At 48.6% G+C, this 71,795-nt stretch overlaps 1 protein-coding gene, 2 long non-coding RNA genes and 1 pseudogene across 3 annotated transcripts in view; 3 read left to right on the forward strand and 1 right to left on the reverse strand.

Annotated features, from left to right (window-relative positions):
- LOC140710945 (uncharacterized) overlaps positions 1-1,361 on the forward strand; it is a 1,623-nt gene extending 262 nt beyond the window's left edge. The window contains exons 1-2 of the long non-coding RNA XR_012092117.1: position 1; positions 201-1,361. The exon at position 1 is cut by the window's left edge and continues 262 nt beyond it. This is a non-coding gene — a long non-coding RNA (uncharacterized lncRNA). The remainder of the gene's footprint in view (positions 2-200) is intronic.
- Positions 1,362-17,656: 16,295 nt separating this feature from the next.
- On the reverse strand, positions 17,657-58,280 carry LOC140710946 (SH3 domain and tetratricopeptide repeat-containing protein 1-like). Its single transcript, XM_073013932.1, is given in 10 exon segments — positions 17,657-18,054; positions 20,731-20,906; positions 22,622-22,727; positions 24,240-24,396; positions 25,567-25,747; positions 29,377-29,739; positions 29,742-30,257; positions 31,819-31,860; positions 52,772-52,936; positions 54,766-58,280. Coding segments are annotated over 8 exon segments (1,488 nt in total). The 5' UTR covers positions 52,812-52,936; positions 54,766-58,280; the 3' UTR covers positions 17,657-18,054; positions 20,731-20,823.
- LOC140710948 (uncharacterized) lies at positions 43,053-49,624 on the forward strand. The gene is made up of 3 exons (XR_012092119.1): positions 43,053-43,293; positions 45,408-45,697; positions 49,360-49,624. It is a non-coding gene; the product is annotated as an uncharacterized lncRNA (long non-coding RNA).
- Positions 58,281-70,490: 12,210 nt separating the features above from the next.
- On the forward strand, positions 70,491-71,613 carry LOC140710949 (uncharacterized; annotated as a pseudogene).
- The last annotated feature ends 182 nt before the right edge of the window (positions 71,614-71,795 follow it).

Consider the following 71,795-nt stretch of genomic DNA (forward strand, 5'->3'; position numbering starts at 1 on the left):
AGTTTGTATTTCTTGAGACTTTCAATTAGGTTTTTGCTTAACTAGACTTTTAAAATTGCCATGCACATAATTCTACCAGTTACAATCATGAGCTGACATGGGTTTTTGGTTTTACTTTGATGAATGTTTCACATTTGCATGCTGGATGTGGGGGCGGAGGTCATTTATCTGCTTTTCATTTCCTTCTTGGTTATACTTAGTGACTTTCAGGTAAGGTGTGGAAGGCGTGGTACAGAGTGAATTGCAGGCCGCACTGTGGTTGGTGGAGGACAGGCGTGGGCTGCAGCGGCGTACACAGTGGATGAGAGAAAAGAGGAGACTTCCATCCTCGAGGGAAACACACAACAATTTAAAACACTGATCATCTAGCTTACATGAGGTCCAACAAATTCAGTTTGCAAAGTTTAACTTCCAAGTTAATGTAGTAATTTTTCCCCTAAGTCATTAATTTAGTATCTTATGTTTAAATACATTTTTTTTGTCTAAAGCAAGTCATAAATTCTAAAATGAATGACTAAACATGGAATAATTTTGGCATACAGCGCCTGAAGAGAAAACTGCCAGTATGCTAAAATATTGCATACAGATGCTTAAAAAATCGAATGCAGCATTCTTACAATGCATGTGCTTTCAGCATGTAACTTGGTGAGTAGTTTTAAGCTCTATTTGTAGGAATGTGTATCTTGAATATTTCAGGGCACCACTGCAGATGTGTGCGTGAGATGTACAAATACTGAATGTCCTTCTTCCTTCCCTTAAATAAAAATTAGCTCCTTTTTTTAAAATTTAAATTTAAATTTTTTTTCAAGTAAACTCTTGCTCTTGTTGCCCAGGCTGGAGTGCAGTGGCACAATCTTGGCCCACTGCAACTTCTACTTCCCGGGTTGAAGTGATTCCCCTGTCTCAGCCTCCTGAGTAGCTAGGATTACAGGCACCCACCACCATGCCCGGCTAATTTTTATACTTTTATTAGAGATGGGGTTTTGCCATATTGGCCAAGCTGGTCTCAAACTCCTGACCTCAGGTGATCTGCCCACCCCAACCTCCCGAAGTGCTGGGATTACAGGCGTGCGCCATCGTGCCCAGCCAATTCCCTTCTGTACTGATTTATACAGTTGTTTTTACTTTTCGTTTTTTTGAGACAGGGTCTCACTCTGTCGCCCAAGCTGGAGTGCAGTGACGCAAATCTTGGCTGACTGCAGCCTTCCCCTCCTGAGCTCAGGTATCCTCCCACCTCAGCTTCCTGAGTAGCTGGGAATAGACACATGTCACCACGCCCAGCTAATTTTTTTTTTTCTTGTATTTTTTGTATTTTTAGTAGAGACAGCGTTTTGCCATGTTTTCCAGGCTGGTCTTGAGCTCCTGGACTGAAGCGATCTGCCCGCCTCAGCCTCCCAAACTGCTGGGATGACAGGTGTGAGCGCCACATCTGGCCCAATTTTTTTTCCTTCCAGGATTAGAAGGAGACTTTCAGAAAACCCTTCAACCTTACAAACTTAATTTTCCATAATAATATGCCTCTAGGATAAAAACAAGACAGAAACAAAGAAGTGTGTGTGGACTACAGTTAAAAATTTTTAAGGCAATGTAGCTTAGGAGAGTTGACATTTACAAAGAGCAGGAGGTCCATTCAGTGCCCTCTAGGCATTGGGAACGGCGGGCTGTGGGCAACCCTAACGTGTGCGGCGTCCTGAGACGTGATCGTGGCGCTCACGCTTTTACCGAGGGCCTCCCCCCGGAGTACCCGAGGCCCTTCTGCAGTCGGCCAGCCAGGCAGCAGCTGCTGGAGAAGGAACACACAGTAAAAGACAGATGTACACGGTGTTATTGTGGCAGAGAGGTTAAAACCAGGCTCACTCTGTTCTTACTGTTTTAAAAAGCTACTAATGAAGTCCTTAAATATGTATTGCATTTCAGGATTTTAAAGCAGTGGTGGATGTGTCTGTGTTTCTCTCTAGCTCCCGTTCGGGTGCTCCCTGCGAAGAGAGCTCAGAGATGCCACGTTTTCTTGTTGAGATGACGGGGCCTGGAGAGGTGTGAACCCCGTGATGGGGGTTGACTGACCTGTGGGGAGGCTGGGTCAGCGTGGGGATCCACCCCCACTCCACGTTCCTGTAGGAAATCCACAGTTCTAAGTCTTTCTGATATGGGTAAGATGAACCTGGAAGAGGTGTTATTTTTTAAGAAGTAAGTGCCATGCTCTTTTTTCCTCATACTTCTCCGTGTTTAAGCAGCATTGAAGGATAAGGCACTACTAGCATGTTGGCTTGGAAACAACCTTGTTGGTTATTTTACGTTGAATCTGATATTAAGGTTGTCTGGTAACAGAAGTTTTCCTTTAACAACATGGAACTCTGTTGAATCTGTTGCCCCATTGGCTGAGCCATCTGAAGTCGGTGCGGTGGCAGCTGAAAACGCCGCTTCCCCTTGGAGGAAGCCACTGGCTTGGCAGGAGGCACCGCCCTTGATTGAGGGAGTGAGGCGCCTTTGCAGGGCCCCCCACACTGCACCTGCGGTTCTCTCCTGCCCCTGTTGGCTGGCCAAGCAGCCTCGCGACAGTGTGCTCAGCGTGAACGTTCACGGGGCAGGTCAAGGCTTTTGTTCCAGAAACACTGACTTCGGAAATGGCCAGTCGTGTGTGTTGAGCATGGCGAGAAAGACTTACGTGTGTTTCAACTTCTTGAACAAAGCAAGTTGATGTTTCGAAGGCTAATGACTTTGCTATGATCAATATTCAGGAGAAAATAGGGTTTGATGAAATAGAAAGACAGGAGTGGCAAGTGACATGCTTGTGCCCTGTATGACTAAGCGATGACCTGGCCCTTCCACACCACGGCCTCTGAGCAGCCAGCATTGCAGATACTGGGTCAATTTAGATGGGACTCCTGGAACTGTCAGCCACCCGGGAGAAATACGAGTAGTTCTGTGTGCCCACGATCATGGTTCCCGCTACTGTGTCCAACAATGTGCCAGGTTCCGATTTCAGCATCGGGGCAGACACAGCCCTGAACGCTATCACCGACGTAAGTCCGTGTGTGCCTCAACAGACGGGCGCCGGCTGACGCTAACCCGAGGGCCCCGGCCCTTTTTATCTACCAGTGCGCTAGAAACAGCCTTTTACAAATACCATGAATGAGAGCTTCTCGTTATTCCTCCTCCGCTAGAAAATGTTTTTAGACTCTGAGCATTTTTTATCTCATTCTCAAAAAACTTTTACCGCCTCTTCTTCTGTGTGGCCACCAGCGGGGACGTAGCATGGCCAATACCCCGGGAGTGCCCGTGAGTACCTGCAGTGCTGAGGAGGGCTGGGCCGCAGTCTCCTGTGATTGCACCAGCATTAAAATCTGCTTTTTTTTTTGTAAATGCTGAGCCTAAATTTTCTTTAAACCTCCAATACCCATTATGATGAACCCCTGCCTTGATGCTGAGGGTAGAAATTGAACTGAATATTTTATAATTGTAGTCATTGTCCTGAACGCACCATTGCATTTGTTATTTCTTCGGTCTTGGCTGTTGACCTCATTTTCCCCTGTGTAAACCGGGGATGTTAAATTACATCTAAGGCAATATTGGGGCTAGTTGAGTATTTTGCCAAGAGACAATAATAAAACATAGAAATATATTCTTCTGGTTTTTTTGTTTCGTTTTGTTTTGTTTTGTTTCTTTGTGAGACAAGGTCTTACTCTGTCACCCAGGCTTGAGTGCAGTGTTGTGATCTCGGCTCACTGCAGCTTCAACCTCCTGGACTCAGGTGATCCTCCCACCTCAGCCTCCTGAGTACCTGGGACCACAGGCACGTGCCACCATTCCCAGCTATTCACGTGGGAGTCTGAAGATCCGTACCTAATGCAGGAAGCATGGAAGCATTTCATTTTTTTTTTAAATTTTAATGTCTAAAATTTTTCGCTAATTCTCAAGTTTTAATTTTTCTTGTCCAACTTAGTTCTCACGAATATTTTTCAGTTTTTCTTTGCCTTTTTTTTTTTTTTTTTTTTTTTTTTTGTAAACCCTTAGCATGAAACTTATTTCTAGCACTGGTAAATAAAAAAAAGCATTTAACATACAGCACCTGTAGTAAGTAACGTTTAGCACTCGTTTCTTGCTTTTCTGAGCGTCTTAAACTCTCTTCACTTTCTTTGCGAAGGAAATCTGCCCAGGTTTTCCCGTGTTCACTGGCTTTGGGGGCAACTTTCACCTTATTTTTGGCAGTCACTAATCTCTGACCTAGACGTTGCTTCTGTTCTCCTGGTGATGGGTGTCACGGCTTTGCTGCTGCGGGGCCGGCCCGGCTCTGGGCTGACCTTCACGCTGGGAACATGGACATGAGTGTCTTGTTTCAAAGAGGGGATTCCAGCATGGCTTTCGCTGCTCTTTCTCCAGCTTTAGCTGGATTTTTGGGTCTGTGAAAGTTGGGTGTGCAATGGGAGGGATTGAAGCTTCTTTTTTTTTTCTCCTAATTGTTACCTAAATGAATCTTACCCAGAGAGAATGGGTGAATTTGAGAGCAATCACTGCAGTTAGTTGAGCATCTGAAAGATGTGGGACAAAGCTGGTGTTGCGTTCCCTGTGACTTTTTTATTTTCAAGTTTCCACACAAAGTAGAGGTCCTTGTGGTATGTGATGTACACTTCCAGTCTTGAAAAAAATCTCTCTTTAATTCCAGGGTCCTCTGCTATAAATAACTTTCTATTTGTTGTTTTTCAGTTTGTAAATATGTAACAAATGTGTAGGGTCAAAATTTGAAAACCGAAATACGTGAGGCAAACACCCCACAAATGATCAGTTCCACCCGCTTTGACTTCCCTTGGAGGGACTGTGTGATTTATTACGTGATTGTTTTAAATTCAGTTTTTCATTCATTCGAGTTACTCAAAGCTAGGTTAAACAATTTCATTTTCTTTCTTTTTTTTTTGTTTTGTTTTTCTTTTTTTTTTTTTTTTTTTTTTTGAGACAGGTCCTCACTCTGTTTCCCAGGCTGGAATGAAGTGATGCAATCACGATTCACTGCAGCCTCCACTTCCTAGGCTTAAGCGATCCTCCCACCTCAGCCTCCTGAGTAGTTGGGACTACATGTGCATGCCTGTAGAAATAGAATAATTTTGTAGAATTACAAAATTTTAATTCTGTAGAAATAAAATAATTTTTTTTATTTCTACAGAAACGTGGTCTCCCTGTGTTGCCCAGGCTGGTCTGAAACTTCTGGGCTCAAGCTGTCCCCTTGTCTTGGCCTCTCAAAGCATGGGGGTTACATGGATGAGCTACCGCGCTGGGCCTGAAGTTAACTGATTACAATAGAGAAAGAACTAGAAAGTGTAGTTAGTTGAGGCTCCCGTTGGCCAGGCACAGCCACCTTGGTAAGGGTATGTGTGTGTCCTCATTGCGCTTCTGATCCTGAGCTCCGAGGAATGAGGCTGTCTTGGGAGTGCTGTGCTTCTAGTCTCGTGATGGGTGAGTGACGCCGGCCGATCGAGGTCACCCTGGCAAATGCAGCAGCTGCTCAGGAGCCGGGACAGGGATGAAAAAGCTGCTGAGGGTCCCTCTGTGGACGCCTGAAGGGAGAGGGACGGAGATGTGAACATGGCAGCTGTGTTCTCCAGAGTCCTGTTTACTGACGGCCAAACAGGATGAAGCCTGAGAAGGTTTGGATTTGGGTCTGAACTGGGCTCGTCTGGCCATAGAACAGGAGCTGGTGACGAACTCAGGATATGAGGGTGTGAGGCGACTTGATGTGGATGGCTCCGGGTCACTCCAGCCAGTGTCCTGCAGCCGTCGGAGGCTGAGGATGTGTGGGAGTGAGCGTCTCTTCCCTGTCCGGCCACACCCTCTGTGCCCCATGACTCATGGCCTGGTCCTGGGCAGCATTTATGTTTGGGGTCTGTGGATGGCTCCAGTTGTTCAGTAAATTCGGTGATTCTCATTGGGATGATTGTGCCCCAGGGGATGTTTGCACCGTCCAGGGAGGTTTCTGGTTAGAACTGGGAGAAGGGATGCTCCTAGCTTCTGGTGCTGGAGACAAGGGACACTGTGGAAAGTCCCTCCAAGAACAGGGCGGGCTCCATAGTAGGAGTCTGGCTCAGGACGTGGCCGTGTTGTGCTTCAGAAGCCCTGGGCGGATCTGATACGGTGAAGTCGTCATTTTCTTTGGACACGTGTGTCCTCATCCTCACTCGTGATTTCCTTCTTGCCAGCATTGATGCTTAGCTGACGCCACAGCCCCTCAGAATCTATGCAGTGCTGGTGAGTGGGTCTTCTGGGCAGAACAGAATGAATGAAATACCTCAGAGCAGGTGCTACACATTCTCAGGATATGGCTGCAGGGAGTTTCGGTTGGACTCCTTTCATTCCCTAGCGCTGGCTGATGCATTACTCTGTCCTGTAAGCTTGATCAGGTCACATCAGAAACACAGTAGGTGGGTGCCACGCTGCCGTCAGGTGTCGCGAAGGTGGCGGTGACCACAGCATTGAGAGTAATTCCTTGTCATAGTGCCCCCCCCCCCCACTTACCCAGGGGCCCGGCTGTGTTCGGTCTTGAGAGTTTTATGCTTTTCTGGGCAGGGTCTCCCCCGTCTTGAAGCTTCCCTCCCCTTTTTTGGAGACTGAAGGAAGGAGAAGAGGAGCGATAGGGAAGGAGGGGAGAGAGGATTTGCAGCAATGGGTCCATTCCCACAGATTTCAATGTGGAGTTAAGGAGCCGAGACCTCCCCCACCTGCCCTCTTGTGTGCCTCAGGCACCAGGTTACACACACCCTCTGGCTTCCAGTGAGGGCTTCTTGGAGAAGCAACCAGCTCCCCGCAGCCAGTCTTGGTCAGTCCTGAGCTAGGGCATTCCACAGTAAAGGAGTGACATCACCTGTCTGAAAAGCATAAGGAGCCCCCCACGTGATGGTGCTGACGGGGCCACATCCTGGGCACCAGGCCAGTGAGTATCTCCAGATGAGTGTTTCTGGCTGGCAAGCAGGCTGGCATTTGGATTGAAGTCCTGCACAAACTGCCATGGCCAGAGCCTGCAAGGCAGAGCCTGTACAGAGCAGCCCAAGAGCTGGGCATGTGCTGGGCCTGGGTGGACGTGGAGGCCATGCCATGGGGCGTGGGGGACCCTGCTCACAGCTCACCTCGTGGTCGCCCAGCACTGACCCATCCACCTTACCCTCCTACCCACCACGCTGTGAACTCACCTGCCACAGATCTCCACCCACTGTCGGAAGCCCTCGGCCCACACGGACTCCTGGCCTTGGGATGCTTTGGGTTGCACCAGGGCTGCAGAGCCTGGGTCGCTCACTGTCCAACTCTCCTGGGGCGATGTGGGCCCCGCCCTGCGTCCCAGCAGTAGCATTTCTGCAGCAGATGTGGGGATATTCACAGGAAGAGGGACAAGTCCAAGTCCATAAACAGTTGGTTTTGCCGCCAAGTGGATGACAAAAATACCTTGCTGTGTGGGGCCGCTTGGAGGTGGGAACAGTGAGCGTGTAGACCTGTCCTGCTGTTACCTTGGTTAACACCTTGAGGTGGAGTCTGGGAAACCCCGGTGCACATGGGCTCCAGAACCGCTCCCCTTTCTGACACCAGAGCCCATTTCCCAGTGGAACCCCAGAGCAGCAACTCGGGCTCTTGCTCGCCTGTGTGGCTTTGTGTGCGGCTTCCTGCCGGTGAGCAGAGATGTGGCGTGGGGCTGAGTGTGGCCCGCCGGTAATCCAGCTGCCTGCCTCCTTCCCTGCCTGAGCGTGGAGGCTGCCTCTGCACGATGAAGGCTGTCACTTGGTGTGGTCCTTACAGCTGTGTGCCCATCCCACTGATCGTGGCCTGCCTGCAGGAAGCTACAGGAATGGCTTTGCCTTTAAACCTGCTGACCGCCCCGGCCTCCCTTACCCACGATGAGATGCCGAGAGCTGAGCTGTCCCGCTCGTGACTAACTCGCCACTGCCTGCAACCTGCTCTGCTGCCTGCCTCACCCCCACCCTGCTGTGCTGCCTGCAGGCCTCCCCTTTCACGAGGACCTGGGCTGTGCCCAGGCAGTCCCCTGTGTCGCTGAGGCCTGTCCTGCTACCGCACGACCTCCAGAGCTCCCCTCGGCCCCTTGACCCGCATGAACCGGCTTCCGCTGGTGATTCAGGCCCCTTCTGTCCCTTCCTGGACCTCAGCGCAGGCCCTGGGGCTGGCAGGTGAGCACCCAGCACCCCCCGCTAACTGCTTGGCCCTGCTGCTTCAGGCTTACGAGAGCGCGTGCGACATGGCCGAGGCGTGAGGCCGCCACCAGGAGCTTTGCATCCACCTGTGTGTGGTGCCGGCCACGATTAGCAACAATGTCCCGGGCACAGAAATAAGCCTGGGCGCTGACACTGGCCTGAATGCTGTTGTCCAGGTAAGAGAACCACGTTTCCTCCCATTGCTTTCTTTCATTTATTTTAGCAATTTGTTTTTTCTGTGCTAAGAATGAGCCAGATTTATTATTACTCTTCTCCACCCACCCCCACTCTTTATTAGCTTGACTTTATGTCGATCACACTGGCCAGAACAGGGTAAATTTTTTAGCTTCTCTGCCTTAGGGAGAATCTGTCTTTACTGACTAAAAGTGAGATGATATATTCAGTCCTAGGGGTCATGTTTCTATCCCACCTAGACTAGGGGAGCGGTGAGCACCATTTCTCTGGAGCCTGCCTCTCCTGCCTGCATTGACTAGTGAGGCTGTAGGACCAGCTGTGGGAGCCTGCAGGAAGGGGTTTGAGTGCGTGGTACGTAAGAGCTCTGGGACACAGCCGTGTCCACTGGGGGCTGCTGCCTGGAACCACAGCCTTCCTGGTGAGATGAGAGGTTCTTGAGAGAGCTGAAATCAAGTCCTCCTGGGCAGGCAGCTTCACCAACATGTGCTATGGGAGGAGTGGATCCTGCCGGTCATGGGCGTGGTGCTGACAGCCACATGGTGGCCCCTCAGGTCCCTGATAAGCTGACCCACCTCTATGGTCATGAGCTGGACATGAGGACCTGTGGGAGTTTCACAGGTCTTTGCTGCGGAGAGGGTCCTCACTCAGCTGCAGACGGGACGGTGGCCACCTTGGCAAGTAGGGTCACATCAGTGGCTTGTCCGCCTGGTGCCTTCTGAAGAGCAGCCGCTGTCCTTTACCTTAGATCTTCACGTCCAAACCACCTCCGGAGTTTGCGGTGAAAACTCCCAGCCCTGTTGGATGCTCCTTAGTTCAGCTTGGCACAGAACCTCGGAAAACAGCAGTTCTGTTCCGGGTTCAGCCTCCTGTGCCTCCCACTCGAGCTGAGGGCCATCTCTCTCCTGGGCTTCTCCTTGTCGTGTTCCCTGGTGCTGTGCTGGCCTTGCAGAGGCTGGCCCAGGCTCGTTCCCTGGACTTTCTTGGGCCCCGTGCTTGTCCCCTGTTCATTGAATGCCGTTAGGTTCGGGCCATCGCTGGCTTAGCTCTCCTTTAGCACCTTGTAGATGTCCACACATGCTTCCACCCTCGCACCCCACACGTGGCGCAGCACAACCCCGGCCAGCGGCTGTGCTTTGCTGCGGGTCCCTTGCTGTAGCAGGGACGGGACCCCCACCCCCTGCCCTGTCTGGCCACCGACTTCAGTAGAGGCTCGGCTGCCGTGAGGGATAGCAGTCATGGGAAAACTGGCCTCCCTGCAGATTCACAGAGCAAAGTGGTTCTCACAGAGAAGTCAGTGGCTTTTTTCTACCTTAACGCTGTAGCAAACGCCACCTTATCTTTCACCACCAATTTATAGTTCTTTACACCCACGGAGCAACGTGCCGGTGATGTTTGAACTGTAGCCTGGGCTCTCGCTCCCATGGGACTCCTTAGGGAATTTCCTAGCAGGATCGTGTGTGTGCCCTTGCAGGGGGTTGTGTCTGCCAGGCACATCCCATTGTGTGGCAAGAATGGCTGAGGTCACAGGCTCTGCCTGACGAGTGCGGCTCACAGCTGCTGTCCACACAGGGCCACGCTTGGGATCGGCTTTTTTCTTGTCAGTGCTACTTTGACTAATTGCCTGAGGCACGGCTGGAGTGACTTGCTATTTTTAGAGGCTAATTCAGGCTTCAGATGCCATCTAGGTAATGAGGAGAGAGTTCAGGAAAGCTGTATCTAAGCTCCAGCAAAGGCGGGTTCTTCCATCCCAGCTTTCACTGCGTTTACAATGAGAGGAGCACACGGTCGGGGGCGTGGCTCAGGTGTCAGGGCTGCGCTGTTCCACGCACCCACAGCAGCAGCCTGGCGGGAGCAGAACTCAGACACTCTCGGGCACAAATCAGCCTCTTGGGAGAGCTGTTTTGCCTGCGGAATTCTTTTGCCATTAAGTGGTTGATGTCATTCTTTGAATGAGTGACAGTAATTCCCCACCTCAGGGTGGGCTGCGGGGGAGATTCAGTTGGAAAAATAACCCATGAGGCTTTGTGCCTCTGGGGGTCCTGACGCCCCACCCACATTTTCCTTCCCATGCCCAGGATTCTCTAACACCAAGGGCAAGTCTTAAAGCCTTATGGCATCTTAAGTCTTAGATCGCAATTAGAGAGAGAGCCGGTACAGGTGGAACAGTGACACCCTCAGAATTCTGCACTGGCCCTTCAAGAAGGCAGTTGTGGGCTCTTTGGACCCTTGACGGGCTTCTGTCCTCTGTCCTTCCTAAGCACAAAGACAGGAATTCTTCCCATTGCCTGTTTCTCTCCCCACCTCGGCTTCTACACAATGCAAAGTGGCCCGCTAACTAGAGCCCGTGTTCAGTTTTGAATACATCAACCAATTATTTTGGGAGAAAAAGAATCTGTCAAACGAAGTATAGGTTGGAATGGTTTAATCAAGCCTGTGTTTATTCAACAAAGTGCGCTTTTAAATTTCATCCGAGGCACTCAAGTGAACATTTCCCAGTGGGTGTTAAACTTTCGTGCACAGACTCTCATATGGCTCCCAGTCTCAAGTCCACACCCCCACTTCATGCTTTTACTCTTGGCTGAGTCCCATGGAGGCCGGTTAGGGAATCCTGCAGGATCAGCCCTTGACCTGGACAGACGGATGGACAGACGACTGGCTGGGGAATACTGTGCTTATGTAATTCAGTGACAAGTATTTCTTGAGCGCCTGCTGTTTGGGCTCGGCCGGGTCCTGCTGATGGTGCAGTGGTGTGAGCCCAGCCCACCGTTCCTGCCCTCATGGAATTTGCAGCCTAGTGAGGACTGCAAGTCAAATAACCACGAGGTAACTGCAGGGAGAGACACCGGGGTGATTTCTATGAAGAGAGAACATGAGGTGCCCCGAGAGCCCATGACAGAGGGAACTTTGCGGTCCTAGAAACCAGGCGGTGTTTTCCTGAGGAAATGGCATTTCCCTCTGGGTCAGAGCTGAGGAAGGTGCCTGTGTGTGTCCCGTGGCCGCTGTGACCCTGACCATACACCTGGGGCTGGAAAATAATACTCCCTCTCCCACAGCTCTGGAGGGCAGGAGCCATGGACTGAGACCGGAGTGTTTGTTCCAGGAGAGTCCCTCGTGGCCCATTCAGGTGCCCAGAGCTGCGGGCCTTGCACGCCTTGTTCCCTGGCGCCGCCTCCTCCCATGTGGGTGTGCAGCATCCTGCTCCAGGGCCTTCAGCCTCTGCACCCCTCATCTGCCGATGCAGGTCGTGGCACTTAGGGCCCACCTGGGTAGTCATCAGAATTCACCTTTATCACCGCATGAGGGAACAGTCCCAGGTTGCAGGGATTGGAACCGGGATTCCTTTGGGGGTCGCTCTCCCGCCCACCACTGTGCCTGAATGTGACGCACACGGCGGCCAGCATATCCAGAGGCCCCAGGAGGACCTGGGGTGGCTGGAGCTACAGTGGGACCTGGTGTCAGAACCAGGCGAAGCAGGGATTCTCGAGAAAGGCTTGACGTGTACTTGAAGTGAGCAAAGGGTTTTGAATGACTGGATCAGATTTATGTTTTTTATAGATGGGTCTCCAGTCTGTGTGAACAGATTGGAGAGTGCCGGGGTGGGAGCTGAGGCACAGGTAGAGGCCCCGCGAGGTGGGGTCCAATAGCCATCCCCTCTCCCCTCCTTGGCTATTGGGAGCCATGGTGGACTCATAGCCTGTTTAAGATATTGTGAGTAATATTGTCTCCCCCTCTGGAAATAATGAACTCTTTCACAGACGGGTGTACACCTTCAGTGTATTGCTCAGGGAACAGTGATATAATTAATTATTAAACGTCAAGAATCGATTGTAATAATTATCAGTAATACTATCAATTAAAATTTTACCATTAATATGGATAATTATTTTAAATAGATGATGTCAAATTACCGTTTAATAATTATATCATTTATTAATGTTACTAATTTTTAATATTATCGTTTTTTGCCAGCATCACTCAGTATTGATTTAAGATTAATTGTTGATATCTTTATTTTATTAATAGTGTTAATATTAATACTCATCGTTAATATTTTTAATCAGTATTAATATTTAGTATCTTTATTGTCATTATTAATCTCGATGATTAACATTAATTTGTATTATATTTATTAATATTAATAATAGACTTGTTCCTCATATGCGGTGGGTAGAAGATGATATTCCTCCCAATATCGCAGAAAGTGTACATTCCTCTATGATGTTTTTCCTAATAACCAGGGGATAGAAGATGATATTATTGAAACTACCGCAGTGTGTGTACATCCTTTCGATCATCTTGTTCCTTCTATCCAGGGCACGAGAGGATGATATTACTCCCAATATCGCAAGGGACCTGGACCTCCACTGTGATATTTTCCCTCACATCCAGCCGGGGAGAGGAAGATATTACCCCTAATATCACAGGGGTGTACATCACCTTGTGATGTTGTTCTGTATATCCTGGGATGGAGAAGATAATACTAATGGCAATATCGCAGGGGTTTTACACACCCACTATGCTATTGTTCCGAACAACATGGTATGACTCCCAGTATCACAGGAGGGGTACATCCTCCTGTGATATTGTTTCTTATATTCAAGGGGAGAGAATGATATTACTCCCAATATCGCAGGGGTTGCACACACCTCCTGCGATATTGTTCCTAATATCCCGAAGAGGAGAGCATAATATTACTCTCAATATCTCAGCGGGTGTACACCTCGTTTGTAATATTTTTCATAATATCCAAGATGGGAGAGGATGATAAGACTCCCAATAGGCCAAGAAGTGTACATCCGCCTGTGATATAGTTCCTAACATCCAGGTGGGGATAGGATGATATTACTGCCCATATCGCACGAGTTATAAAACCCTTTCGATATTTAGCCTACGATCCTGTGGGGAGGGGATGATATTACTCCCAATATCAAAGGAGGTGTACACCCCCTTGAGACACTGCACCCAATATCCACGTTGGGTGACGATGACAATATGCCCAATATCGCAAGGGATGTACACAAACCCTGGGATATTGTTCCTTATATCTAGAGTGGGAGAAGACACTATTACTTCCAATAACACAGGGACTGTGGCTGTACACCCTTCCTGTGATATTATTCTTAATATCCTAGGCAAGAGAGGATGATACTACAGCCAATATCGCAGGGGGAGTAAACCCACCCCGTGATGTTGTTCTTAATGTACTCAACCTCCCACCTCCAGGGATGTCGTTTCTAATATCCAGGGGAAGAGAGGATAACATTATGCCCAATATTGCAGGGGAGTGTGCACACCCTCTCTGATGTTGTTCCTAGTATCCAAAGGTAGAGACAATGATGTTACTGGCCATATAGCAGGGGGTGTACACCCTTCTGTGATATCATTTTTGACATTCAGTGGGGGAGAGGATAACATGAATCCCAATATCGCTGAAGGTGTACAGACCCCTGTGCTGTAGTTTCTAATGTACAGGGATGAGACAAGAATATTGCTCTCAATATCACCGGGGGTGTAACCACCCTGCCCCCTGTATGTTGTTCCTGATATGCAGTGGGGTGGAGGCTGATAGTACTCCCAATATCCCAGAAGGTGCACACACACCTGTGATATAGTTCCTAATATTCAGCGGGAAAGAGGCTGATTTTACTTTCGATATCGCAGTGGGTTTACACCGCCCCCAACCCCGGGGTATCTTTCCTAATATCCAGGCGGGAAGAGGATGACATGGCTGACAATATCGAAGGGGGTGGACACCTCTACTGTGATATGGTTCCTGATATCCGGGGGGTGAATGGATGATATGACTCCCAATAACGTAAGAACCGTACAGCCACCCTGGGATTTTGTTCTTAATAACCACAGCGGAGAGAGGATATTACTACCAACATTGCAAGGGGTGTACCCCCCTCCTGTGATACTGTTTCTTATATCCAGGAAAGAAGATGGTATTACTACCAATATTGAAGAGATATACAACCCCTATGGGATATTGTTCTAAAGATACAGGTTGAAAGAGGATGAGACTCCATCCAATATAACAAGGGGTGTACACACCTCCTGTGATGTGAATCGTAAAACCTAGGAGAGAATGACATTGCTTCCAAAAACACACGGGGTGTACACCCACCCTGTGACTTCGTTCCTGTCATCTAAAGGAAGAGATGATGATACTAGTCCCACTACTGGAGAAGGTACACACCCCTCTGGGATATTGTTCCTCATAACTTGTGGGGGAGAGCATGATATTATTTCCAGTACGACAGTGGCTTGACACCCAGTCTGTGATATTGGTTCTGCACACCAAATCTGTGCCCCTCATTTCCCATGCATTCTCTCCACACTTTTGGAACCTCGGGGGAGGCTTTGTCTTTGGTTACAGATGAAGAGACGAAGGGTCTGAGAGGTTAAGCAAGTTTGTTACTGGAAAGCAGTTCCGATCCAGACCCCAAGAGAGGTTTCTTGGATCTCACGTAAGAAAGAATTCCGGGCGAGTCCATAAAGTGAAAGCAAGTTTATTAGGAAAGAAAAGGAATAGAAGAATGGCTACTCTGGCCAGGCGTAGTGGCTCACTCCTGTAATCCTATAACTTTGGGATGCCGAGGCAGGTGGATCACCTGAGGTGAGAAGTTCGAGACCAGCCTGTTCCAACATGGCAAAACCCTGTCGCCACTAAAATACAAAACATTAACTGGGCGTGGTGGCAGGTGCCTGTAATCCCAGCTACTAGGAAGGCTGAGGCAGGAGAATCACTTGAACCCAGGAGGTGGAGGTTGTAGTGAGCCAAGATCACGCCACTGCATTCCAGTTCAGCCAATAGAGCGGGACTCCATCTCAAAAAAAAAAAAAAAAAAAAAAGAAAAGAAAGAAAAAAAGAATGGCTGCTCCATAGGCAGAGTGGCCCCAAAGGCTGCTGGTTGCCCATTTTCATGGTTATTTCTTGATCATACGCTAAACAAGGGTTGGACTATTCATGAGTGTTCCAGGAAAGGGGTGGGCAATTCGCAGAACTGAGAATTTATGCCCTCCCTTCTGAGACCACGTAGGGTAACCTCCAGATGTTGCCATGGCATCTGTAAACTGTCGCAGCGCTGGTGGGAGTGTCTTATAGCAGCTAATGCATTATAATTAGCATATAATGAGCCGTGAGGAGAATCAGAGGTCACTCTCGTGGCCATCTTGGGTTTGGTGAGCTTTGGCGGACTTTACTGCAACGTGCTTTATCAGCAAGGTCTTTATGACCTGTATCTTGTGCCGACCTCCTATCTCATCCTGTGACTAAGAATGCCTAGCCTCCTGGGAATGCGACCCAGCAGGTCTCAGCCTCCCTTTACCCAGCCCCCATTCAAGATGGAGTCGCTCTGGTTCACGTGCCTCTGACAAGTTGGCCTGGGTTGAGTGTTCCCTAGTGTGTGGTTGTTGGAGCTGTTCCTAGGAGTAAGAGGTATTGCCAGTAGGAAACAGGTCTCTGTTAGCCCGGGGGCTGGCACTCTGCACCAGTATGTCGGCCTCATTTTAGTGGTGACAAAACTGGGGCTCAGAGACATCAACTCCCTCATCCCGACCCCCAGACTGTCAGTGGTGGGCTGGGGTTTGAATGTGGGGCTTGAAGACCCATCATCTCCTCTGGTCCCCCAGTCTCTTCTGCCCAAGAGGAACAGGATCCCAGGATCCAGGCCCCTCATGGCACCAGCCAGGGTGGGTGGAGATGGGGAGGCAGAGTTCCAAAGCCCCCCGGACTCTGAGGCAGGTCGGGGACCAAGAGCAACCCGGACCTACGGGCCCCACCCCGAGAAGAATGGCTGCAGGCCCGGCCCAGCGGGCAGGAGGTCTGTGTCCTCACTCAACGTGACGGCGCTTCCGGCTGCTCCAGCCAGGCCGTGCTGTCTTCAAGTTTCCAATCATGCGGCCTCCTCTCCAATTCCCAAACCCAACCCACAGAGACAGCGATCTGGGGTCTTCGTGAGGTTTGTCAGCAGCTCTGACCCGCTGCTTCCCACCAGCCCCGCGGCCGGTTCTGGAAAGCTCTCTGCTGCCCCCTGCTGGGGAGGCTCAGGGTAGGGCTCTGGCTGCAAGCATGGGGTCCCAGAACCTCCTGGCTCTGTCACCTCTGCTGGGTGGAAAACCAACCCAGGATTGAACCAGCAGATGGGTGCCTGATTCCTTATTATCAGAGCTCCGCCCACTGGCAAGTCTCTCTCGGGGCCTCAGTTTCCCCTTCCATTAAACGAGGGGCTTGGGGGATACCAAGGAGGGGTAACTACTTACTGAGGATGGGAGGTTTCTTCTGGGGAGATGAATACATTTTGAAACTAGATGGCGTGAGTGGTTGCACAGGACTGTGAATGCACAAATGCCACCACATTATTCGCGTTGAAATAGTTGCATGCGATGTGAAAGTCACCTCATTTGAAGTGTTTAAAAGAGGGGCCTGGGAGAGTGCAGTGTACGTGAGAATCACGTGGGACACCCATAGTCTCTGAACCTCTGTTTTCTTGTGTAAACTGGCAAATAGACCGTGTGAACTGTATTCCCTGGGGCCAAGAGATTCCAAGAAGGAAAACCTGGGATTCCTGGCTCTGGGATGAGGTCCGGGGGCCAGAAGGGGAGGGGCATGTGGGGATGGCTGGGGTCAGCCCAGATAAGGCTTTCAATACTGGGTAGCAGCGTCTACACAGGTGGAAATCCCTGCATCTCACTTCCCGCAGGGCTGACCAGTGGCCAGAGGTGGGACTGGCCAGGCTCGGCCCAACCAAGTCTGGGAGCAGAGGAGACTAAGTGAGGGATCCCCGTCGCCACCCTCACTGGCCTGTGGCTCTCCTGACACCACAAGAGAGCTCCAGGAGCTGACCTTGGGTCCTAATGGGGGACACCTTCCTCGCTGCAGGCTGGCAGGGTGGTGTGGTGGTCAGTGTACTGGGCTCTTCGTTTCCACCCCTACCTGCTGTGTGATGGTGGGCCAGACACCTAACCTCTCTGTGCCTCTATTTCTTCAATGGAGCCCCCACATTTGGGCATAGTGGCCTGAAGGTTAAAGGCAAGGGCAGTACGAGACCTGCAGTAAAAGCTCTGAGCAGGGAGAGCAGGGAGCTGCCCAGGGAGTTCCACCACCATCTCCCCTCTGGCCGCCGAGGAAACCGAGGCTCATGGTGACCTGGCCCAGGTCTGTTGGACTCAGGGTCCTTCTCATCCCCAAGATCAGAGGGCTGCCACAAGGGAAGGAGCTGGCCCCTAGACCCAGCCCAGGAAGCACACAGGGAAGGATGCCCTGGGGACTTCGGTATGTTATTGCAAAAAAAAATTTATTGCTATATGAACCCTGCTTTCATTCCTCCATTTCCCAGAAAATGAGCCATGGGAGACACCAGGAGAGGCAGGAGACCATCCTCCTTGCACAATACCCACTCCCTTGGATGCTGTCCTCAGCGAGGGTGGCTGGGGTCAACCAAGGGGCCCACCCGCAGTGTGGCAGAGGAGGTAGGTTGACCCTGTGGACGTTGAGCTCGGTGGCAAAGGTCCTGGCCTTCTGGTAGAAGAAGAGCGACTTCTCGCGGTCCAGGAGGAAGTTGTGGGAGATGGTGGCCAGCCGCGTATAGATCTTCAGCTGTGCCTTCTTGTTGCCCAGGTCCACGGCAGCTGCCAGTGCCAGCTGGTAGTACCCGGCTGCATCAAATGGGTTCTGAAGGGGACAGGCCATGCTCAGCAAAAGTGGGACTCGGAGCCCATCTTCCCAGAGGCCATTCCTGTCTCCAGGTCATTCCACATGTCCAGCCAATGCTGGCTCACCCCATGAACCCCGAAGCCTGTGACACTGCTGTGGTCTCAGCTGCAGGAGGTGGGGACGACCCTGATACCCCTGGAAGCCTTCCTGACTGTCCCTACACCCCACTCACCCCAAGCCTCCTGCCCCACTGCCACCCTCTCTGCAGGCAGTGGCTGCTTTCCCCATGGGCTGAGGTCAGGGCAGATCGTGCCTGCTCTGAGAGTTCCATGCAGGACCCGTGGCTCCAAGCCACAGCAGGGGCACAGTGTTGAGTGACCCAGGCTCCCTTCTGGCCCCTGTCCATGCTGACCATTTCCAGGCCCTCCAGGGGCCAGGCCAGGTAGAAAACCATCTCACAGGTGTCCACTCTGGCAATGTTCCCTGAAATATTGACGGAGTGTGACTCCCCAGACATCCACTCTCATTGTCAATGCATCTTTGGCTCAAACTCACCATCGCTGGGATGGGATGCCGTCTCCCAGACCTCCTCCTTGACCCTCCCATCCCCCACCCGGCTTCTCCCCAGGCTCCTCCTCCACATGGGGGTCACCTAAGGGACCTCTCTAAGACCCATGCCTGGCCTGTCCCTCTTTACCATCTCAAGATGGCTCCCAATGACAAAGTCCAAGATGCAGCAGTCCATTCCCTCACTGTCCCACCCCACACACGGAGCAGGGGCGTGAGAAGGCCCCAAGTCACCGCCACTGCTCATCCAATGCCCCCAGCCCAGCCGAACACTGGACTCTGTGCTGGGTGCGTGGCTGAGCCTAACGTCCTTGCTCCCAGTCTGAGGGCCTTGGGAGTGAACACTGACCACACAGGGTGGTCCGGGCTGTGGCAGAGGGAAGCCCAGGAGGTCCCAGACTCAGCCAGGGGTGAAAGGCAAAGGCTTCCTGAAGGGGTGGGGACTTCCCAACTAAACAGGAAGGAGCCAGCCAAAGCATATGTCTCTACATGTGCCTGTGTGTACGTGTCCCTGTGTGTGTGCGCGCACCTGTGTGTGCCTGTGCCTGTGTGCATTTTCATCTGCCTGTAGTGTGTACAGCAGCTACTGAGTGGCAGGCTGAGCCAGGACACACCTAATCCACCCTATTCCAGGGCTCACTCTCATGTGTAGACTAAAGGGGACACCATTTTAGAGGCAGTTGGCAAAGATGCCCATTTACCCCTGCTTCTCTGCCAACCTTCCAGGTCCCATCCAGCCCGGCTTTTTCTCCCACTCCTCTGGGCCCTGGGTCCAGAGCCTCCTATACAAGGAGGAGGGTGTAGCCTTGGAAAGACAGCCGCCCTTGGGGAATTCCAAGGGGGCCTCCCTGTGGGAAGCTGGCCTGCGCTGACAGCATAGTCACGATGAGGCCCAGAGGGCTGTGCATGGGAAGGAGGTGAAGGAGGCCACTGTCCCCCGACCCCAACCATGGACTTTGGCCTCTCAGGTACTACTTGGCGCTTTCCTTTCTCCTGGACAGGCGGAGTGGGCGGCAGGCTTGACCAAGAGAGAGAAAGGCCTCTTCTGGGAGGCCCGTCCCCCTGGGTCCCAGGCAAGCCCCTGAGCAGTGAGCAGCGTCCCCCTAGGCCTGACACCTGGCACCTCCATGTCTGGCTGGGACTTGGGAGGCCACAGGGACCACATCTGACCACCAGGTGTCACCAGCACTGGGCTGAGGCATATCGGGCCGCTGTAGGCCTGCAGTGGGGGATACAGGGCAGGGTCTTAGGGCTGCCCCGCTCCTCAAGTTGTTCTAAGGCCTCCAAGATCTCGGCCCCTGGACTGGAGTGCCCGGGCCCCTCAGCCCATAACGAGTACTGACGCGGTGCCGGTGTGATGCTAAGGAAGGGCGGTGCCTGCTGGGCAGAGGGGTAGAGACACCCCAGGTCTGAGTCTGCCAGTCCCAGCTCTCCAGCCCTGCAAGGCTGGGGCAGACAGAGCACAGCACGTCCCCTCCAGACACACCCGACCCAGCAAGGCCTCAGCCTGGCTGGCTGGGGCCCCGCCCCACTGCACCTGCCCTGAGCTGGGGTTTCCCTGTTTGTGAACCCAATGGTAAGATACTGGTCCCACCCCACCCTTCCTGGGTGATGTGAAGATTCAAGGTGTCTCGGGACTCCAGGAAGGAGTTGCTCCGTGCAGGCTGGCACCCTGCGCAGGCTTCCTAGAGGAGGTGCCAGGATTTGGGTTGGATCTTGCAACGTGGATTCAATGTGAGGATGATGCTGTCCTCCGAAATGTCCTTCTCCCGACCCTATTTTCTTTGTTAAATGCACCTTGACACTTGACTGTCAAGACTCAGCTTTGATGTCACCTCCTCCAGGAGGGCCTCCCTGACTACAATCCTCCTTCTTAACCCAGAGGCCACCATTGCCCACTCATGTGTCAGCCTCCCCGGCTGAGACTGAGTTCCTGAGGGTGGGGCCTGGCCATCTTGGGAGCTGAATTGTATCTGCTAACCTTGCTGGCTCCTCCAGCCGGGCATAGAGCTCCAGGGCGGCCACTGGGCCATTTCTAAGGAAGGCTGGAACCCAGGCCTCGGGTCTGGGTGGAGATCCCACTCCAAGGGGACTGGGAACACCCCGAGCCCTGCCCCTCCCTCCCACCTTCAGGTCGTAGAAGATGATGTCACGGAGCATCAGGTACACCTTCACGTAGTAGAGGGTCTCCTCGTCGAACCCCAGTGGCAAGTTGCAGAGCTACAGGGTCTTGAGGTAGAAGTGCTCCGCCAGCTTGTCATGGCCCAGCCGGTGGTAGGCCATGCGCTCATTCAGCCGGTCCCCTGGGGTGCAGGCCAAAGGGGCAGGTGTGAGGACGTGGCTCCCTGGGGCAGGCAGGGCACAGGCCCCTCAGGAGCAGGTATACAGACCCCAGGCAGCACTCGTGGCTTGCCTCCAGGCACCTGTGGTCACCAGACTCACTTTCCCGTCTGGAAAGCAGAATTAATAAGGCCTGCCCCTGTCTACTGTGAGGCTTTGGCAAAGTCGGACCTGGATGGCCCAGCTCTGTGTCTACACATAGCCACCTGCCTTTGCTCACTGGTTTTAACCAGGGGAGCCCATGCAGTTCAGGTGCTCCTGGGTACCCCAGCTCCAGGCAACCCACAGATGTGACATCTGACTCCTCCTGGGTGTGTCACGATCAGATCCCCCTACCTTGGGAAGTCAGCTGCACACCTACTGTGTACTGGTCCACAGGACACAAGGCACTGGCACATGTGGCCTGCCTAGGGTTCCCTGTCTCTGGAGGGGGACAGACGACCCTGGCACAGCACCAGGGGATGCCCGGCCTTAAGGGGCAGACTGCTGGAAGGGGAACTGGGATTTTATCAGCCAGAGAGCCGTGTGGTTGATGACGGTGGGAAAGGCACAAGACAAAGGGAATGTGCCACTCAGCCTGGCACATACAGGGACCAACGAGATGCCTGGCATGTCTGGAAGGCAGAGGGCACACTGGGCGGCCCTTGTGGTCAGCAGCGGGAACAGGCAGAGGAAGCAGAAATCAGGCAGGCAGGGAGCTCTGCACTGCGTGAGAGACCTCGGGCTGTGCCCCACAGCCGGACGGGGAAGCCAGTTGGGCAGATCTGCCTGCCTGGACAGGAGACCAGGAAAATGCAGCAGCTGTTTCAGCTCCTGGCCTGCAGACCCAGAGGCTGGGCTCTGGCAAAGTGTGGGTCCTGGCAGGGTGGGGGCTCAGGGGACGTACCCAGAGTGATGCTGAGTGCTAGGACCATGTGGGCAACCTCCAAGCCCTCCTGTGGCTTCTCCATTGTGACCAGGAGTGCCACCAGCTTGCTGCACAGTTGTAGCTGCGGCTCCACCCTGCGGTTGTCCGTAGTCACTGCCAGGGGCAGGGCCTGGTCCTACCACACAGGCAGGTGGGGTCAGGTTTCCCACAGCACCCACCTTGCGCAGAGTCCTCGTCAGAGCTCAAACATGTGCTTGGAGCTTCCCACACCCCAGCTACTCCTGCACCTCGACACAGCTCTGTGCTGTGGGATAACACATAGTTCAGACACCCAAGTTGGGGGCTGAAGAGTCACCTGAGGCCCATCCAGCTACTCCCGACAGCCTCAAACCAGCCTCTCCCACCTGAGCACTGGGGGTCTGACTGGGGGGAGCCAACCTCCTCTCTGCTCTAGAAACACCACACTGATCTGTGCCCAGGGCTGAGCCACACTGTGAGCTCAGAGGAAAGGAGAAGTCGTCCCACTTCGGGGTACATGCAGACCTGGGCCTCCCACTGATATGCTGTGTGTCCTTTGACATGTCCCTGTGCCTCTCTGAGCCTCAGTTTCCTCATCTGGAAGATGGGGACAGGACTTCCCACTCATGGTTGCTTGAGGTCATCAGGTACAAGGGTAGAGCAATTGTCACGTCCAGGCTCCGAGCGTTTTTCCCGGGCAGCGGCATGGTCATATGCCTCAGACCACCAGGTGCCCCACTGAGGCCCACCCACATCAGCCCACAGGCCAGCTCACTCGGTAGAAGGACATGCCTTCCTCCTGCTCCCAGGGCCCATTGAAGAAGATGTCTCCAACTGCCTCAAACAGCTCCAGCCCCAGGTTGGGGTCGCCTGTGTGCACGTCCACATTCTGTGCCACCTGAAAGGAGACAGAAGTTCGCTCCAGACCCACACCTAGCAACGTGGCTACGCGCACCTTTGCCAGCCTCTTTTCTCCCACACACTACAGGTACACCTGAGCATTTTTCAGACCCTGTGCATGGAGGCTGCCCCCACCACTGGCATGAGGACAATGAACTGATGCACCTGAGTGCCAGGAGGTGACTGAGCAGCTGCAGCCCAGGAGCCCGACACCTGTGAATCCTACCACCAGGGGTAGCCCTAGCCCACTCCCCCTGCACTCAAACCAGTCTCCGTGGCCCCTAAATTGCTGGGAGCCCAGCCCCTGTCTCCTTTCTGCGTTGTCACATCCCTGCCACATCAGCAGTGTTTCAGTGTTTGTGGGTGGGCCTGGTCCCCTCTTGGCCATGAGCTCTTGATCCCTCTCCTCAGCTCAAGGAGGTATACAGCAGGTGCTCAATAATGAAAGCTTCACCAGGCTCCTGGGCTTCACAATTTGTACCAGATCACACAGTGTTTCGGAAAGCCTCTGAAAACAGCCACTATGATAGATTCATTTTGTAAGGAGGTGTGCCACGTGTCGCTTGGAGCAAGTTCTTCTGTGTGTTAACTGAGTGGTCACATTATTTGAGGATGTGCTGTATACCAGCAAGTGCTGTGCACTGTGAGGGGCCGTGCCTCTGCCCTCAGGGAGAAGATGCTGGCCACCGGAGGAGGATGTGAGGGAACCAGTTGGAGGGAGGGAAAAGGCACACAACAGGTGCTCAGCAGTGGCTTAGGAATGAGTGGATGGATGGATGAATGGATGACGAGATGAAGACACATGGATGGATGGAAGGGTGTGTGGATAGATGAATGCTTGGATGGATGGATGGATGGATGAATGGATGGATGGGTGGAATGATGTGTGTATGTATGGGTGGGTAGATAATGTATGGATGGGTGGAGGGTAGATGATGTATGTACATGTGGATGGATAGATGGTGGACAGACGAATGTATGGATAAACAAATGGACAGATAGATGAATGGAGGGATGCATTAATAGGTAGATTGGTGGGTGGGTGGATGGACGAACGGTGAATGGATGGATGGGTGAGAGGATGGATGAATGGAAGGATCAATTGGTAGGTGGATGAATGATGGATGGATGATGGATGGATGAACAGGTGAATGGATGGATGATGGAAGGATGAACGGACGAACAGATGGATGGATGGTGGCTGAATGAATGGATGATAAAGGGACGGATGGATGAACAGGTGAATGGATGGATGGATGGAAGGATGAGCAGGCGAGTGGATGGATGATGGATGATGGATGGATAGAAGAATGAACGGATGGGTGGATGGACAGGTGAATGGATGGATAGACGGGTGAATAGATGGATGATAAAAGGATGGATGAATGATGGATGGATGATGGATGGATGGAAGGATGGACAGGTAAATAGATGATGGAAGGGTGAACGGATGGGTGGATGGACAGAGAGTGAACAGCACAGGAGTCCTCCTGCATCCCTTGCCACTCACCTGGATGTACAGGTCCACCAGCTCGCTCTGCCGCAGGAGGTAATAGATCTTCCCTGCTTGCAGCCAGGCATGTGCCTCCTCTTTCCTCTGGAGGTCAATGAAAATCCCCAGACTTCGTTTGCTGTAGTCCAGAGAGGATTTGTAGGCCCTGGAATCACTGGAATCAGACACAGGTGTCAGAACAAGGGCTCTCATCCTCCTGGAACCAGTCTGCCTCCTCCCGTGGGTCTGGTGACAGATGAATCTGGCATGTGGGGACTGGGAACGGCCCTCTTGTGTGTGCAGTGTTCTGCCCTTCCCAGGCTGCTGGGATGGCCAGAGTGAACACACACGGCATGGAAAAGATGAAGGACATCCTTCTGAGGGAATCGAGCATCATGCTGCCCTGTGGCAGGAGGAGTGTGCTAGTCCATCTCCCCTGCCTCCCAGTCATGGCCTGTGTCTCCTCCAGACGCACCAGGAGCCGTTAGTGTTCAGAGGCTATCTAGGCCGATGGTTCTCAAGGTGTGCAGGCATCACAGTCACCCGGAGGCCTGTCCTTATAGCTTGCTGGCCCTGCCCCCAGAGCTTCCAACTCCACAGGCCTGGGGCAGGCCCTAGAACTCCCACTTGCCACAAGCTCCTAGGTGACATGGATGCTGCTCTACTGGTCCAGGGACTACACTTTGAGAAGCATGGCTCTAGCACACTAGCCCATTTTCCTTCTGTGAACTTGAGGCCAAGACTACAGTCAGTCTCCCAGGTCCCTATGGAATCTGGCTCCTTCTCTGCTCTCTCAGTAAGTCCAACACTCAAGGGGCTGGGACTGCAGCAATGTCACTGGGCCCTATGGGTGGGGTGGTCAGGGCCATGGTTACCCCACCAGGTCAGGATGCTTGGGGGAAGCTGACTAGGCCAAATATGGGATGTGAGACCTTGAAACCCTGCCCCAGGGAAGCAGGTGACACAACTGGATCTGTCTTCTGTGGGAGAGAAGCCACAGGTGGCTGCTGTGGTCACATTTAAGGGGACAGACGAAGGCCAGGAGTGAAGATTCGGGGCAGGCACAGGTAAGATGACAAAAGCCACCATAGTAGGAAGAACAGCCCAGAGTGCACCTACTGCCTCTGCTGGGGTTGAGGTGACCTTTGCCCCAACAAGGGAGGCTCAAGCTGGGACTCATGGGCCAGCAGCAGCCCTGGGATGACCCCAGGCCGGCCAGCTCAAAGCATCTGATGCCAAAGCACCAAATGATCAAAAGGAGAGGGGCTGCTGGGCCCTGGGCCAGCTTCCCTGTGCCCTTCTCCCTGCCCGCCCCCACCTCCACCACTGCAAAACCAGCCCTTACCGCTCCGTGCCCAGGGACAGGTACAGCTGACTGATGGTCTCCAGGAGCTGCCCCTCCAGCACCTTGTCGGCCACCTTGCGGGCCAGGGAGAGCTGGAGATCGTGGTAGATGACATACTGGGCCTCGCTGGGCATGACGGCGCTGTAGAAGTAGCACAGCCACTGGACGGCCCGCAGCTGGTCTGGGCAGAAGACAAAATGGAAGACGTTAGTCTCCCAGCATCGAAGCGAGGCTGGCTGGGCTCGGAGGCCCCTGCTTGCCTCCTTCACACCTCTGTGAGCCTGGGCCCCATAGGCGGGGCGCCTGAGCGCAGACAGGCCATGCACCTGTGCCAGGGCAGACGCCAAGCACACTGTGACATGGGCACATCTTGGTGTAGATGCTCATGGTACAGGCCGGCCTTCTTTACAACTCCCAGGGCCGAGGTTGTGGATGGACACAGAGTGAACAGCAGGGGCTTGGCACCTGCACCAGGCCATCTATTTCTGCTTCACAAAGACCCTCTGGCCAGGATCAGGGCTGCCTTCAGCCTGAGCTGATGAGGCCAGGGGCACAAGTGGCCCCTGTCACAGATGGAACCCTGAGAGAGCAAAGCCAAGCATCACGTCTGCCACACATGGCATCATGTTGGGGGAATGGGATTCAAAGCTGGCCCCTGGCGTTCCCACACATGCTTCTCTCATGCAACCAGGCTCCCTAGCCACAGGCTCACTGGCCTCTCCCAAAGCCTGATTTTCTAGTGTCAGAAACATTCCGGAGATTAACATAGGAAACCAGGTACGCCGAATGGACATCTGTCACACACGCCACCCAACAACAGCCGAATACACAGTCCTCTCGAGCACCCATGGGACATTCCCCATGACAGACCATGTGCCAGGCCACAAAACGAGCCTCAGTGAATGGAGAAGGACTGAGACCAAAGCAGAGGTGTTCTTCAGCTGTACTGGCACAAAACTGGAAATCGACAGTGAAGGAAATGTGGGAAATTCAAAAAATATGTGAAAACTACACACTCCTAAACAACCAGTGAGTCAAAGAGACCAGCAGGGAAACCAAAAACTAATTTGAGAAGAATGCAAACAAACGCACAGCCCCGGCCAGTGCGGTGGCTCACGCCTCTCATCCCAGCACTGTGGGAGGCCGAGGCAGGAGCATCGCTTGAGTCCCGGAGTTTGAGATCAGCCTGGGAAACATGGTGAAATCCCGTCTCTATATTTAAAAAAAATACAAAAATTAGCCGGGTGGAGTGGTGCACATCTGTAATTCCAGCTACTCGGGAGGCTGAGGCATGAGAATGGCTCTAACCTGAGTAGAAGTTGCAGTGAGCCAAGATTGCACCACTGCACCCCAGCCTGGGCAATAGAGCAAAACTCTGTCTTTAAAAATAAAAACAGCACAACGTATCAAAAATTCCAAGATGCAGCTAAGGCAGTGCTGAAAGGGAAATTTATAACTGTAAATGTCTACATTCAAAGAAGAAAAATCTCAAATCAAAAACCTAACCTTCCACCTTGAGAAACTAGAAAAAGAACTAAACCCAAAGTGAATAAAAGGAAGAAAATAATAAACGTGAGAGTGGAAATGGAAAGTAAAAATACAGAGAATGGAAAAACAAAAGAGATAACAGAACCGAAGGTGGGTTTTTTGAAAATAACACAATTCACAAATCGTTCACTAGACTGACCGAGGAAAGAAAGACGGGACACAAATGACTAAAATCAGAGACTGAGCACCATGGCTGACGCCTGTCATCCCAGCACTTTGTGAGGCTGAGGTGGAAGGATCGTGAGGCCAGCATTCAAGACCAGCCTGGGGGAACATGATGAGACCCCATCTCTAATAAAAATGAAGAAATAAAAAATTACAAACCCAAGTTTCTAAAATCAGAAATGAAAGAGGAAACATTATTGCCGACCTGACAGAAATAAAAGGATTCCACGAAAACACTACGAACAATTGTACACCAACAAACCAGACCATCTAGACACAACAGCCAAATTCTTAGAAGGACACAAACTACCGAAAGTGACTCAAAAATGACCCCAAGGAAGCATGTGGGGTATCAGCCCCGCCCTTGGTCTCCTCGATCGTTCAGCGCAGGGTGGGGAGACAGGGAAGCATGATCCCCGTTCCCTGGCCTGCATTTCCAAGTCTGAATCCCCCAGCACCCCGGGGAGGGCCTCGTAGGAGGAGGTACCACAGGCTATTGTGCCAAGAGCCACTGGAGGCTGCAGTGGGGGCTGGGGCACTGGGTTCCTGGAGGGTCTCCTTCCAGTAAGAGAATGTCCCTGGGGAAGAAGCCTGGGTCTGAACCCCCCAACCTTCCTTGGGCAGATGTGTGGGACCGGGGCCCCTTCACACGGTCCTTTCCAAAATCTTATCCCTCCTAGGGCCAGGAGTGGGTGCCAGGCCTGTGCTGGAAATGGGCAGCTTTGGTCACAGCCCCTGGGGCTCTGGTCCAGGTCACAGGAGGCACCTCTGAGTGGTCTCACTATGCCATGACAAAGCGCTGCAAGACAGAGGGTCCCACAACAGTATCCCTTGTCTCAGCCATTTCCCTGGACTCAACTTCCTCATCTATTCTCTGTGGCCTAGATTTCGGACAGCCCTGCCCACCTACTGTCCGTTCACTGCTCAGTCTGCAGTGACTGTTCGATAGCACTCCATGGCTCCCCAGTGCTCTTGCGGAAAAGGCCAAGCCACAGCCTGAGGCCCCAGGCCCTGCTTAGCTCTCCAGAAGAGCTTCTCACCATCCAGCACCCAACCCACTCCTTCCCAACTCTGCACCTCCCTGCATAAGCCCTGTTCACTCATCCCCGCTCACACCCCACTCAACCCCGCTACCACTCCCGCTCACTCACCCCCATTCACACCCCACTCACCCCGCTCACTCTCCCGCTCACTCACCCCATCACACCCCACTCATCCCCGCTACCACTCCCGCTCACTCACCCCCACTCACACCCCACTCAACCCGCTCACTCACCCCATCACACCCCACTCATCCCCGCTCACACCCCCCCACTCATCCCCACTCACTCCATGACACCTCCACTCACTCACCACCACTCACCCCCACTCTCTCACCCCTAGGCCTTCACACAGGCTACACCACCAGCCTCTCCTCCACCAACTATTACTTGACTAAATGCTCTCAACCCTCTGGTTCTAGACTAAAGAGGCTTCCCTAACCCAGGGCCAAGTGCTGCCCCGCCATCACGCCATTCACCCTTTTGTGGCTTCTGTGGCCTGAAGCTCACATTCCCACGCTCAGTCTCTGCCACCCGAGGACCCCACAAGCCCCATTTGTGGGTGGGGCCTGGCACACTGCACAACGAGCTGCTTTTGCATGAACTGCTCTGCGGCTTTGGGCAATCACCCGCCCCCGTGTCCTCTGTGAAGTGGGATGACAGGTGCGCAGGCTGCCAACATACCAAGCAGATAACACGGGCACAAGAACTGGTGTTCAGGGCCTGGCTCATGGTGGGGCCCGAAGTCCCAGCGCAGCCGAGCCTGCCTTGATCCCAGGGTTATGTCTAGGAATTCCCAGCATGCAGGACTTTCAGTGCCCAAGGCAGGATGGTCCCTGGGCAAACCAGGAAGAGCTGGCTGCCTCAGTAGGCCACAGAGGGCCTGGCCCTGCATGGGAACCGCCTGTCTCCAGGGCGCTTGCCAACATCTGCTGCTGGACATGGCTCAGCACTTTCGATGGTGCAAAAACCACCACTTGTTTCTGAATCATAAACCCCAGGTGAGCCCTGACCCGAGTGGCCCCAGAAGGCTCACAGGAGGAACTAGGGCACTCACTCTCCACATGGCCTATTTCTACGGTGACCAGAAGGGCCCACTCATAGTAGCCCTTGCCCTGCTGGGCTGGGCCCTGGCGGGTGCAGAGGTGGCCCAGCTGCAGGAGTACGTGGGTGAAGTCTCGGCCACACTCCCTGCAGGGCAGCCTCGAGAACAGCTGCATGGCCCCCAGGAGGTAGTGCTGGGCCAGCCTGCTGGCACTTGCATGCAGGCACAGGGTCCCGAAATTGGCCAGCACCACTGCCTGGTTCCTCCAATGGCCCAGGTCCCAAGCCGCTCATAAGGCGCAGTAGTAGCCCTCAGCTGCCTGCCTCGTCCGGCCTGTCCTCTTCACAGCCACGGCCAGCATGTTGGCCATTACACCCTCTGGTCCTCTCTGGCCACCACTGCATCCTGGACAGACTGCAGGATGTTCAGGGTCACCAGGCTCTGTCCATGAAGCACGTGAAGCCAGGCCAGGGCCACCAGGCAGTCCACGATGGCACGGACTCTGGTCATGAAGAGGCCAGCTTTCTTGGCCGCCCCTCGGGCATGTGCCAGGCACTCAGTCAGCTCCTCCTCGTCGCTAAAGCTGCAGAACATGCTGCTCAGCCATGGCAGTGCCACGTCGTACAGGCCACAGAAGCTGGCCTTGTACCCGGGGGCGTTCAGGAACAGCAGCAGTGAGCTCAGGGCCTCTGGGTCCTCCCAGTCGTCCTCAGCTTCCAAGAAGAAGGAGGGGTCCTCGGGGTCCTGCAAGCTCACGTTGCTGGATGCCGCACAGAGACCCCAGGACGCTGGCTCCAGGGGGCAGCCTGGGCAGGTCTTGCATTGTTCCAGAACATTCTTCACCTTCGACAGGGTCTCCTGTGGATCCAGGCCCAGACAAGATGGAGGTATTTCTGCAAGTCACAAAAACACCTAGACATATTAGAGTCCGGCAGTGAGTCCTTGGTCCACTGGGGGCAGGGTCCCCCCATCCCTGCCCTCTGTGTCCCCGGCGCAGCTTGCCATGAGCCCTTTAGAATTATGTGCAACGCAAACTCGGGGCCTGGAGCACGTACGAACTCCGGCACTACGGGGACAGAGAGAACACGCAGGCCCGTGGCCCGACTCTCCTACAAAATCACCCTCCTGTCCTGTTTTGTCGCCCACCTGACAGCAAGGTTTTAGGAGACTGTGTCAGAACAGTGACCCCTCAGAGATGCCTTTCCCTTTAGAAAGAATCAAAGCCTTCTAACTGGACCCATGAATATGCAGCACCACAACTACAAATGTAACTTCTGTCAGCATATTGGGCCCCCCGGTGGGGTACAGGAATCCATGAAATCCTCAACAGCCAATCAGAGCTATGGATCAGCTCAAAAGCTGCTATGCAAAATTGGTAAAGCCACCGACGGCACAGGACAGGGGTGTTGTACCCATGTGCCCAGCTCCGTGCAGGGAAACGGACCATCCCTGCAGGAAGGATGGGAAAGCTTCCAGGCCCCTGTGGCCACCTTCACCGTGGATGGTCTGAAAACCTGAAGCCCACGGTTCCTAAAGGGTTAACAAAGGCCAGACTGCTCCAGCAGCCCACTGGTGTCTGCTGGCTTTGGTGGATTCCTAGCCAAAGCCCCCTCCCAGAGGTGAGCAAACAAGCGCATTTCCTGTTGGAAAACCTGGGATGAAAGGAGGCATTACTGGGAAGGGAAAAACCTAGATTTAAACCGACCCTCTGTTTCAAGCTCACATGCAAAAAATATGTTCAATACAAACTGCCTCCTTATTCATCTGTAAAGCCTTAGAATTAAATAAATAAATAAATATGATTTAGAGGCAAATGTCTGACTTGACTACACTAGATTAGCTAAGAAATCGCCCCCACCCAGCAGAGGCACACAGCCCCTCCCAGCCACTACCCTGGCCTCCGGGGCAGCTGGAGAGCCACGTGCCTTTGCTCCAGTGACTTTGGCAGAGGGTGGAACCACCCCCTCCCTGAGGCAAACCTACAACAGCCTTCCCTTCCCCCCTGGCTCCCCTCAGGAAGGAGAAGACCCTTCAGGGACCTCAGTTGAGGCCCCTGCAACCTAAGGCTCTGAATTCTGCTACCCGCTGAGGGCAGTGTGGCCTCCCATCTCTGAGGCAGAGCACAGGGTGAACTGCAGCTTCTCCAGGTCATGAAAAAGGAACCCACAGCTACATGTGGGTCCCAGCAGTGGAAAGGATGCCCCATCTCGGTTGGGGACCAGGCGGGGGTCAGCATGTTCATTGGAAGAAATGTGGGACCTCAGGGCCTCCAGTGTCAGAGTAGACGGGAGGTTCAGGCCCACCTCAGGCGATGTCTCTCAAGTCCCCGGCCCACACCACAGAGGGGTGACAGCCGCATCCAATGCCCACCGTACTCACCTCTGTCCCCTCCCCTGCCATTACTCCAAAGCCCAGCTCATAACCAGAGAAGCCTGAGCCACGGACAAAACCTACCTTGTTCCTGCGGCTGCTCGGTCTCAGCTTCCTCTACTGAGTCTGGCAAGGGAGAACAGAGAAGCAATGAACACCCCCAGCCAGCACCTCTGGTCCCATGTCAGGTTGAGCTGGTGTCGGTGTTGCAGGATGAGAGCATTGCAGGGTGCAAGGGTTGAAAGTCATATCGTCCTCTTCCCTCCTGGATCATGGGAACAACATCACTGTGTGGTGTACACTTTCTGCGATATTGGGAGTAACATTGTCTTCTGTGCCTTGGAATATTAAGGACAATATCACGGAGGGACGTGTACATCTTCTGCAATATTGGGAATAATATTATCCTCTCTCTCCCTGCATACTAAGAAAGATATCACAGAGTACGTGTTCACCTCCTGCGATATGGGGATTGATACCATCTTCTCCCCTTCCAGATATCAGGAAGAGTATCACACGGGGGTGTACGGTGTCTGAGATACTAGGAGTAATATCAACCTCTCAGCCTTGGAATATTAAGAAGAATATCACAGGGTGGATGTACACCCCCTGCCATATTGGGAGTAACATCAGCCTCTCCTCTCCATGGATATTAGGAACAATATCCCAGGCTGGGTGTACGCCTCCTGCTCTATGGGGAATCATATCTTCCTCTCCCAGGATATTAATAACAATATCACAGGGTGGGTGAACACAGCCTGCGATACTGGAATTATTATCATCCTCTCCCCCTCCAGATACTAGGAACCATATCACAGAAGAGCTGTACCCTCCCTGGGATATTGGGAGTAATATCATACGCTTCTTCCATGAATATCAGGAGCAATATCACCGGGTGGCTGTTCATTCATTGTTATGTTGGGAGTCATGTCATATTCTACCCCTCTCAATATTAGGATCAGTGTCACAGGGTGAGTGTATACCTACTGTGGTATTAAAACTAAAATCATGCTCTCTGTCCCTAGATATTAGGAACAACATCACAGGTAGGTGTTCACCCCCTGCAGTATTAGAAGCAATAATATGATTAATTAGCAAACATCAATCATCGATTTTAATAATTATCAGGCTAGTCTCGAACTCTTGACCTCAGGTGATCTGCCCGCCTCAGCCTCCCAAAGTGCTGGAATTACAGGCGTGAGCCACGGCACCCAGCCAACACTACTTGACATCCCTTTTTTGACCTCAAATTTAGCATGCGGAAAACACACTTTTGATTCCCCCTACTATAACCCACTCCTCCCATAGTCTTCCCGATCCCAATAACAGCATCTCTAGTCTTCCAGTTACTCAGGCCAAAATCCTTGACATCATCCTTAAAACTTCTTTTTCTCTCTCTTGTCATCCAACCCATTTAAACTCTCCTTTCAAAATATGTGCCAGACCTAACCACTTCTCACCTTCCTCATCATTTCCAACCAGGTCCAGCCCTCATCACAGCGCTCTGGGTTACGGCAAAAGCCTCCCAATCGCCAGGCACAGTGGCTCACGCCTGTAATCCCAGCACTTTGGTAGGCCAAGGCAGGTGAATCATCAGAGGTCAGGAGTTCAAGACCAGCCTGACCAACATGGTGAAACCCCTCTACTAAAAATATAAAAAATTAGCCGAGCATGGTGGTGGGCGCCTGTAATCCCAGCTATCCGGGAGACTGAAGCAGGAGAATCACTTGAACTCAGAAGGCAGAGGTTAGAGTGAGCCGAGATTGTGCCATTGCACTCCAGCCTGGGTGACAAGAGCGAAACTCCATCTTAGAAGGTTAAAAAAAAAAAAAAAAAAAAAAGCCTCCCAACCCACCTCTCTCCTTCCACCTTTCACCCTGCCCTGCATTCTACCTTCCTCTCTCAAACATTTCAGAAAAAAAAAAATTATATCCACAGAGAGGGAAAGTACAAATGGGGTGAAATGTTTGGGGAATCTGAGGGAAGAGTATATGGGAATTGTCTGTACTATTTTTGCAACTTTTCCATAAGTCTGAATTATTTCGAATTCAAGAGTTAAACAAAGAAAAAAAAAAAACATTATCTCCCTTTGTGAATCCATCCTGTCTTTCCCCTGGCAACTTAAGGACACTCTCAACTAACACATCTATTTTTTCATGAACACTAAAAGAACCCTTGCCGAGTTTTGACTTTCTGTGCTTGGCAGTAGAAGTGTGTGTGTGTATGTGTGTGGTGTGTATGTATATATAGAGAGGGAGAAATATATATATGAGTATATATATAAATATATACTATATTTACAATGGTAATGTATATATATATAAATATATGTGTGTGTGTAGATATATATAATACGTACCCCATAGCCTGTCCTTAACCAGTTCTAAACTTAGTCCGAAAAACACACATCTAAGCACAGAATTTCAAAATAATACGATGAATATTTTGATAGAGGGATGTGTTGCTATGGAACACGCTGCTAAGACACAAAACCTCCTAGATGGGACAATGAATGAACGAAGTTTGCACCTATAGGCACCCCCTCTGATATCCCCTCAAACGTTTATAGTTATATGCATTTGCTTCCGCCAGGACCCCTATTTCATAAGGGTTAGTTCTAGAGTCTAGCAAGTTCCTACTACAGCTGGCACACATATGCCATTCAAAAATCAGTGGCGGAGTGAATGACGAGTTAAGAACCGTTTGTCAGCCAGTGCTCAGTAATACAACATGCACTGGTATGCAAATGATATTTTTGTTGAAAGCAACAGCAGGATCACAAATTATCTTTCCAGAGAAAGCAAACCTCAAAAGCTTCTTTACCCTACTAAAGCACATTATAAGAAGCTCCCCTTATATAAAAGAAAACCTCCTCATTCGTTATCAATGGCATGTAAACCTAATAAGCCTCCGTCTCTGATGACATCTCTTCCATCCCCAGGGCTAGATAAAGGAAGTTCCGGAAACCCTGGTAGTTGTGAAGGTGGCTCCCAGCTCTGACAGTCTTGAACCCTGCATGCGTGGAGGTCACACAGCAGAAGAACAACAGAGGGAAGCATCATCAGACTTCGAATATGTTTGAACCAGAGATAGCAAATAGGCTGCAGCCAACTGAAAACACCAGAGATTCATGGTGGCCACCTGAGGGGTTGTGCTCTTAAAAAACAAAAATAAAAAATAAAAATTAAAAAATTAAGAAAGGAAGGGGTCAAGAATCCATCAGGTCTGACTGAGACGTGTATCAGTGACTAACACCCCGTATGGCAAAAGTACTCCGGTGCGCTTTGGGTACTTACAGCTTCAGCAGTATTCAAAGGCGTGTGCTCCCCTAAGACTAAGCCATGGGAATACCCCCAGCAACACTGCCAGGAGAAACGTCTCCCATGGATTTGGCTAGAAATACAGTTGTCTTTAACAAATTCACACTGAATAAATCCTGACTTATTAGAGCCTGTGAGAATGGCATTCTCAATGATAACAGTTATCACTACAATCTCCAAACATCTGCGATCCTGCAGGGAGGAGCTGTGACAGTGCAGGCCACAGGCCACATGTCCAGAATGTTTCCCAGATTGCCTGTTACAGAATAAAAGAAATGAATCCCCCCCCAAGAATGTCTTCACTCACATTTAGCCAGTTGTTCCTTTGTGTGCATCTCTGTGCTAAAATGGCCATTCTTCCCCACAGCCTGAAGTCATATGCTAAAATAAAAGAGACTCACATGAAGTCAGAACCATGCAGATGCAAGGAAACCACCACAAAGGAAATGGGCTGGAGAGTGTGGCCAGGAGGATGGTACTTCCCAGGAAGCAATTACTTCATCTCTGCCCATGAAGCAGGCAGCTGTTATTGTCCCCCAGGCCCACGCCAGCCACTCAAAGTAGGTTCTAACCAAACTACCTCCAACAAGCAATATAAATACACCACACAATTGGCTTCTGAAAGGACACCTTGCAACCAACAAGAAACTGTTAGCACAACTTTGACAAACTGTACAACTAAAAACCTTGGAAAGGGATAAACACTGCCACATTTTGACTCAAATACTGCTACGTGGTAGCACCGCAATAATTCACTGAAACAAAAGAATGAATGAGGAATACGTTTATATAGGAATCAGAGGAAGCATGACTAATCATTTAAAGAAATAGGTCAAGAAACTGCTAGGTTCAAATGCTACCGTGAGACACTGTCAGGGCCTTAGGCAAATTCACTTCTCTTGGTCCTGTTTCTAGGTTCATCAAAAACCAGCTTTGGATTAGGGAATCTATTGCTTCCCCAAGTCTTCCTTCTGTGATTCCAGCCCAGATTTTAGGACTGCTCTCCCACTTGGTATATGAAAGCACTTTCTATGTATAAAAGCAAGAGTGCATTTCTGTGTTGAATGCGGTTTGGGACCTACTCTATGAGGCAGAATATCATCATGTAACTTTAAACGTGACGACAAGGCGCACTCTAGATAAGGATAACACATAAGATGTGGCCATACACCTGTGCATGCCTGACAGGGAGATGGGGAAGTCTCATTTAATGTTCCTGTTGCACCTGAACATCCTCAGTCCACGTCAAGTTCACAACGTCCTTCTGACATCAAACCACAGGTATCACATACTTTTCCATACTTTCCACCCAAGATTAAAATATGCAGAGCACCGTGATAAAGACACCTCCATTCCCAGCATGTTGGCTTTCATTCCGTAGAATTACATACTTTCGGTGCAAAATGGTGACCAGGTTCCAGCGGCAAGCAAGACTGGGCTCAGTGGGGACAGCAGGCCCTGCAGGAGCCACCACTCCTGTCGCCACAGTCTGATGCAGCTGCAGAGAAGCTGTGGCTGAGGCCATTCACTTTGTGAGAGAACCGCACAGGAGGGAAAAGGTAGGGAAGAGGGCAATGTCATGCTTCTGAGCCCAAGCCAAGGAATCGCATCCCCTGTGACTTGCACTTATATGCCCAGATGACCTGAAGTAACTGAAGAATCATGAAAGAAGTGCAAATGCCCTGTCCCACCTTAACTGATGACATTCTACCACAAAAGAAGTGAAAATGACCGGTCCTTGCCTTAAGCGATTATATTATCTTGTGAAATTCCTTTTCCTGGCTCAAAAACCTCCCACACTGAGCACCTTGTGACCCCCACTCCTGCCCACCAGAGAACAACCCCCCTTTGACTGTAATTTTCCTTTACCTACCCAAATCCTATAAAACGCCCCCACCCTTATCTCCCTTCGCTGACTCTCTTTTTCAGACTCAGCCCGCCTGCACCCAGGTGATTAAAAAGCTTTATTGCTCAAACAAAGCCTGTTTGGTGGTCTCTTCACAGGGACGCGCATGACAGGCAGGTGCAGAGCCAGGGAAGGACCAGTGATGAGAACAGAAAGGAATGCGTCTCCCTGTACACACACTCGGATTTTATGACAATGTGCGCAGGGGGCTGAACTGGATGCCTGAGAACATTCCTCCAAGTTCTTTTGCTGATTTTCTCAATATTGGTGTAAAATCTGAACTCAGACAAAATTTTTTTAAATCGCTTCAATCAACATCTTTGTCTAGTGCTCAGCATCATATCTACATGATCATCTATAAAACCAACTTCTGTTCTAAGGCTCACATCTTCCTATTAAGTCCCAGGGATTTTACAAGGGAATGCACCTCTCATTCGCATCAAGAACACACACAACTACTGTTAAAGAAATGATTAAATTGCTTACATAATTTTTTAAACACCCAGATTTGAAATACAACAGAGACAACTTTTTGATAGCTCTGCTTTCCAACTGCGAACTGCGAGTGGAGAAAATAACCTACCATGATTTCTAACCAGTCAACAACCTGTCTTCCCTGGCTGCAGTAGGGGCAATCTTTCTGAGCTCAGGATGAAAAAGAACCCAGCTGGTTAGGGGACAGACAATCATCAGTTCTCAGTGGACTTCCCGGGTCCCAAATCCCCATGTGACACGTGGAAGTAAACAGCTATCATTGACCAAGCATCTGAATGCTTATCTCACCTCGCCATCTGATTCTCCTGCCATGCAAATTTAAAATTAATAAGCCTGCTATTAGAGAACAGAGTTGGTGCTACATCTGTCTTCCTAAAATTATGGATAATTACCAGCCCACAATGGCTTCTAATCAGATTTGAGTAGTCCCTTAGACAGGAAGCTAAAGTGCCTCAGCCCTAAACTGAGAAGAAAACAGAAACTGGAATGCTCTAGGTTTGATTTTTTCCCCCTTGTTCTAAAGTTGCTGTTCACGAATCTCCTTCTACTGTCTTGTTTATAAAATGTATGAGAAACAGGGAAATTCAAAGACATGATAGAAATGGCCACGTTTTCTAGGTACAAACTTTGTGAACATTATTTTTAGGTGCTGGGCTTTTTCTCCACAAATTGTGAGCCTGGAGTACATTTTCTCCCTCGTGGTTACACATTCAGAGTCAGGGAAAGTGGCTTTAGGAGTAAAGAGGGGAGTGCAGTGAGAAGTGACCGGACACTGAGAAGGACAGACAGGGACTCTACCTTGGTGGCCTACAGCATTCCTGGGCCTCCGACTTTACTTTTCTATCTGTACAAGGGATCTAAAGGCCCGTGATTCTAGGCCATGACAGCTCTTCATACACACATACGCAAACATCACACGCCTGTGTGAAAAGCTGTGACACTTGGCTGATTTCCTGAAGAAGTTATCTTGTATCATTTCTACTCAAGTACTCCACCTCCTTCCAGACAATTATCTGAGGATGATGGGCTATCCCACAGCCATGTGTGTAACCTCTGCTGCTTATGATCCCTGTTCATATAGCATTTTCCAAAAGCATTTGGTGTGAACTGACAGAAGAAAGAAGAATAAGGTTCTTTCAGCCCATTCATTCATTCATTCATTCATTCAACAAATATTGACTATCTATGTGCCAGGCACTGGTGATATAACAGCGAACATATATTTTTGTAGGTAGCGACAGACAACCAAAAAGTATGTTAAAGAGTGATCAATACTGTAGAGGAAAATACACCAGGAAACAGGAAAGAAGAATACCCCTAGCCACCCTACACTGGGGTGACGCTAGTGTTACAAAATGGAAACAGCGGCCGGGGGCGGTGGCTCACACCTGTACTCTCAGTTCTTTGGGAGACTGAGGCAGGCAGATCACCTGAGTTCAGGAGTTCAAGATCAGCCTGACCAACATGACGAAACCTTGTCTCCACTAAAAACATAAAAATTAGCTGGACGTGGTGGCACACACCTGTAATCTCAGTTACTCAGGAAGCTGAGGCACAAGAATCACTTGAACCTGGGAGGCAGAGGTTGGAGTGAACCGAGATCGTGCCACTGCACTCCAGCCTGGGTGACAGAGCAAGACTCTGTCTCAAAAAATGTAATAAAAAAAAAATGTAAACAGAGAATAAGATACCAAAAGAAAGAACATGAACGATTAATTGTAACGAAAGCCTTTGTAAGCTGATTCTTTCCTTCCTGGATCCTTGTCCCTTACAAATGGAAAAAGAGGGCGAAGAGGGGGTAGCATCCAAATGATGTTGTAAGATGGCTTCAGGTTTCAGATGTCTGACAGCCATACTCATGTACTTCAAGGAAAAAGCTCTAGCTCTATAAGCAATCTGGACAATGGTTTAATGATCCTGTAAGATCAGTACCATATTCTCTCATTTTTCATAGATGAGGAAACTGAGGCATAGAAAGGCTAAGTAAATTGTCCATGGTCACAGGTGATTTAGAAACTTTTCTTCAAACTTTCAAAAGTTAACTACTGCCACTATTACACATGGGTTTTTGTTTGTTTGTTTTTGTCTGTTTTGAGACAACGTCTTGCTCTGACCAGGCTGGAGTGCAGTGGCGTGATGATGGTTCACTGCAGCCTCGACTTCCTGGGCTCAAGTGATTCTCGCACCTCAGCCTCTCCAGTAGCTGGGATTACAGGCATGAGCCACCACACCTGGCTAATATTTTAATTTTTATTTTTTGTAGGGATGGGCTTTCACCATGTTGCCCAGACTGGTTCCAAACTCTGGGCTCAAGAGATCCTCCCAGGTTGGCCTCCCAAAGTGCTGGGATTCCAGGTGTAAGCCACTGTGCACAGCCCTACACATGTGACTTATACAAAGTCGGAGCAATGAGCAGGAAGAGAACAGAGACTTCAGCGAGTCTCCTGGCTGTGGCAACGCCATATCCCTCCTCCATACCGTAATGTGTCTACACCCACCAAGCTCCTAGACGTTGAAGGCAGGTCAGCTCAGAGACGAAACAGCAGTCAAGAAAGAGAAGATGCAGACACGCGTCTTGATTTCAGCTCGAGCGTGCCTCTCTGCCCTGCAGCTGCACAGGCAGAAACCAGGGGCCGTGAGTCTGAGGCAGTGTGTTCGGTTCGTGGCAGGTAATCTTTTGGGAGACCATTCCATACAATTAGTGTTACACTTCTCAAAAAGGAAGTGTGAGTTTTATAGAAAAATCGATTCCATTTGGGAGAAAGGCCTAATAAAACCACAAAAGGATAACACATTCATACAACAACAAATTCAATTCATCTGTCACAAACTGAAATCCCAAAGCCATCTGGGCACACAGCTGCTTTTTCTGAGCTGAAATTCAACTCCAGTTGAGAAACAGGTCAACTTTTCTAAAAAGATTTCTTTTTCACATGCCTTCAATAAAAATTCCTTTCCCTCACTTGTCATTTTCCAGATTTAATGACTCTGTTGGCCTTTCTCTCATTTAGGCCGTGAACACTGACTGCATGTCTACTATGGCCAGGACTCCAAGGGAGGCACCCTAGGGAACACAGATGACCGCAGCACAGCGACAACCTCAAGGAGCACACACGGGGAAGGCAAGATGATACAATCGAAGACTTCACACAGAAAAGAACTTGGCATCCGTACCCCGTCCCATTTCTAGAAAACAACGATGCTGACTTAGGAACATTTACCGAACAGCCTACAGTGTGGAGGCAGCACGAGGGGGCTCCATGCGGGGAAGAGCACCTTCAGAAGGGGGCGTGCAAGCAACGTGGAGGCAGGAGACGCCCCCACGCACAAGGACCAGCCTGAGGGCCTGCAGAAATGCCCATGCATCTGGGAAGAGGGAGAGAGGACAAGATACTTAAATGCTCCAAAATGAATAGAAGCCTCCCAAGAACCACCCCCGAAATGGGGCAGGGATTTACAAAAGACCAAACCGAGCATGCGCAGTTACCTGATCATAGCGCCACGAGAGTGAGCTATCAAGGAAGAAACAGGGTCACTAGAAGCCTGAGCCTCTACTCGCAGCTCTGCGACTCATTCACCCTATGACCTTGGTGAAGGCTCTTAGCTTCTGTGAACCACAAGAGAATCACAGGAAAACAGAAGATATGAAAACTGCTCTGCCTTTTTCACAGAACTGCTGAGGGAATGAAATCAGATAATGGATTTTAAAATTCTCTGTGAATTACAAAGCAAAATGCAAACATACGAAATCATTCCTACCATTAATAACAGCACTATCAAATTAAGAGCAGAGTTAAGACCACTGCATTTTCCACCCCCCGACTCCCAAGAGAAATAGTGAGACCAGCCGATGTATTTGGGCAACCCCAGTATCTAGGCTTTGAGAGCCTCACACCGCTCATGAACTCTGACAGTATCACTCCAGCCCAGTGCTCATTAAGTTCTCCAAGACAGCCAACTGACAGAAAATACTACAGCTTTTTCAGCTGGGCTTGAAGCCCTCCAAGTTCACAGCACAGCTAAACAATGAAGAAGAGGTTTTCTGCCACTAGACTCAAAACCTGGCTTTTGTAGATTCCCACAGAAAGAACATTCAAGGCCAGGCGTGGCAGCTCATGCCTGTAATCCCAGCAATTTGGGAAGCCGAGGCAGGAGGATCACCTGAGGTCAGAAGTTCAAGAACAGCCTGGCCAATATGGCAAAGCCCCATGTGTACTAAAACTACAAAAATTAGCCGGGCATGCTGGCGGGCACCTGTAATCCCAGCTACTCGGGAGGCTGAGGCAGGAAAATCGCTTGAACTCAGGAGGCCGAGGTAGCAGTGAGCTGAGGTCACGCCACTGCACTCTAGACTGGATGACAAGAGGGAAACCCCATCTCAAAAAAAAAAAAAAGAAAAAAAGAGCATTCTTTTTTGCTGATGTTAAATTTCCTGTGCTTAACACAGAGAAATCATACAACACTGAAATCCTGAAAAACATATCATAAAAAGCATTTAGTGACTGAAAAGACATTCAATATAACCTGCAACAGTGAGTTCCCCTCCTCTTTCCAGTCAGCTCCACTAACGCTGTGACCCTTAACAATGCTTCCACTACCACAGAGGAAAATTAATAGAACCGCTTACCCCTCTCAGCTGACAGCTAAACCACTGTTTCTCCCTGGCCTCACTAAAGATGACCTTTACCCAAAACCAGGCTGCAACGACCCTGTAGATGTTGACTAACAATTTCAAAATTCCCATATTCTTTGTCCACTCCTAAGGAAGATGAACTGAAGCCAGGTGTCTCCAAGTCAGAACTAACAGAGGCCTTAAACATCAGATGGCCCATTCCCTTCTTTGACAACCGGGGGATCTAAAGCTGAGCTTATGGAAGAAAACAGCCTGTTTAGTAACAAAGTGAAAACTAAACCCTAGTCACCCAACCTCTGGTCCGGAACTCCTGCGACAATCCACCGCCCATACAGGATGAGTCTCCCTAACCAGAAACTCCAAAATCCACAACTTTTGAGTGCCGACGTGACACTCAACGAAATGTTCATTGGAACAGCTCAGACTCTGGATTTTTGAATTCAGGAGGCTCAACCAGCAAGTATAGTACAAATATTCAAAAATCCAAAAATATAAAAAAATCTGAGACACTTCTGGTTCCAAGCAGTTTGGATGAGGGATATTCAACCTGCATTTTTTTTTTTTCTCTAATGAAGGAAATTAAAAACGAGGCCCGAGCAAAGTCATTCAATCCATACTAAAGTCATTCAATAGTTTAATTAGTACCCATTTAAAGTTAAGTGCTACCCGCAGATATTTAAAAGGATGAATACTTACATGCCTATAATCTCAGAACTTTGGAAGGCCGAGGCGGGAGGATCACCTGATGTCAGGAGTCCAAGACCAACCCGGCCAGCATGGTGAAACTCCATCTCTACTATAAATGCAAAAATTAGCCGGGCATGGTGGCGCACACCTGTTATGCCAGCTACTCGGGAGGCTGAGGCACGAGAATCGCTTGAACCTGGGGGGAGCACGTTGCAGTGAGCCGAGATCACACCACTGTACTCCAACCTGGACCACAGAGCAAGACTCTATCTCAAAAAAAAAAAAAAAAGAAAGAAAGAAAATTTAAATTGTGTTTTCACATGGAGCCCATGTTCCCAGAACACAAGCCCTGCTCTATGCTCCAAGGGCACACAGGGTGCCCCTTTATCTTAATGCTCACCATATTCCATGGCAGCCATTGGCACGTGTCTGTCCATCACACTAGACTTCCTGCGCATGAGGCAGGGATCATATATTATTACCTTTCTGTCCCCAATGTCTGGCCTAGAAGACACTCAGTAAATGATTCCTGAACTAAGTCAGTTACTAAGATATGTTAAACTTGTATTAACAAAATTGATTTAATAAGTTTGCCAATGCAGCGCTCATACCACTCAGCTTAAATCTCAACCTGCGGATTTATCTTGTGTTCTGCTAGATTATCACCTATTAACATTCAGGAGGCACCTAGTATATGCTAGGCATTACTAATTGCTGGGGACCTAGTAGTGACAAAACAACATTCCTTGTTCAAAGGCAAGTTCTAGTATAAAGAGGAATAGAAGGAACAGGCTAGATTGATGAGAGAGCTAAGAAAAGGACAGGCTGCCATGGGAAGCACCTGGTCTTGTCTGGATGGTACACAGTTAACAAAGTCTGAGTGCTTCATATAGCATAAGATCATCTCCTCCAAATCAGCGAATGAAGCTTTGATTCCCCAGTACCAGAAGTCACCATAAAGGTGTGCACAGCCCCAAGCTTAGAGTAGGAAGTGAAACCAAACAAACAAACAAAGCTCCAAGTTCCAGAGGAAACGGTCCAATTATGAAATCCTCTGGCTACGTTCAATTGAAATTCAAGGTATTCAAGAGGCCAATATTTAAGTGATAAATTCACCCAACCGCTTAAAACTAAAGTAGTCTTTGATTCAAGGGGTAAAGGTATAGTACCTTTTACAAATTTATTAGCTCTTAATATTTACATTTAAATATGATGATGATGGTGTAATAATAACTTTACTGAGTAGTTACTATGTGTTAGGCACCAAACTAGGCACTTTACACACACATTTGCACGATCATGTGAGATGATAATTACCCCTTGTCATTCCATTTCATAGATGAAAGTCAGGTTTATATATGCTTAAAAACTTGTCCCAAATGACACAGCTAGTTAGCAAATCCCAGGCAGCCTGACTCCATAGGCCTTGTTTAAAGAAGTAATATTTATAATCTGTCCAGCACAGCGGTGGTACAAACAAGAGTTCAATAAATGCCTAAAAGGTACTTCATACCCAAAATCGTTTCCTGCCAATCAAACTGGACTTACAATGGTTCTGCATAACCAACTGTCAAATCATTGTTCCATGAAGAAAAGGTGGAATGGGTAGAGATCAGAATAGAGTGAATAACTGGTCAATGTACTTCATGACAGGTAGTAACAGGATGTGGCATTTAGGCTATTTCCACACTTGTTTGCATAACACTTTTTCACAGTTCTAAAGCACAAGAACCATTCTAAGCTGGTGAAAGCATAAGGCATGTCTATGATCCAGGACTCCAATTCACTGTGGATCAGTGGATCTCAACCTTTACTCAACCTTTAGGGTATATCAGAACCACCTGGGGGTTTTTAACGGCATTATAGCTGCCCAGGCTCCATTCCTGCAGATTCTATTTCAACTGGTCTGGAGTAAGCACGCCTGTGTTTTTCACAGCGCCCCAGATGCAGCTAGGTTTGCAAACCACTGTCCAAGATGCTCTCACACTTCCGCTCGGTTCAACACACACTCACTGAGATTCTAAGCACTATGAATCGGATTAAGTTAACAAGTCAGGCTCCACTCCCTAATAATATTGGCAAAGAAACCAATATCAGAGATTTATTCCAGTCCAAACCAAATAAATTACCGGGTGAAAAAAATGCCCTGGCATAGTTTTTCCTACAAAACAACTTCCTACGTCTTCCTGGTCCGTAGCCTAGAGACTGACTCTGAGCCATGAGAATTCAGAATCAGGGGAAAATGCCAGTTTGAGGCATCTGCCTGCCAGTTTGAGGCATCTGCCACACTCCTAGCACACCCCCAAAAGCGTCCAGCTACATTTCACATCCACTGTCCTAACAGGGGTCGAAATAGGGAAGAGCAGTGCAATACAGAAAACAGAGCCTGCTCTGCTGGGCATCAAAAGGCTGGAGAATTCCAGTCCTAGCCCTGCTACCAATCCATCTGGTCACTTCTCTCTGGTCCTGGTGTGGCCAACAGTTACGCGAGAGGGTGAGGCATAAAAACACAGATGTCAGGCAAGCTCCAGCATCCAAAATACATAGAAATTAAAAAGCATTAAGGTGATATCAAGGAAAGTATGCCATCAACCAGAAAAGTAACTGAAGTATTCCTTTTCCCATTCTTAAGAAATCAAAAGTGGAAGCAAAAAATTGAACAATCAGCCTACCAAGTAGACTGGGGCAACAGAATACACTCACGGATTCTGTTCACAACAGCGGGAGTGACAGACCAAAAGGAGAACGGCAGAGCGTCCCTCTCCCCTCTGTCCACTCATGCAACCAGCACGTGAGTGCGTCCACATGCAGCTCCCAGTCTCCTGTTCCACTGACGCCAGAGTCCACTCACTGCAAGCCTACTAAGTGCCACATGTGCTATGATGCTCCCTCATCTCATCACCATAGACGTCCCTGCTGGAGGTGAGTATGTGACAGACGAAAATCACGGAGGCCTAAGGAGGTTGAGACCCGCATTCCCACTGCGGTGAGGGTGTGCTTGAGAGGGACCCCACGGCTGAGCCCTCCATGCCGCTCTCCTCAGGAATCACTCCCAGACCAGAGCAACGAGGGTGGATTTTCTTCCTCTCACTATTTTCAGCCCCTTGGCTGACCCACCGTTCCCCAGAAAGCTATCGAGTTCTGGCAGCTCTGAGTCCACAAAGCCATAAACGCACGGGACACACAGCCCATCTGTCTCTAACGGGTCTTTTACTTGTCATGCTGGTCATTTCAAAGAGCAGATGAGTTAAGAAAGACTTGGCAAGTTACCACGAAATGACCCCTCCACTCCTTCCTGGGGAAAGGGTGACTAGTTAGCAGTCAGGCCGGCTTTCTTCCCCCACTCCCTGCATTCCTGTCCCCAAGGAGCCACAGACAATCCCACCAAATAGAGGCAGGAGACAGCCGCCTCCTTCCTACAGCTGGAGGGGGGAAGGGTCCTCTCGGGCCTTTCTAACTGCATGAAAACCAAACTGTGAGCTGTACTGACCCGGGCCTCACCCATGTTGCAGTCACGTACAACACAGGTGCCCAGTGGTATCATCAGGCAGAACTACGAATGTGCTTTCCATCGTTTTCATACAATGATTCCAGAACCGTTATCCACACAGTTCCACTTCTCACACATAAGACGTACTTCACGGATTACACAGCATGTTCACCATGCCCCTCATCTGCTCCTCCCAGCAGCCTTGTGTGATCCCTTGAGTATGCTTCCTCATACTGAGGTTTGAAACCAAAACTTTCTCAAGAACATCCAGCTAGTGTTAGAACCAGGATATGAGGGCTTCTGATTCTAGAACCAGTATTTGTGCCACTGTTCCACATGGGCCCCTCCAGGGATTTCTGCCTGATCTTAAAATGCAGACAGCAAATCTGTCTCTCTACAGTCCTCGGGATCCCTATAGGCAAGAAGTCAAACTTCTAACAGAAAGCTTATACTTATTTGGAAGGCTACCTGGGATATTTCTTTTAAGTTAGTTTGTTCATGTTTTGGAAAGATTGTTCCAATGACAATGCGGGACATGAAGTGTAGAAAGGATTCCATGATGAGGCAGATAAACAATTCGGGGGCTCTTACAACGGTTCAAATGAGGCATGAGGTGCAACCAGAAAGGACAGAGGGAAAATGCATTGGAAAGAAATACAAAATGAAGTCCACCAGGATGGAAAAAAGGGGAGTAAGCACGATGGTGGTTTCTAGTTTGAAAGACTGATGAACAAGGATGTCATTAACTACTGCAGAGTGGTATCTGGGGCCTGGGTGCACCAGTTTGTTTAACCATTCACCTGCTGAGCAGTCTCCAGGCTGTTTCCAGTTTCTAGCCTTTATAAATAATGCTGCTATGAACAGATACATATAGGCTTTTGTGTGAACATAAGTCTTCATTTCTCTGGGATAACTGCCCATGAATGTGAGTGCTGCATCCTATGGCAATTGCACATTGAGTTTTTTAAGAAACTGTCAAGCTGTTTTCCAGATTGGCTGTACCATCTTCCATTCCCAGCAGCCAAGTGTGAGTGATCCCGTTTGCCTGCATCCTCACCAGCATTGGTCTTGTTACTACTTTTTATTTTAGGCATTCTGATAGGTGTATAGTGATGTAGCTTTAGTGTGCATTTTTCTGATGGCTCATGATGGTGAACATCTTTTCATGTGCTTATATGTTATCTGAAATGTCTCTTAAGGTCTCTTATTCATTTTCAAAGTAGATGATTTGGTTTCACTGCTGAATTTGGATAGTTCTTTATATATTATAGATATGAGTCCTTTATCAGACATGTAGTTTGCAAATAGTTTCTCCCAGTCTCTAGCTCCTCTTTTCATCTTTATTTTGCATTTTACGTTCTAGTCCACGATCCATTTTGAGTTAATTTTTGTACGAGGTATGAGGTTTAGGTCAGAGTTCAGGTTTTTTCCCTATGAATAATCAGGTAGCCAGTAACTTTTCTTAAGAGACAACGTATCACTCTGTCACCCACGCTGGAATGCAATGACAAGATCAGAGCTCACTGCAGCCTCGACTCCTGGGCTCAAGTTATCCTCCTGCTTCAGCCTCCTGGAGTAGCTGGGACCACAGGCAGGTGCCACCATGACCAGTTAATTTTTTTAGTTTTTGTAGAGACAGGATCTTGTGCCATGTTACCCAGGCTGGTGTGGAACCCCTAGGCTCAAGTCATCATCCCACTTATATGGGGCCAGGCAGTGGCACAGGACGATAATCACAGCACTTTGGGAGGATGAAGCAGGAGAATCACTTGAACCCGGGAATTCCAGACCAGCCTGAGCAACAGAGGAAGGCCCTGTCTCTGCAAAAAAATTTTAAACATTAGCTGGGCATGGTGTTGTACACCTGTGGTCCCAGCTACATGGGAGGCTGAGGTGGGAGGATCTCTCGAGCCTATGAGGCTGAAGCTGCAGTGAGCCATGATCGCACCACTACACTCCAGCCTGGGAGAAAGTGAGACCCTGTCTCCAAAAAAAAAAAATGCTAGGGCATCACCCATATTAAAGACAGGTATTGTCTTTTTGAAAATTTAATTACAGTTATAAAATGGACATGCAAAATGTCCACTTTGAAAGCTTGAAAAATATATAACTCTAAGTATTCTTACCTTAAAATTCTGATTCCTACCTAAGATATCGTATACTGTTTACATAAGTATCACAATGCCTGTACAACAGCTGAAAATGTGTACAAGGGAGAAAAATGAGCATGTATGCCTATTAATTAAGGTATATTTCCCCCTTATTACATAAAAAAGTCATCACGGCCAACCCCTGTGACTGTATCTAAAGTAAACTTACAGTTTTACTGCTCTGTATTATAAAATGCAAGGCTAAAATTCAAATACTAAACATTTCCTAAAGCCAACGGTAGTTTACTTAACATAAATGCCTAGGGTCTATACCAAAAATATGAAAAAGCTAGCTACTTCATAGCCATTCCAATCTAAGTTCAGCTTTTTCTTTTTTAATTGACACATAATTGTGTACTGTACATATGTATGGAGCACACAGAGTGATGTTATAATACATGTAATGTATGTGATCAGTGTAATTAGCATATCCACCATCTCAAACATTTATCATTTCTTTGTGTTGGTAACGTTCAATACCCTTCCTCCAATTATCTGAAACTACATTTTTTTTTTTTTTTTTTTGAGACAAAGTCTTGCTCTGTTGCCCAGGCTAGAGTGCAGTGGTGTGATCTCAGCTCACTGCAACATCTGCTTCCCAGGTTCAAGCTACTCTCCTGCCTCGGCCTCCCTGGTAACTGGGGTTACAGGCACCCACCACTATGCCCGGTTAATTTTTGTATTTTTAGTACAGATGGGGTTTCACCACGTTGGCCAGGCTGGTCTCAAACTCCTGACCTCAGGTGTTTCACCCACCTCAGCCTCCCAAAGTGCTAGAATTACAGGCATGAGCCACCGCGCACAGCCTGAAACTATATATTCTTGTTAACTATAGTCATCCTATGTTATAGAACACTAGAACTTATTCCTATCCAGCTATAATTTTGTATCCTTTAACAAATTTCTCCCTATCTCCCTCTCCCCCCACCCTTCTCACCCTCTAGGATCCTCTGTCTACTTTCAACTTCCATGAGATCCACTCTTTTTTACCTTCCACATAAGAGAACATGTGCTGTGTGACTTTCTGTTCCTGGCTTACTTCGTAATATCTTCCAGTTCCATTCACGTTGTGGAGAATAACAGGACTTCATCCTGTGTTATGGCTGAATAGTACTCCACTGTGTATAAAGACCACATTTTCTCTATCCATCATCTGCTGTTGGACACCGAGGCTGATTCCATATCTTGGCTATGGTGAACAGTGCTGTAGGAAACAGAGGTGTGGATGCCCCTCCGACACTGATTTCCTTTTCTTTGGGTATCTACACTGTAGTGGGACTACTGGATCACACTGTAATTTCATCTGCAGTTTTCTGAGGAACCTCCATACTGTTTGCCATAGTGGGTGCCCTAGCTTACTCTTACTCTTTCTCTTTTTTCTCTTCGCGACAGAGTCTCACTGTTGCCCAGGGTGGAATACAATGGTGCAATCTCGGCTTGCTCACTGTAGCATCCGCCTCCCGTGTTCCAGTGGTTCTCATGCCTCAGCCTTCTGAGTAGGTGGGATTACCGGCGCCCGCCACTGCACCTGGCAAATTTTTGTATTTTTTAGTAGAGATGGGGTGTCGCCACGTTGGCCAGGCTGGTCTTGAACTCGTGGGCTCAAGTGACCCGCCCACCTCAGCCGCCCAACAGCACCGGGATTACAGGTGTGATCCACCGCTCCCAGCTAATTTTTGTGTTTTTAGTAGAGGCGGGGTTTCACCATGTTGGCCAGACTGGTTTCAAACTCCTGACCTCAGGTGATCTGCCGGCCTCGGCTTCCCAAAGTGCTGGGATGTCAGCGTGCGCCCTGCGCCCAGCCAGCTGCTCTAGTTTACACACCCCTACAGTGTGTAAGAGCTCCCTTGTCTCCATATCCTCGCCAGCACTTGTTATTTTTTGTCTTTTTGATAATACCCATCCTAACCGGTGAGATGATACCTCACTGTGGTTTTGACTTGCATTTCTCTGATTATAAGTGATACTGAGCATTTTTTTCACATATTTTTTCGCCATTTGTAAATCTTCTTTAAAGAAATCTCTGTTCGCTTGGATGTGGTGACACAAACCTGTAAGCCCAGCACTCAGAACGCTAAGGCAGGAGAACAGCTTGAGCCTAGACCAGCCTAGGCAACATACTGAAAACCTAGCTCAAAAGAAAAAAATGAAGAAGAAGAAGAAGAAGGAAGAAGAAAGAAGAAGAAGAAGGAAGAAGAAGGAGGAGGAGGAGGAGGAGGAGGAGGAGGAGGAGGAGGAGGAGGAGGAGGAGGAGGAAGAAGAAGAAGAAGAAGAAGAAGAAGAAGAAGAAGAAGAAGAAGAAGAAGAAGAAAGAAGAAGAAGAAAGAAGAAGGAGAAGGAGAAGAAAGAAGAAGGAGAAGAAAGAAGGAGAAGAAAGAAGAAGAAAGAAGAAGTAAGAAGAAGAAAGGAGAAAGAAGGAGAAGGAGGAGGAGTAGAAGGAGGAGAAGAAGGAGGAGGAGGGGGAGGAGGGGGAGGAGGGGGAGGAGAGGGAGGAGAGGGAGGAGAGGAAAAAGAAGAAGAAGAAGAAGAAGAGGAGGAGGAGAAAGAAAATGAAAGAAAGAAAGAAAGACAGAAAGACAGACAGAAAGACAGAGAGAAAGAGAGAAAGAGAGAAAGAAAGAAAGAGAGAAAGAAAGAGAGAAAGAAAGAAAGAAAGATAGATCTGTGTCTGTTCAGCTTTTTGACCTCCAAAAAGTAAGAGCCCATTTTGGAATCTGATGACCTGCCTGATTCAGAGACAATCTGTGTTTGGTTCTACTCTGCTACTTCCTATGTGACTTTGGGAAGTTCCCTTAGCCACTTTGAGCTCAACTTCCTCAACATTAACCAGGAATAAGTATCACCTGCCTCTGCTGGTTAACGCTGAGGACTGAAAGGAGAACCTCCACAATGCCACTTGATAATGCCGCCTGGTGGAAGCCCCTCAATGCTGGGCTGGTAGGATCATCTGAAGCTAAGTACAACTTTCCTTCCCATTGTCCCAGGCTCACTCTGCATAAAATTAGCAAGGAATAGTGAATAAACGAAACCAAAATAATTGCTTAATTTTTTATAAGAAATTTTTAAAAAGTGGGGGTGGTGGAAAAATAGGAGGGAGAGGAGGGGAAGGAAAAGCAGCCGGTGACAAGTTCTAGTCCAGGGCTCATCCCCGGCCTCCTCCCTCAGGCAATCACCAATCCCCACCTCCTGGGGAGGGATACTTTCTCGGCTGGCTTCACCCACATGGAAGGCACTGCCACAGGTGTTCAGAAACCAGGAGCATCTTGAAATGGGCAATGTGCTTTGGGTAGGAGACCTACAATTTCCGCAAAGAAACCACAGCACAAAAGTGACCCACATAGGAGGCACCGACGGCTGTAAATACTTGGTGGCAAAAACTGATGTCATACCTTCTGTACAGGAGACACACACCCAAATAAAACTTGCCAAAATAGTAGAGAAAAAAAATACAGCAGACATCCAGTACCATTCTGTTACAGAAATATTTATATCCCAAAGCCAGGGACCTCTCTGGAACACTGTTTATTTCCCCGCTTCATGGAAGATGTTTGAGTGCACTCACATGTGTCTCAACAAACTTCCAGTCCCTGCTCTGAACCCTGTGACTCTTCAGCAAAACCCAAAAACAAATATCCGTTTTCCTTCCAAATGGGAAATTTCCTGACCTAGCGAAACCAGCATCAAATCCACTTATTATGAGATAGCTGATTACAGGCGAAGCCCTCTAGTCCCAGGATGACTCCCCTCCTGCAGGAGCGGGAAGGATGGGCATAGCACTGGCCTTCCAGACCACATCTCCAGGCAGTTTGAAACCATGGCTGCTCAGGTGAGCCATGATAAAAATCAAAACCAAGTATCTCTGAAAAGTGTACATGTCAAGAACCAGACCTCGGGCCAGATTCGGCAGAAATGGATGTTGCAAGGTTTGTTCAGAGACCTCCTCTCCATGCCCCCTCTCCCCGGGACCTCCCTCCTTGCACTAGGGTCCCAGGGCCAATGGACCGTTCCCTTACCTCTAGCCCAGTACATTTTCAGGAACAACTCCCAGACTGTACCAGACCCTGAAATCTATTCACTGAATGCACTATTTCTTGAAATGATCGTGAATCACCTGGCTATAACAACAATTGTTTTAAAAGTGTTCTCTCTCTCGGGAATCGTGCCATGAGTTTGAGCAAGCAGCTCTGCTTCTCTCTACTGCAATTCTATCATTTGCAAAATGTTAACAATCACTGTGTTCACCCATAGCATTGTTGTAAAAAGCCTTAAGACCCACTTCATGTAGCCTGCCTGGAGCACAGACCCTGCCACATGCTAAATGCCCGCTGAAGGTGAGTTATCTGTTGCTATTATTACCTGTCACTCCAGCGAACAAAAGGAGTCGATCAGGTCTCATCGTATCACCATGAAAGGATGTCCACGTAGACTGCGCAGTGGGAGTAGGGAGACTCAGTGTTTATCAGGTACTATTTTGTTCTTTACAAAGTGTACATACATATTTGTAGGTACACTGGAAAAGATCTGGAAGGAAATACACCCAGTGTTAATAGTGACTACCCCAAAGACACATTCATCCAAACACACAACAGAAAAACATTCACTATCTTTCTGTCTTCTATATCATTTGAACTATTTTCAATAAGCATCTATGGCTTTTGTAAAATTTTTGAAAAGAATTTATTGCAATTTTTTCTGGAGAAACAAGCAGGAGCATGAAAAAGGTGGAAACAGAAGGTAAAATGGAATTGAGTCCCAGCCAGGCTCAGCAGGTACACGAACCACACACCTCTCACTACAACTCAACACCAGCTCTCTCTTCTCTTGGTCCAATGGCCCAAGACTTAGAGATAAAATGTTTATTGTGATCACATCAATCACACCACGGAGCTTGGAACCACCCTTCCAAACTCCTCTGGTTCTGTGTACCTGCCCGGGGCTGTTAGCTTTCCTCCTGTGTCTTTGCTGGACTGTAATCCCCTAGTGGTGGAAATGCACCCTGACACTTAGCCATCATCCCCACAACACTCAGCACCGCAGAGAGACCAGGGCAGTGATGCCCACTCGGACTGTGATTCTACTTATAAAGCAAAGGACCAGGGGCCAGATGCGACTTGTCTTTGGTAACTCACCAGCTGTTGCTTGAACCAGAAAAAAGCCAGGTCTGCTGATGCCCAGAAAAGAGCTAGCACATGTCCCACTAGAAACGTGGTGAAAATGTGTTGCTTGCTGTGAAATGATGCACTACTGGAGAAGATGGGTGCAACTTCTCATGGAGGCACTCAGCCCAGATCACCAGGAAACAGGGCTGCCGGATGAGACACTCGGCCCAGGTCACCAGGAAACAGGGCTGCCAGATGAGACACTCGGCCCAGGTCACCAGGAAACAGGGCCATCGGATGACACACTCGGCCCAGATCACCAGGGCACAGGGCTGCTGGATGAGACACTAAGCCCGTCCACCGGAAAGGAAATCTGGCTGGGCAGTGGAGGGAAATTCACACAGCCCAAGGACAGCAACAGCATGAACAAAACAAGAAATACCTGACTGGAAAGCCATAGCCTGGCTAGCAAATTCGAAACAGAGCCACAATCCTAGCAACACATATCACTGCAACACAGAGCTTCAGTCAGTGTGCGCACACTGTAAGTAGAAATGTAAAATGTCCATGCTTTTGGAACAAGCGGGCTATTTGTGTGTGTGTGTGTGTGTGTGTGTGTATGTGTGTGTGTGTGTGTGTGTGTATCTGTGTGTGTGTGTGTGTGTGGGTGTGTGTGTGTATCTGTGTGTGTGTGTGTGTGTGTATCTGTGTGTGTGTGTGTGTGTGTGTGTGTGTGTATCTCTGTGTGTGTGTGTGTGTGTGTGTGTGTGTGTGATGTCAAACAAAAAAGTTGAGAAGAAGCTGTTGGCAAGGAAATAGAAACAGGCGCCCTTACACATTGACAGTGAGATAACGGTATGGCCCTAACGGAAGGGAATCCGGCAACACCCATCAATATTTAAAATGCACAGAACCCTGGATCCCACAATTCCATTTCTAGCAATGCATCCTATGAACATATTCACGCAAATATGCAAGAATTATGTACATCTCAGCATTGATTAATGCAAAAGGTTGGGAACAACCTAAATACTTACCGGTGGACCACCGTGTTTATCTTATGCCAACATCTGTGTTTTTAAAAACAAGACACATAGGCTGGGTGCAGTGGCTCACGTGTGTAATCCCAGCACTTTGAGAGGCTGAGGCAGGTGGATTACGAGGTCAAGATATCCAGACCATCCTGGCCAACATGGCGAAACACCGTCTCTACTCAAAATACAAAACTTATCTGGGCATGGTGGTGCACACCTGTAGTCTCAGCTACTCAGGAGGTTGAGGCAGGAGAACCGCTTGAACCCGGGAGGCGGAGGCTGCAGTGAGCGGAGATCACACCAGCCTGGTGACAGAGCAAGACTCTGCCTTGGAAAAACAAACAAACAAACAAAAACTGGCAAGAGTGATCACAGGGCAGTGATGGGAGTAGAACTGCCTTTCACTCTCCAGAACCTTTTGATTGTCGCTCATATTACCTATTCCAAATATGTGACTACAGCAAATATTTTCAAAGTAACTATGAAAAACTGGGAGAATAATAATATCTAACACACAGGACTGCTGTATAATTAAAGGATGAAAAACATAAAGCACTATCAGAGTTCAAAGGAAGAAAGATTAATTCTAGTTTGGACGTCAGAGCGGGGATCATGTAACAGAAGTATTTCAAGTCTTGAAGGATGGAGAAGATTTAAAGAGGCAGAAGTGTGGAGACGATGTCCCAGATGGAGATAAGAACATAGGCGAAGACGATGAAGAGATGAGAAGGTATAAATTCTAAGTGCAGCTCTCAGTCTGGGCTTCAGAAGAGGGCTTAGACAACAAGCTGGAGTGCAAGGCTGATGGTGTGAATGGAAACACGAAACCCAAATTTGCATATCACGCCCCGATCATGAGCCTTGAATGCCAAGCCAGAGAATCTGTCCTCGATCTTAACAATGAAAAATCACTGGGCCGGGTGTGACAGCTCATGCCTGTAATCCAGTGCTTTGAGAGGCTGAGGCGAGAGGACTGCTTGAGGCCAGGAGTTTGAAACCACTCTGGACAACACAGCAAGACTGTCCTTACAAAAAATTTAAAAATTAGCTAGGCAGGATAGCACACCTGTAGTCCCAGCTACTCAGGAGGCTGAGGCGGGAGGATCACTTGAGCCCAGGAATTTAGGGTTACAGTGAGCTGTCATGACACGCCTGCATTCCAGCCTGAGCAACAGAGCAAGGGCATGTCTCAAAAATCAAATCAAATGAAATAAAATCACTACAAGTTTGTATATACATAAAGTATAAAATCATACCATATATGATTTAATCCAGCGATATAATATAAATTAGAGGGGGAAAAGAGAAATTAGGAAGCTATTATAAGAAAACAAGACTCAACTAAGACATGAGCAAAGGCACTCGGCTCACAGCACTATCTTTATATAAAGGAATGAACTACCACATTTATTTTCATGGCATCACCAACTCAGATACAGGCTACAGTATTCTGGAACCATCTCTGTATCAGTCAAATCAGATGGCCATAATACCATAGGCAAATACCATCAAAAACACCATAGGCTGTGTGGTTTAAGCATTAGTTTATTTCTCACAGCTCTCGAGGCTGGAAGTCCAAGATCAAAGTGTCGGCCGACTCAGTTCCCTGACAGGGACCTCTTCCTGGCTTGCAGACAGCCACCTTTCTTCTTGTTTCCTCACACCAGGACAGTGCGAGCTCTCTGCTTTCTCCTCTTCTTCTTTTTTTTTTTTTTTTTTTTTTTTTTTGGAGACAGACTCTCGCTCTGTCACCAGGCTGGAGTGCAGTGGCAGAATCTCAACTCACTGCAACCTCCGACTCCCTGGTTCAAGCAACTCTCCTGCCTCAGCCTCCCGAGTAGCTGGGATTACAGGCACGTGCCACCACACCCAACTAATTTTCGTATGTTTAGTAGAAACAGGATTTCAGGATGGTCTCAATCTCCTGACCTCGTGATCTGCCCACCTCGGACTCCCAAAGTGCTGGGATTACAGGTGTGAGCCACCACACCTGGCCTAGTTTCTCTTCTTCTAAGGGCACCAATCCTGTCAGACCAGGGCCTATGCTCATGACCTCATCTAACCCTAATCACCTCCCAAAGGTCCTATCCCCTAATACCATCACACTGGCAGTTAGGGCTCCAGTACAAGAATCTGGGGGAGACATAAACATTCAGTTTGTAACAATGTCTTTTCAATCCTTGAAATCCTTGTTGTTGTTGGAAAAAAACCCAAATGAGTAGGTGACAAAGTACCTTGTATGTAAACAAGTCAGGACTTTTCATATTTCTGCTAACACATTTAGGTCAATTTAAAATGTCTGATAACAAGAGTCAGAAGCAGAGATAAATGAAAGTTAGTTACTCTGCATTTTAGGCCCACATTGAGCTGTCTTCCAATGACATTGTGGCACAAAGAACACTGCTTTCTATTCCTGGTTTTGTCACCAAAAAAGCTGGAACATTTCCCTGTATTTCCGTTTATCTCTAAAATCACTGGGTCGACCTAGCAGACCTCCAAGGTCCCTTCCATTCACAAATTCCACAAATAACTTCCTACCAACAGAGGCTACACAAATAAACTACACTGACGAAGGGGAAAGCTAACACTAGCAAACAATGAGTTGCACACAAGACAAGACGTATAGAGAAGTGGATCAACCACAAACTGGTGGACGATGAGCCGGCGGTGGATAAAAACACATTCCCTAACGATGGACAGAGAGGCAATGGCGCCGAGGTAGTATTGTTGAAGATTTCCTATTTTACATCTTCAAGATAAATGGCCCAATTGTTTACATTCATTCTGATTAAATGTGAACGTCAAAACTTCCTCCAGGGGACACAGACATCTAAAAACTTCCCAATGTGTCCAATTTGTCACTTGATATTTTTACTGACAAGAAAAATGAGGGGCTGAATATACAAACAGACCATGCCTGATCATATGTAGAAAGACAGAACTCAGATCACAACCTGTAGCTGCCCACCCAGGAAACCAATCCCCTATCTACAGTCAACAGCCAGGAGGCCAGCCAGGCTAGCACATCAGACAGGAAGCCAGACTGCTCTCTCTCCACAACCCAGAGACTAAACCACAACTCTGTCCCAGGTGACCAGGACTTGACTCAAAACTGACAGCCACCCTAATTTTGGCCCCTGTTTCCAGTTAGGATCATTCAGAGAAAGCCAAATATGCCCCTAACCAATCACATAGGACACCCCACTTCTGCACAGCCGCCTCCAGCCCCCACAACAGCCTCCACTGGGAGCCGTTCTTTCCATCCTGAAGCTTCCCCACTCCTCATCCGCCACTCACTTGCATGTCAGTCTCTGCCACACGCAAGTGTTGGTGCTGACTTTCTTGCCACAGCAGCTCTGAGAAAGTCGCCTCTGCCTATCTCATGTGGGCGGCTTTCCTTTATTTCCCCCGAAGAATAAGTCTTAAATGAGGGGCTTCTCTATATGGTCAAGCTATACAATTCAGAAGCCCAGCATGGCAGATTCCAAGCCTGGAAAGACCATACACCCCTCAGGTCCTCTTTCCACAAAACACAGCTTCCTTGAGTTCTTCAGTCACTCCCACCAACCAGGGAAGGAACCATGTGTTATGGAAATATCAAGGGCCTTGAAGTGAAACTTCTGGGTTCATCAAGTACTTCATCTTTGCACTTAAGAAATTACATGGCCTTGGTCAGGCGTGGTGGCTCGCACCTGTAATTCAAGCACTTTGGGAGGCCGAGTTGGGCAGATTAACCGAGGTTGGGAGTTCAAGACCAGCCTAACCAATATAGAAAAACTCTGTCCCTACAAAAAATACAAAATCAGCCTGGCATCGTGGCGCATGCCTGTCATCTCAGCTACTCGGGAGGCTGAGGCAGGAGAATCACTTGAACCTGGGAAGCAGAGGTTGTGGTGAGCCGAGATTGCACCATTGCACTCCAGCCAGGGCAAGAAGAGCAAAACTCTGTCTCAAAACAAAACAAAACAAAGCAAAACAAAACAAATGACGTGATCTTGAACAATTTTCTTAACTTCTCTAAGCCTCTATCTTCATCTTCAATAACATAATTTTACCTCCAAGATTGCATTAAATGGAATCTCACATGTAAAACAGCTGACAAATATTAGGGGCCCAACAGCTGTGCGCTCCTACTGCTGCCCCACTTTACCCCAAGGGAGAAGCACAGATGTCCTGAAAAAGCCTGTTGATCCCTACACCTCAGCATCCTGGGTTTACACAAGGCACAGTGGCATCCGGAATTACCGGGGTCACCCAAATACAAGACATGTTTTGATTTTTCAACTTAGGTACACGTGGCTTTTAATGTTCACCATATATGATCCATAATTTAGAAGAGATTTTCCTACACTCCCCCGTGGTTCTATTTTAGCAGACTTAGATGTGCCATAATAGCTCACTCTTTTAAGCCCTCTTCAGTGTCAAAAACAAAACTTTCATCTGTAACACAGTTATCAGCAGTGAAAGTGGAAAAGGCACCTATGAGTCAAAATGACCCTCTGCCCCACCCCACCCCACCCTACAAAAAGCTGTTCAGGAGGATTTGGCCTGCTTATGAGAATGCTGTCTGTATTCCCAGGGACAGAAAAATGCCTACCCTGGTTAGAAGCTGCGCTGCTCAACCTCCAGGGTAGAAAGCTCCCCACACCCTCTACCCAAGGAGAAGAGAAGCAAATGGGGTGGCCAGGCTCCAGGATGTGGACTGTTTAATGTGGTTTCTGCAGTCCAGGTCACCGCCATGGGTGAAGCTCTTCCTTCCTTCTTTTCCACCCAAGTGGCCAAGGTCCTACGGCTGCTGCAGGGCCTCTTCCCTATGAGTCAGCCCAGCCATTCCCCTTCCCCCTTCTTCTTCTTCTTGTTTTTTTGAGACGGAGTCTCGCTCTGTCACCCAAGCTGGAGTGCAGTGGCATAATCTTAGCTCACTGCCACCTCTGCCTCCCGGGTTCAAGCAATTCTCCTGCCTCAGCCTCCCAAGTACCTGGGATTACAGGCACCCGCCAACACGCCCAGCTAATTTTTATATTTTTAGTAGAGACGGAATTTGAACTTCTTGGCCAGGCTGCTCTTGAACTCCCGACCTCAGGTGATCCACCTGCCTCAGCCTCCCAAAGTGCTGGGATTACAGGCATGAGGCACTGCGTCTGGCCAAGTCAGCCCAGCCATCCTGACTTTTTGTTCTGGTAAAATTACTCTCTTCCACATCTACCTTCCAAGTAGCTAAATCAGAGATCTGGCCCTTGGGGCAGGCTTGAAGAATCCCTGTTTTTGGTCCTCAAGACGTCCTACCAGGGTCTGCGACAATTCCAAGACTTCTGTTCTTAAAGAGGAAAGAAACCTCACATACACGGCGCTCGCAGAGCTCAGGCGAGCCCGTATCGGAGGCAAGGCTTGGGAGGGCCCTAAGGTTTGGGTGTGCCGTCTATGATAACAGCTAAGAGATCTGAAGCCAGCTGTCTGGGTTCAAACCTCAATTCCAACACCACCGGCTGTGTGATGTTAGACAACGTCCCCAGCCTCTCTGTGGTACAGTTTCCTCACTGTAAAAGGGCCACAATAATAGAGCTGCTCTAAAAATTAAGTGAATTGGTGCATATAACGTATTCAGAACAATGCTTGGCACATGGGGGAGTTCAATAGCCACGTATTGAACAGAGTAACTTAGCAATTAGTAAATATACTCATGCAGGCCAGGCGCGGTGGCTCATGCCTGTTATTCCAAAACTTTGCGAGGTTGAAGCAAGACGGTCACTTGAGCCCAGGATTTTGAGACTAGCATGGGCAACACAGCAATATTCCATCTCTAAAACTGTGTGTAACATACAGGTCTATATACACTCAAATGTTCACAGTGTATTTATAGTATACAAAATAGCTGGAAAACAGACTTAACTATTGACAATGGTTACTTCTAGAGAAGGGAGAATGCAAATTTCAGCTTTTTACCCCACACATATATTCTTGTATCATCTGAAATATTTAAGCAAATTGTATGTATACATTTGCCCCGAAACACATAGCAGAATAATGTAGTTTTGACTCAAAATCTTCAAATCGTGATGGAATTGTCCTGTGAAAGTAAAGTTATAGAGATGAAAAGCCTCCCTCCAGCCTAAATGCTCGTTCATATGACCTATATTACACAAAACAATGCAGACACCCCAATCCTTTCCGCACTGTCATAAGAATTTTTCAGTGAACTGCATTCCCCTTTACAAACTAGATGATACTTAGAGTTACCAGGCAAGAACGTGGATCCAGTTCTGCTTTTTCAAAGCCCAATGTTCCTCCCATAATAGCAATGCATTCTTCAACCGGTCAACTGCCCCCAACACCTGAGCTCTCTGTTGTACACAACTCAACGAGGCCTGGGAGAAAACAGGTGCAAATTTCACTTACTCAGTAACAACACATCCCACCTGATTCCTCTGCTGGGCTAGTTCTCAAGTCGTCTTTTTCTAAGCTTTCATTCGGCTCTACCACACATACCTAGGCTGGGTAAAACACTTTACCAAGTTTTTTTTTTCCGAGACGGAGTTTCACTCGGTCGCCCACGCTGGAGTGCAGTGACGCCATCTCGGCTCAGAAGCCAGCGCCCGGGTCCATGCAGCCCCTTCCGCGGCAGACGCGGGGAGCCGGGGAGCAGTGGGGACCGGCCCCCACCCGCAGGGCGACCGGGACCCCCGCGCAGGCCCACGCGGTATCGCAGTAGGCGCGAAGCCCCCGGTGCCACCCGACGCCGAGACAAAGCCCAGGCGCAAGGACCTCGCATCCTGACTTCGGACCCTGCGGAATCCAACTCGGAGCCGCCACGCCCGGGGCAGAGACCCCCGCCCGGTCCGGAGACCCCGTCGCCCGGTCTCACCTCAGGCCACCGGCTCACAGCGCCTGCTCCTCGCCGCGGCGCCTGGGCCGACTGGAGCGCAGCTGAGTAGCCTACAGAGCGGAGGCAGCCTCAACAATGGAGTCCCGGGGCGGGGCCGCCGCTGCCGCTTCAGCGCGTGTTCTCCGCTCAGGATCCGGCTCGGAGCAAGGAGCTGCAGCTGGCGCGGGGCTGCGGCCTGGACACACACCGTGCAGGTGCACAGGGCCCCGCCTGCCGCCCGCCGCCCCGCCCGCCGCCCCACTCCCAGCGGAGGCAGGCGCCCAGGGCCCGCCCCCCGGCCAATGGAGAGCGAGCTGCACGGAGAGGGCGGGGCCTGGGGGAACAAATGGAGGTTGGGCGGGAAGGCGCTGGTACTGGGCATACCGAGTCCCGCGGGAGGACTGGACCCAAGAGCTGACCGGATCCTGGCCTTCTAGAAGACCCAGCTCAGCGTCCACCTGCAGTCTGGTCTACAGGACGCGCTCATCTCAAGCCCAGAACTCAGGCTTTTAGGGCAGAGAGCGAGAGACAGGCTTGCTTTACAAAAAGTGAAACAGAGGTCCAAGGAATAGGATTGCCTGCTGCCGGAAGTCACATAGTCCCATTCACTCGTTCACCTTGCCATTCAGCAAACATTTGGAAGCACGTATGGTGGGCGTTAGGACTGAAGAAGGTCCGGGCGCTGTGGCTCGCGCCTGGAATCCCAGTACTTTGTGGGGCGGAGGCAGGTGGATCACTTGAGGCCAGGAGTTCGAAACCAGCCTGGCCAACAAGATGAAACCCCACCTCTGCTAAAAATACAAAAACTTAGCCGATCGTGGTGGCGTGTACCTGTGGTCCCGCTACTGGGAAAGCTGAGGCAGGAGAATCGTTTGAACCCGGGAGGTGGAGGTTGCAGTGAGCTTAGATCGTGCCACTGCATGTGCTCCAGCCTGGGCCACAGAGTGAGACTCTGTCTCCAAAAAAAAAAAAAAAAAATTAATAGATGGGAAGTAGAAGTGAACTTAGGCCTTCCCTGAAGGAGCTCGGCTAAGGAGTACCTGAAATGTCTCTGCATCTCTTTAAGGTCTGATAAAGGAACCAGGAGCGAGCACTAATCACTTCCCTTTCCTGCCTCAGAGCTTTCATGTGTTTGCTGTTCCCCACCCGAAATGCCAAGTACCAATGGTATTTATTTATTTATAGAAATGGGATCTCCCTATGTTGCCCAGGGTGGTCTCAAACTCCTGGCCTCAAGCTATCCTCTCGTCTCATCCTCCCAAAGTGTTGGGATTACAGGCATGAACCACTGTCCCCAGCCCTGATCGTCTTTAAAACCTCTTTCCTCATCTTATTTGAGATTCCTGCTTCATGTGCCCCCACACCGTTGGTTTTTCTGTACTTCCGTAGCTGCTCTGCCCAACTTGTATATGTCTGGGCTCAGGCCAAATGCCCTTCCATTTGCAGTGCGCACTGCCACAGGAAATCTCATGCCCTTCCGGGCTTCACAAACCATCCACATGCTCTGCTGCCAGCCAGAGACATCCATCCCAGTCAGATGCCCAGCCCTGACCCTTCCCAAAGCCCCAGCTGGACAGAGGGAAGCATCTCAAATTTTCCAAAACAGAGTGCTTTATTAGTGCCCTAACCTGCTCATCCACATTCTTGTGATTCTCTGTAAACAGCCCCTCCATCCACCCAGCTGCTCAGGTGAAAATCTCAAATCCTCCTCCAGTCCTTCCTCCCTGAACCTCTCATGCAGCCCTCTGCCTTCCTAGGACACTGAGCACCCCTCACTCCCAGCACCAGCTGGGGTGCTGTCTGAGTCGCTGCCACCCACTTGGCATGGAGTGTGACCTCTCGCCCAGTGTGGTGGCTTACGCGTATAGTCACAGCGCTTTGGGAGGCTGTGGCGGGCAGATCGGTTGAGGCCAGGAGACTGGGACCAGCCTGGTCAATACAGTGAAACTAAAATACAACAATTAGCCAGGCATGGTAATGCGTGCCCATCGTCCCAGCTCCCCTACCCAGGAGGCTGAGGCAGGAAAATTGCTAGAACCTGGGAGGCAGTGGTTGCAGTGAGCCAACATCACACCACTGCATTCCAGGCTGGGCAACAGAGTGAGACTCTGTTGTAAGCTTAAAAAAAAAAAAAAAAAAAAAAAAAAAAAAAACACACACACACACACAAAAAAACAAAAACAAACAAACAAACAAAAATACAAAAAACGAAGAAGAAGGAGAAGTGTGACATCTCTAAGGCAAGGCAGTGTCCCACTCTGATTCACTTCTATGTGCAAAGCAGGACCTTCACCATGAAGGCACTCACTCAGGGATGCTGCTGGGATGGGTGGATGCACAGTTAAGGTCTTCATGGTGGCTGGGGCTAACCCCATCCCCATCGCTTATTCCCACAGACACCTGTACACTCATCACTCCCACGCTCACACCCACCACTGAAAGCCTGGCCCCTAATCTGATTTGCCTAACAAGCTCCCCAGATGAACAACACATGCTTCCCTACCTCTCCCCTGCTAGGGCCCCACTGTGTTCTGGGATGTACTCAGGGATCAGGAGAACAAAACCTCAGGGAGTGAAAGGACATTCCAGGGTGCAGGCCTCTGCATCCCCCTCCATGCCCTCACCCCTGCCTGACACACCCTCACCCCTGTACCTGGCCAGCTCCTACCAACCCTTAAATTCTCACCAAGTTCAGTGGTGGCAGCCACACCCTAAAGTGACTGACCCCCCAATAACCTATGCCATTGCATAGTCTTCCTGACCTTGGGTACGAGCAAACCGGTGACTGGCTTCTAACCCATAGAGCCTGGCAAAAGCAATGGGATGTCACTGTCACAGTGCATCACCTTCGCACACTAGAAAGGAAGGTTCCACCTGCAGGCGCTCCAGGAAGGAGATGCTGTGCTGAGAAAGGACCTTTGGAGGGGCCCCGTAGGCAAGGAAGCAAAAAGCTGGGCCCTTGCCAAGCGGGTCTGAGGAAATGAATTCTGCCAGTAACCTCAGCGGGCCTGGAAATGGATTCTGCCCTGGTGGAGCCTCAGATGAGGATGCAGCCCAGCTGCTTGGCTGAGATCCCAAACACAGGATCCGCTAAAATATGCTCAACTACTAGCTTGCCAAAATTGGCTTAAAGGTGTGTGTTGTTTTAAGCTTCTCAGTTGTTAGTTTTTGCCTACGAAAGTGTTAAAATGTGAGACAATAACTTAGGTCCCCTCCCCATCACACACATTCTTCTTTCTGGCATTCATCATAATTCTACTTATTGATTGAAAATCTCCCTCTTGACTGGGTGCAGTGGCTCAGGAGTTCCAGACCAGCCGGGCCAACATGGTGAAACCCCATCTCTACTAAAAATACAAAAATTAGCTAGACGTGGTGGTGCAATCCTGTAATCCCAGCTACTCGGAAGGCTGAGGCAGGAGAATTGCTTGAATCCAGAAGGCAGAGGTTGCAGTGAGCCGAGATGACACCATTGCACTCCAGCCTGAGTGACAAGAACAAAACTCTGTCTCAAAAAAAAAAAAAAAAAATTGTCTCTTGCCACTAGCATGAAGGTCCCATGAGAAGAAAAGTGGAAACTTTTGCTCATAACAGTGTCCCAAATGCCCAGCACGGTGTAGTTCTAGGGCAGTGGGTCGATGGTGGAAGCTTCTGGTTGAAGGGCCCAGCTGGCCCTCCCAGCTGCCTTCTCCCTGGTGAGGTTCCATTATAGAGAACAGAATAGTTTCTTGCCTTTCCAGAGTCCCTCTTAGTGGGGATCGGCCAAGTGACATTGTCTTGCCCCGGGAGACATAATTGGAAGTTGGCTGAAAGGTTTCTAGCCGTGGTGTGCTGGGGCGATTTGAACCAGGACATGAGAGCTGACCATCCATTGTTCAGGAATTCTGCAAGTTGATTGTTCAACACATTCAGTACTTAAAAATATCAAATAATATGAACTCGCAATTTAAAAATGCATTAGACCAGATGCAGTGGCCCACGTCTAACACATTGGAAGCCTGAGGCAGGAAGATCACTTGAGCCCAGGAGTTCAAGCCCAGCTTAGGCAAAAAAGGAAGACCCTGTCTCCACAAAAAATGATAAAATTAGCTAGGCATGGTGGTGTGTGCATCCAATCCTAGCCACTCAGGAGGCTGACGTGGGAGGATCCCTTGAGCCATCTGTTCAAGGCTCCAATGAGCTATGATAGTGCCACTGCACTCCAGCCTGGGTGACAGAGCCAGACCCTATCTCAGAAATAAACATATTTCATATATTAATAAATTTATAATAAATGTATATTTATATACACATTTATGTATTGTAATTATATATTTAGACATAAATACATATTTCTTGCTTTATTTATTTATTTATTTATTTTGAGACGGAGTTTAACCCTTGTCACCCAGACTGGAGTGCAATGACGCAATCTAGGCTCACTGTAACCTCCACCTCTGGGGTTCAAGTGATTTTCCTGCCTCAGTCTCCTGAGTAGCTGGGATTACAGGCACGCACCACCACACCTGGCTAATTTTTGTATCTTTAGTAGAGATGGGGTTTCTCCATGTTCTCAGGCTAGTCTCAAACTCCTGACCTCAGGTGATCTGCCTATCTCGGCCTCCCAAATTGCTGGAACGACAGGTGTAAGCCACTGTGCCCAGTCTATATGATATATTTATATATTATAATTATGTATATTAATTTTATATAATTATATATAAATATAAAAACTTCCTTGCCTTCTCTTGTTTCTACCTACAGTCAGTCCCATGACTTCAAATACTATCTACATGTAATAGTTTTAAATGTATATTTTATATATATATATATATATATATATATATATTTTTGAGACGGAGTCTCGCCCTGTCGCCAGGCTGGAGTCCAATGGTGCAGTCTCAGATCACTGTAACCTCTGACTCCCGGGTTCAAGCGATTCTCCTGCCTCAGCCTCCCAAGTAGCTGGGCTTATAGGCACCCACTACCACGTCCAGCTAATTTTTGTATTTTTAGTAGAGACAGGGTTTTGCCATGTTGGCTAGGTTGGTTTTGAACTCTTGACCTTAATTGATCTCCCTCCTCAGCCTCCTAAAGTGCTGGGAATACAGGCGTGGGCCACCTTGGCCAAAATATTTTTCTGTTTCCAAGCATTTTACATGAGAGGAAAGTGGAGAATAAATCATCTGACACTCTACTGTAAAAGAAATATTTGTGCCTCCCTTCTTTTCATCTTTCCTAAGTGTACATATTACCAAAATGTCTTTAGGTTGAGGTCCCTCCGTGAAAACTTTACAGGGTGTTGTGTCCTCAGCCACCCTCCTGTCTTTCCCTAGTCCTGGAATTTTAAAACTGTCTGGGGATGACCCAGGATACCCACAGTGGCCATGTCTATTGGAGGGTCTAGTGACTATCAGCCCCGGGGTCATCTCATCGCCAAGGACAGCCTGAGGTAGGGGGTAGAGTCGCTCAGGGGAGCAGCTGGATGCTCTTGGCCTTAGAGGAATCTCTTGGTATAGTTTTATCTAAAATGATGACCCCTTAGGATTATTAAAATTTTAGGACATTAAAATGAATGGACAATTCAACGTAATGTCATTAAAGTTAGGTCATTAAAACTGTTCCTCCAGCCAGAGCTTTTATTCCTTGGAGACACAATGATGGTCTGCCAATGGGATACTGATATTGAGAGGAAAAGGTAGAAATGATTTCTGCTCTCTAGATTGTCTCAGACTTGTGAAGAGAGAAAAACTGTCCCAAAGGACAAGGAAAACCCACCCCAGAGAGGATGTGCAAGAACCTGAACATTAAAATGCACTGAAGGCGCACAGGAGGACAAAGAGCAGTGCCAGTGCCTCCTGGGTGATCACTGAGCACTTTACTGAACAGGATGGGTGTCCCGAGGGACAGAATGGCCTGCCGTGACACTTACAAAGGTCTGTGTTGGAGTCAGCACTGCCTCTCCCTGAGTTTGTTACCTTGAAAAGGCTTGTCTGCTTATTTGTGTTCCAGTTTTTCATTGGCTGTAAGATACATTTTATCAGTACAGCTTGAAAGATAAACATACTATTTCCAAAGAGGCAAGGTAAAATGGTGTATTTTATTTGCTAAAAATTCATATTTATTTCTTCCCCAGAGTGAGTGTAGTAAGTTTTAAAGGTGTGTTCTTTTTAAGGGTAATTTCAAATGGAATTGTAGGACTTAGCTTTATCAACGTTACTGGTGAAATAAAAGTGTGATAGATAAATTGATGATTTACAAAGATTCACCAAAATGTCAGTTTCCTTCTTGTAGCATGGTGAAGAATTTATGACAGTGGACACATCTGTATCCTCTTATCTGGATATTCGAGGGTTTTGTTTTGTTTTGTTTTGTTTTGTTTTGTTTTGTTTTTGGAGACACTGTCTTGCTCTGTAGCCCGGCTGAAGTGCAGTGGCGCCATCTCTGCTTACTGCAACCGCCGCCTCCCGGGTTCAAGTGATTCTCCTATGTCAGCTTCCCAAGTAACTGGGATTATAGGCACCCACTACCACACCCAGCTAATTTTTGTATTTTTAGTAAACAGGGGGTTTTAGGCCTGACACAGTGGCTCAGGTCTGTAATCCCAGCCCTTTGGGAGACCAAGGTGGGCCGATCATGAGGTCAGGAGTTCCAGAGCAGCCTGACCAACATGGTGAAACCCTGTCTCTACAAAATATACAAAAAAATTAGCTGAGCCTGGTGGCAGGCACCTGTAATCCCAGCTACTCGGGAGGCTGAGGCAAGAGAATTGCTTGAATCGGGGAGGTGGAGGTTGCAGTGAGCCAAGATCTTGCCATTGCACCCCAGCCCAAGCGACAATGGGAGACTCCGTCGCAAAAAACCAAACAAACAAACAAACAAACAAACAAACAACAGAAAGACAGGGTTTTGATAAGTTGGCCAGGCTGATCTCAACCTCCTGACCTCAGGTGATCGCCCTCCTCAGCCTCCCAAGCTGCTGGGATTACAGGCATGAGCCACCATGCCCTGCCCATTGTATTTTCTTTTTATTCCCTAAATTTTAATATGTTTGAGTTTGTCTGTTCCTTCATCACTTTTTTCTTACATAAAAGAAATTCTGCCTAATCCTTCATAAAAAAAATCTTCCTGTAACTTCTGAAAGTGTTCTGGTTTTATCTCTCATATTTGAATGTATAATAAGTTGATTATGGCTCACGGAATAGAGAAGAATGCAATGCATTTTCCCAAGTAGATGCCAGCCTGGTTTGCCTCATATTTTAAAGTGCATGTGATTTCTTTTTCTATTCTACAGTGCCTACTCTATCATTCCTCAACTCTCCATATAAATGCTGGGTCATTAAGACTTTCTTTTCCCTTGGTCTGCTTGCTCATCTCTCTGCTAATACTGTGCTGTCCTGAATATTTTCATCTGAAAATCTTAGAAGTATGTTAGACAAGCCATCACTCTTTTTTTAGATGACTAAAAATCATTAGACATTTGTCATTTTTACTACGTATGAAAAAGTACTTTTTCTTGCCTAAAAACAACCTGATTTGGGAATTTATGTGATTTCATAGGAATAGCATCTGGAAGTGATGACATTAATGTCATTTTAAAAAACGTGTGTCGTATTTCCTCTTATTCTTTTCTGCCTTCACATTGTGCAATAGAAATTTTTTAAATTGTTCTATTAGTATTGTCAAATATCAATTATTGGTTTTATTTACTACTCAATTAAATTTAATGAGCCTACTCTGTCTTGGTGTAATCACATGGAATGGGCTCAACTCCCCAGTTAACAAGTGACAGCACGTGTAAAATATTGTCTACCAGGGAAACTCATTGAACACTTAGTGTTCAGACAGTGTTTTGGTGTCTGGTTCCCTAAGCACCACTGCAGTGACACAAAATAATAGACGTTCAGCAGAAAAAGTTTTGGCAAATACATTGCATAAGCCATTTACATGCAGTGAGTCATTCTTATTAGGGTTGGTGGAATCCCTTTCAAAATGTAAGTTACTAATACAAAGATGGAACTTTGCGAGCAGACGTTTTTAAGAATAAGTAGTCTCAGGACTGATAATATTAACTCCCTTATGCACATCAAGTAGGACTTTATTATGACAGATACTAGAATTGTACAAAGTGAAGTTAAAAGGTAACTCCTAGCAGCACATCTTACTCCCTGGATTCTCTAATAAGATGGGTGTTTCTACTTTGCTGTTGCCTTTTTGAATAGTTCGATTCTAGCATTCGTACTGCTGTGTGGGAGGGAGTATGTGTGAACAGAGTAAGAGTTCTGACAATCAAGGCACAAAATAAATGCTTGGAAATTTTAGAATCATGTAAACAGCTTATGGATTGAGTACAGATTCCCAGTGCTGTCAGTCTCACCCATCCTTCTATCCACATGTGTGGAATGTTCTAGGACTCCATGGCTTTTGAGGATGTGGCTGTGAACTGTACCCAGGAGGAATGGGCTTTGCTAGATTCTTCTCAGAAGAATCTCTGCAGAGAAGTGATGCAGGAAACCTGCAGGAACCTGGTTTCTGTAGCTGAGAATGACAAAACATTTCACTTAATTACAGAAGTATTTCCCTATCATCAGTGCTATTTGTGATTTGGAATGGCGCAAGGGAATGATTTGGTGAAGAAATCAGGCATGGGCACTGTGTACAATGAACATTAAATCTAGTAATGTTTCTATAGTTTGTAATAATTCATGATAATTTTGTGGGTCTGTATTTTAGGAAACAAACGGAAAGACCAGAATATTGAAGATCACTTCGAAAAACCTTGGAAAGATATAAGATAATTTGCACGGAGAAGAGGAAATAAAGTCCTCTGAAGGAATCTTAGCTTGTCATGAACTTAAAAGCAAGCGATCAAAACAAATGAGAGTCACTTGAAATTTATTTCTTTTTAGAAAAATTTCACCCAAAATGCAATGTACTTCAGTGTAGCAGTCAGTGTTTGGAAAACAGTTTACTTGAAAATAGTACTACAAAACTGTGTACATGAATGTTACTAATTTGGACATAGCCATGCAGGTGGTAGCTGTGTTTTCAGTAGTAACCCATTTACTTTCCAATAATTCAGTCATGGCAAAAAAAAAAAAAAAAAAAAAGCATTTTCCTTGGTATTGGTAGCAGTGTAAGTCCAAGACCTATTAGTAAGTAGAAAGTTATTAAACCAAGCAATAATTATATGCTTTACATTTTTTTTACAGAAATCATATGATACAGAGACTGTGTGAAAACAAAGACGGTAGTCAGTATGGACAGTTGTCAGCCAAATTCCAATGCTTGATCTGAATGAGAACATTTCTGCTGGATTAAAACAATGTGAATGAAGTATTTGTGGAAAAGTCTTTGTACGTCATTCCCTCCTTAACAGGCACATCTTAGCTCACTCAGGATACAAACCATATGGAGAGAAGCAATATAAACGTGAACAGTGTGGGAAACTCTTCGTTTCTGTTCCAGGTGTTAGAAGACACAAGATAATGCACAGTGGAAATCTAATTATAAATGTACGATATGTGGGAAAGCTTTTTATTTTCTCAATTCATTTGAAAGACATCAGAGAACTCACACAGGAGAAAAACCCTATAAATGTAAACAATGTGGTAAAGCGTTCACTGTTTCCGGTTCTTGTCTAATACATGAACGAACTCACACTAGAGAGAAACCCTACGAATGTAAGGAATGTGGAAAAACATTCTGATTTTCTTGTTCTTTTAAGACGCGTGAAAGGACTCACACAGGAGAAAGACCCTATAAATGTACCAAATGTGATAAAGCCTTCAGCTGTTCCACTTCCCTTCGTGACCATGGAAGCATTCATACTGGAGAGAGACCTTATGAATGTAAACAATGTGGCAAAGCCTTTAGTCATTTGAGTTCCCTTTGTAACCATAGAAGCACTCATATGGGAGAGAAAGCCTATGAATGTAAACAATGTGACCAAGCCTTCAGTCGTCCCAGTTCCCTTCACCTCCACGAAAGAATTCATACTGGAGAAAAACCCTATGAATGTAAGAGATGCGGTAAAGCCTACATTCGTTCCAGTCATCTTACTCGCCATGAAAGAAGTCATGATATAGAGGCTGGGTGTAGTGACTCAGCCTATAATCCCAGCACTTTGGGAGGCCAAGGAGTGTGTATTGCTTGAGCCCAGGAGTTCATAACCAGCCCGGATTAAAACAGCGTGAAACAACCTGGGCATCAAGGTGAAACCCTGTCTCTAGAAAAAATAAAATAATGCCGGGCACGGTGGCTAACACCAGTTACTCGGGAGACTGAGGCAGGAGAATGGCGTGAACCTAGGAGGCAGAGCTTGCAGTGAGCCGAGATCGCACCAGTGCACACCAGCTTGGGCGACAGAGCAAGACTCCGTCTCAAAACAAATAAATAAAAATAAT

Source organism: Chlorocebus sabaeus, unplaced genomic scaffold (assembly GCF_047675955.1).
Source record: "Chlorocebus sabaeus isolate Y175 unplaced genomic scaffold, mChlSab1.0.hap1 unalloc_scaffold_109, whole genome shotgun sequence".
In the NCBI taxonomy this organism is placed as follows: domain Eukaryota; kingdom Metazoa; phylum Chordata; class Mammalia; order Primates; family Cercopithecidae; genus Chlorocebus; species Chlorocebus sabaeus.